General features: G+C 40.5%; 2 protein-coding genes across 6 annotated transcripts; one reads left to right on the forward strand and one right to left on the reverse strand.

The window, feature by feature from the left end:
* Positions 1-5427: 5427 nt before the first annotated feature.
* Positions 5428-60000, forward strand: slc12a7b (solute carrier family 12 member 7b). 5 transcript variants are annotated; one of them, XM_026179193.1, is made up of 26 exons: positions 5428-5798; positions 35933-36024; positions 37075-37206; positions 38280-38426; positions 42855-42909; positions 43050-43180; positions 43835-44076; positions 44159-44370; positions 46638-46805; positions 46948-47046; positions 47335-47392; positions 47627-47801; positions 47904-48022; positions 48191-48289; positions 48690-48809; positions 49047-49151; positions 49667-49835; positions 50428-50623; positions 50826-50995; positions 51196-51327; positions 51536-51643; positions 51989-52105; positions 56624-56799; positions 57582-57596; positions 58621-58754; positions 59521-60000. In XM_026179193.1, the coding sequence occupies exons 1-26, from the start codon at positions 5690-5692 to the stop codon at positions 59610-59612; spliced, it is 3372 nt and encodes a 1123-aa protein (XP_026034978.1). In that variant the 5' UTR covers positions 5428-5689; the 3' UTR covers positions 59613-60000. The 5 variants fall into 5 exon arrangements, with proteins under 5 accessions (XP_026034978.1, XP_026034979.1, XP_026034981.1 ...); XM_026179195.1 differs by lacking the exon at positions 5428-5798 and adding an exon at positions 26398-26771; XM_026179194.1 differs by lacking the exon at positions 57582-57596.
* LOC113028770 (zinc finger BED domain-containing protein 1-like) lies at positions 13635-14740 on the reverse strand. The gene is made up of 2 exons (XM_026179198.1): positions 14241-14740; positions 13635-14040 (listed from the first exon to the last, which is right to left on the reverse strand). Exons 1-2 carry the CDS (start codon positions 14682-14684, stop codon positions 13783-13785), a joined length of 702 nt encoding a protein of 233 aa, XP_026034983.1. The 5' UTR covers positions 14685-14740; the 3' UTR covers positions 13635-13782.
* Positions 60001-65419: the final 5419 nt, after the last annotated feature.

Below are 65419 nucleotides of genomic sequence, written 5' to 3' on the forward strand. Positions count from 1 at the left end.
TAAATACTTAAAAACTGGAAAGACTAGAATTGGTACCATAACCTTCAACAGTTTATGATGAAGTTAAATAATGCAAAGTGGTCTTTTATTTTTCCTGTAAGGCAGATATTTTGTGTCTTTAACTTCTTGTATTATCATTTTATGCAAGTAGACTGAAGTGAAGTAGATTTTTCAGTATTGTTTCCTTGCCACAGATGTAAGTTCACATACAGTACCAGACAAATGTCACTAAAATGTTTCAGAAGGGAACCCAAGTGGTACACTCGCACTTTCATAATTACATTTAGGAACGTAAGACTTTGTATGTCTGGAATTCTCACATTTCTTTTCTCCACTTGCCAGTGTGGACCTGATTGTGCAACTAATACTGCTTCTTGGGTTTTTGGACATGAACACATATTCTTTTCCTTTTTTGTGTCTGTTGGAGGCGATGTTTTCATCAGTAATCATCTGGGGAAACTAGTGAAAATGAACTAGTGAAAACAGAAGGAACTAAAAAACTGGTTTTCCGCTTAACTGGGGGATAAAAAGTAAATTCCATTTGGCTCTCTGCCATTTTGTTAGGATTTTGTTTTATTAGTATGAATTTACGTACATTAGCAGGTTTTGTCTGTAACCTCTGGACTCTGTAGGTCAAAAGTGATGCACGTTTGAGAGAAGGAAGTAATGGAAAGGGAGATGATGTGTGAAAAAGCATGTGATCTGAACTCACATGATATGATAAAGAGATTCCATCTGAGCCTGCAAGACACCACAGTTTCCTTTATTGACTTTATTGAATATCCCTGTATCCGTACACTACAACGTTTTTGCATCTCTGTGTATGGAGAGAAGCTGTTGAACAGATTAAGTGAAGAACTGCAGCAATATCTCTGCATGAATTGGTTTAAAAAGAGGTACAAAAATATGTACAGGGAGGAGGTAGGGCTTTGACCGGGTCTTGTCACACACTATTTTCACACCAGGGATGTGTATATGTGTTTGGGTGCACAAGTTTGTTTATGTTTATATATCTGTAAATTTGTATGTCTTTTGACGTGTTACAGTACTAGGGTTATTAAAGCAAATACATGTAACAAATTTCTGAAGTGATAGGGCATAAACAGGAAGAAAAAGTGTTGACTGTTAGTTACCAAATAGTGTAAGAGGTGGGATTATGTATATAGCTTATGCTTCTTCCTACTCTTTTTTTCAACATGTAAGTTAATTATGATTTTTATTATTGTTTTGTTTTCCTGTTGTTTTGATTTGTTTGTTCGTGTCTCTTTATTCTCGGTTGTTGTTCTTATACTATACACTTATACATGTTCAAAATAAAGATACAATACACAAATACACAGTTTTACACTGAGTTCACTTTTCTCCTTTGCCCACCAGAGGGCAGTGTAATATATTGGTTGGGCAGACAGGCTATGTGGTAAACGTGAGATAATGTGAGGTGTGTTAGTGTTATTTTTCATTGTAGTTGAAATAATAACATTTATTCATTTCAAAATACTCTATTTGAATTTAATCGCAGTAAAATTAAATGCAATTTTAATGAAATCGCAGAACCTGAGCTTAACCAAGTTTTAGCAAAGTAAATAATAGTTCAGATTTGTTCTTTGTTGCTTTTGTATCAAATCTATTAAATACATTTCTCGGTATTTTCCTTTATATAATGATTTTACAACTTCAGGCTACCAAACATCTCTAGATTCTTATATAAAACAGAGGCTTAAAACTTGACAAAGAAAGAGTGAACTGTTAGATATGATAGCCATGAAAAAGATAAAAACCAGGGAGTCTCAAGGCTGCACAACAGCAGGAATGATCTACACTGCTGAGAAGTATGTCCTTGTGTCATTGGCCTGCACTTGGTGTATGTGTTGCAAATCCAGCGTCTTCCCATCTTCCCCTGCAGGTTCAATCAATACATCTATTTTGGGAGTGGAAATGCGAGCCGCCAGAGAGAGTTCTGAACTCAGTTTAAGTGCTGTTGTTCTTGGGGCAGAAAAATTCCCCACTGTCTGCAAAACCAGGAGCCTAGGCTCATGTAAAATGTGGATTACCACACTTTTCAATGTAACAGTAAATCGTAAATGGTTTCTCCTGTCATGTTTGGGTTTTGTTTTGGGGTTTTTTGTTTGTTTTTTGTTTTTTGGGTCAGGTGGTTCAGGGGGCCTCACCACTGTACCCTCTGAGCCACAGAAGCAACAAAATCTGACATCACACAGACTTTGTACTGGGGTGCTGACAGGGTAGAGACCAGTTAGTGTACCATCTGACTGCATTTGTGTTGTCAGGGACACCTTTACTAGGCGATGTTTAAAGTTCAGGGCTTGTACAAAAACAGCTGGAGAAGTGACTGAATAGGCAAACCCACATGTTGGCCTGGGAAGGCCACACCCAATTAAAAAGTTAATAATCAAGATATAACACGTGGAATTTAATACGTTGATCGTTTAAATAATGCCACTGGGATTAGGGGTGTTTATTTCTCAAACGTCTGTGTAACTGTTTAGCAACTAGCCTCCTCCTCAGAAACTTACATACTCAAACCAGTCATGTGTGACAGGTATCTGACTTTGCACACACCCACAACCTCGTCTTGTTTTAAAACACGTTGTGAAGTTGGTCTGTATTTCCACTAAAAATCAAACCTTTCAAAAAAACATGTTCAAAACATTAAAATCAACCCGATTTTACACACACACACACAACCCTTGGTTTCGAGTATTTTGTGCAGTTGAGTATAAAAGGCACTTAAAAAAGGAGTTAATGCATATAAATGGGTAGATTAAATCCAGTTATTTTGTACACACTGAAGTGACTATCCTCATACTACTTTATTAGTATATTGTGGAGGTCAAATTTAGGTTCAGACTCCCAGTTTCTTATCAACACATTCCAGTAAGGTGATAGATATTCGTGCCTTTGTATGTGTTAATTGAGGGAATGAATCATGAGTTTGTGGCACTCACTGTATACCTATGCGGGAATTACAGTAAAACAAATTCAGTAATAATTCCTGTAAGTGTAAGACAAATAAGTACTGGAAAGTTGTGAGGACCAGTAAACAGCTAATGTCTGCTCTTGTTTTGTTTTTTTACCACAATTGATCATTTCCCTCCTATGGGAATTTTTTTAGCCCTTTTGCTGGAGAAGTTATGTAAGGCATTTCCTCCTTCATATTGTGTGTCAAATCAACCGTGAGACAGCCTGAGAACTGCTTATGTCACAGCATTTTAGCCTACTTTCCAACCTCCCTTATTTATTGGTGTAAATGCTCTCACAAAAAGGGACATTGTCCCCCAGGCCTGGATGCATGGACTGTCCCTGAGAAAGCAGTCTGAGTGTCTGGCCACTTAATCAGCAGATGCCGGTTACATCATTGCTCATCCACTGAGCAGCAAGTAAGAGCTGCCTTTGTTACCTTAGAAGCACTGTAATACTTACTGCGCATTTAGGAATATTGATCCAAGCTTTCCTTTCTTGATGCAGGGAAACAGTAGTAGGAATGCTGGCTGCTTTAGTTTAGGCTGTAGCTGCAGCTCGGAGTGATTTGCATGTAGCATGGGTCCAGCATCATATTTGCAACCACACCCCCTGACAGGAGTTATTTAATTGAAAGAGGTCTAGTTTCTGAAGACTAGAGTAATAAATGTTTGATAATAAGGATGCTGTGGGGTTTTTTTTATGTGACTAACAAATATTTCACTGAAGATGTTTGAGGAGTGAAGGTTTCCCAAGCTTTAAGAATGCTGTAGAAAGTCCTAGATGGTGCTACGTCCTTCCTCTGGTTCAGTATTGAGAAATGAGCTGTGAGCGAGTCGCATTGCTAACTGGGCATCTCTCTTTCTCTTTGATTCTCTCGCACCGTGCACGCTCTGCCTCCCCCTTCCTGCTTTTGCACACCACACCCTTCCCTTGACTCTATTGATCTCATGTGTCGGCACACTGGGGAAGTTACCGGAGGGGGCGGGATCTCATTCTGGTTTCCATGTGTTCACAGTCACACTCAGCTAGTGTTATAAAAACTCTGGCCATCTGCACTCAATTCTGTGGACTTCACTGTTTCTATCACATTTCCAATCACATAAGGTGTTTGAGACCTGATAGCTAGTGTCATTTTCAGTGTAGTATATATTCAGAGGAAATGAATCATTAGAATTAAGGTCAAATGGATTTGAACATGAGGCACCTAAAGCCATTTTCTCCTCCCTTTTACTATTTTTCAGAAACGCTACGATACTTTATTAGTCTTAGAGTACCAGTCGAAAGTTTTAGATCCTATCCATCTTTTATATTCTCGTCAACCCAATAGCACAAATGGAACAGATTAGGGGAAGAATTAAGAGAACAATGGTATTTTAAATGGGTAGAATGGTTCCTTATTAGCGCTGGTGCTTGACAGCAAGATGTCTGTTGCTTCACACCTGCTGGTTTAACAGGTTCGACAGTTTTTTGTACCTCCAAAAATCTTTGATTGCCACAATCACATCTACAATTACTGTCTGTAATTGTGATGTGAGCATGTCTTTCCTGCCCCTTGACTTGTGTTAGCTTGGATAGAGTCTAGCTGCTGTGACTCAATACAAATGAAGCAATGTGCAGAAACTTTAACTCTCCAATCCTGTACAAGTGCACACAAATGCGCTGCTTTGTTTTTCCATTCACTCGTCTGACCACTTGATCCCAAACCAGCTGGATGGGGTTTTACATATAGAGACTTCTGTGCTGATTCTTTTCTTAAAAAAGGCCTGTAGTATGAACCTATGACCAAGATGACGGTCTGTGTAAAGATAGTTTTAAAGTACTCAGCAAAAGTTGGACAGGTTAGGATTAACTGTGGAGACTGCACAAAGGCTCGATGTTCTCCTGTTTCTTAATCCCTGAAAGAAGTTTCTCTATTATGTCTCAATGACCATTCAGTTTTGGTTAAACCTTGGATGATGTACAGCTCACTCTATACAGATATGAGCATCTTTCAGAAATCTGTGTGTTTCCACACATAAGCATATGTGCTAACGCTCTTTAGGGTTATATGTTCACACAGTCTATATACATCTTCAGAACAGCATTGCTGCACACTTGCTGCACATGGGGTTTAAATTATTGCATAGCAAGTGAGGAAATACATGTGTGTCCGTGTGTGTGTGTGTGTGGCAGCTTTGCACTTCCTCTTTGAACAAAGGTGATTGTTTCTGGTGGTTGTTGTGCCTGTGTGTGAGAAAAAGGCTGCATTCCTGGTCAGGGGATCTGCCCTCAGGCATAGAAAGAGCTGCTATATGTGCTCTCACTCACAGATGAGCACTAATGCATGTAGTTTTTCAACCTCAGTGTGTGTGTGTGTGTGTGTTCATGTGCACTGCCCCCCATTGGGCGGGGCAGCAGCGCTCTTCCTTATTTGGGTAGTTGGTGCGGTGGGGGTCGGGGTCACATGGGTGGACAGCAGAATCCTAGCGATAGGAACAAAAACTCAGAAGCAAGACACAGCGTCCTGCCCATGAGGGTAAAGTACACCGGGGAAGTTGGTCTGAACAACAGAAAGCAAACAACGGAGAACAGTAGGAAGAAAGAGAAGAAGAGTGACAGTTGCTGGACAGAGAAAGGAAAAGATTCAGCAGAACAGAGGGGGCGGAGGAGGGCTGTGGGAGATAAGAGTGTGACAAACAGGAGACACTGAGAGGAAGCACAGGGTATAAAAATGCCCACCAACTTCACCGTGGTGCCGGTGAAGGACGGCACCAGAAAGGCAGAAGAGGGGAACGACCAAAATGATGTGCTGAAAGAGGAGGAGGAGGACGCCGCCACAGGTGAGATCACATGTTTTATTTCTCTGTGCCAGGTGGGCAACTGGTGCAAATGAGATCAAATTTACGAGCGAGGCTCAGGCGTCGGAATACATCTTTATCCTTCTGTCGAGACGGTACAGAGGAAGCAGCTCTGGAAAATTCCAGACTTTGTTTACAGTGTCCAGTGGAAGCTGATAATTTTGCTTTATTGCAAGGTTTTTTTTCTGAAAACCTGTTTACAGCTGTGTGTGGGCAGATAATGTGAAGGGATGATTGGGTTTGGGCAAAGGCTTGCTTGTAGCTGTGTGAGATGCCAACTTGCCTCACACGATACTGCCACTCATGGGAGTTTGACATGAATGTGGTTTTTCCTTCTGTCAAAGTCCCTCCTTTTTTCTTTGTTTTTTCATTTTGTTTCACTCCTCAGCTGATGGCTTTTAAGCAGAAGCCCTAAACACAATGAGTTAAATGTTCTTTGATTTAGTTTAACTTTAATTTTTCTGCGTTATGCCATGTAATCCTAGTGTTGGTAACAAATGCAGGGATAGCAGAGCTTCAGTGACTTCAGCATCTGCTGACTTCTCTGTTGGTTACCATTGATGTGCAAACTCCTGCATGAGTCATGACTGAAGACCTCACAGTGAACTCCTTGGTGTTAGAAACAACAGGATAAAAGAACTTTTACACAATGTCCTGACGCCCAGGCATGACACACATTTCCTTGTGGGGCCTGCAGGACCAAGACAGAATAGTCATGAACTTAAATAACACTTTATAATAAATATTTAGTGAAAGCCAACAAATATGTGCCATTTACAGTTGCACATAAACAAAACAGGAACATACTGTAATATTATGGTGTCATCTGGTGTCAGAACAACACAACCTGCCTGTGTGCAACACCTCAGAACAATATGTAGAGGTCATGAAGTGCATATTTAACAAACTCCTCTCTGACACTCAATGGTTTTGTTTTTGGGAGTTTTTTTTTTCCAGGCTCTCATTGCCAGTTAAGTTGTTGCTTTTACAGCGCTTCACATGGTGCTGAGCAAATCTGTTCCCGGTGTTTAATTTCTGTTGTGGAGCTACAATTACGGCTGCATGCCGGGTGAGATTTTACAGACTGTGGGAGAGAGAATGGTGTTTCATTGTGATGCTTATACAGGCTCTTGTATCACTTTAGTTTCTCCTGTGCTGGTCTATGTGTATGCAGATCAGCTGTTACTGACAATGGCTGCAGAGTGACAGAGTCGCTCGGTGAGCAGGGCATAGCATGTCAGAGAGATCTCACGCTTGATCTAAAACCACAAAATTATAACTTGACTCGTGGAAGCATCGAGGCCACGCATGTTCCTTTGTTTGCATTGTTTTGAAGTCCAGCCTGCTCAAAGCCACAGGTCCTTTTAAAATAGGCTGAATCATTCCATGAGTCGAACTGTAGACACATTCTTAGCTGTGAGATTTGTTGAGAACATGATGGTGACGGTATGGTTAAATAACAGCAGCAGGCTCCAGACTTTAAAAGCGAGACATATTGGGGGTGTTTCCTTTCCGTGATTTGTTAGGGATGGGTCTCAATAGTGTAGCTCATGTCAGCTCATAAACATATAGTGTGTAAGGAGGACAGAGTGAAATAGCAGTCACTGTTATTGATTATGTTGCTGGCCCGCTTTCCGTTGACTTAGTCAGGGGAGATGAGACCCCACCCCCATGCTGCAATGTCCTGGGCTCAAGTTTTTCTCATTCACTCTGAATTCTCTCTTTGTTCTACTCTCCCTCTCTGTTTCTTGATGTTCGAATCTCCTGTTCCCTCCTGGAATTAAAGCTTTACTCATAAACAAGGTGTGCTTCTTATACACGCACTGGGCACTGAAAACGTAAAGGAAATATGTGTCAAAAATGTGTCAAGAGTGAAATGGAAACGTTTCATTCCTCCCAGGTAAAGCTAACTAGTGTAGCCAAAGTGAACCAGCTCAGCCCCTTAGGCCTTAGTAAGGTGGTACATCCTTTCCATCTTGTATTTGCAATTAAGCTTTCCTTAGAAGACACAAGATTTATTTATTTTTAAAATCGCTTTAGTAGGTCTGGTGTTGATGTGGAGTAAAACTGTCTTGTCTTTTTTTTCCAGAACAATGTTATTTAAAAAAAGTAATGACACGACTTGACGTAGCTGTACTACAATAATATTCTGACCTATTCCGTATTAACCGAGTCTCTCATGTGCTTCCACGTGTTGAAGCACAATTGTTATAAGGGCAATTGAGTCTTGCCCTTATAACATTCTTCCGTTCATTTAATTGTTTTTGCGCAGGAGATGTCAGCATGTGTGATTGGGTTTAACTAAAGTCTGTGTTTGGCCCAAGCACCAACCCCTGGACCTGAATAATGAAGCCACTGTGGAGGTGCCAAAAAGTGCATTCACCCTTGTGGCCAGTTAGCCTCCCCAGATTCCCGTATTAAAATGTCTGTGGGGGAAAGTTTGCCCCTCGACAACAGCTGTATGGGGGATGAACTTTTTTTGTAAGTTGTGCTTTTGGATACAGGTAATGATTAAAGTTGAGGGCTTGGCTGCTTCAGCTCCAGAATCAAACAATGAAATTCTCCTTGCTGCTGCCCTCTCACGAGAGTATGATAAACCTGAAGTCCATCAGATAAACCTAAGGTCTGTTTGAAGACGATTTTTCGCAAAAATGTAGCATGTTCGGTGTGTATATACAAGTTAAATGACTGAATTTTCCAATTGTTTTTTGTTTGGTGTGTAAATACCTTTACAGGGAGTGCAGAATTATTAGGCAAGTTGTATTTTTGAGGAATAATTTTATTATTGAACAACAACCATGTTCTCAATGAACCCAAAAAACTCATTAATATCAAAGCTGAATGTTTTTGGAAGTAGTTTTTAGTTTGTTTTTAGTTTTAGCTATTTTAGGGGGATATCTGTGTGTGCAGGTGACTATTACTGTGCATAATTATTAGGCAACTTAACAAAAAACAATATATACCCATTTCAATTATTTATTTTTACCAGTGAAACCAATATAACATCTCCACATTCACAAATATACATTTCTGACATTCAAAAACAAAACAAAAACAAATCAGCGACCAATATAGCCACCTTTCTTTGCAAGGACACTCAAAAGCCTGCCATCCATGGATTCTGTCAGTGTTTTGATCTGTTCACCATCAACATTGCGTGCAGCAGCAACCACAGCCTCCCAGACACTGTTCAGAGAGGTGTACTGTTTTCCCTCCTTGTAAATCTCACATTTGATGATGGACCACAGGTTCTCAATGGGGTCCAGATCAGGTGAACAAGGTGGCCATGTCATTAGTTTTTCTTCTTTTATACCCTTTCTTGCCAGCCACGCTGTGGAGTACTTGGACGCGTGTGATGGAGCATTGTCCTGCATGAAAATCATGTTTTTCTTGAAGGATGCAGACTTCTTCCTGTACCACTGCTTGAAGAAGGTGTCTTCCAGAAACTGGCAGTAGGACTGGGAGTTGAGCTTGACTCCATCCTCAACCCGAAAAGGCCCCACAAGCTCATCTTTGATGATACCAGCCCAAACCAGTACTCCACCTCCACCTTGCTGGCGTCTGAGTCGGACTGGAGCTCTCTGCCCTTTACCAATCCAGCCATGGGCCCATCCATCTGGCCCATCAAGACTCACTCTCATTTCATCAGTCCATAAAACCTTAGAAAAACCAGTCTTGAGATATTTCTTGGCCCAGTCTTGACGTTTCAGCTTGTGTGTCTTGTTCAGTGGTGGTCGTCTTTCAGCCTTTCTTACCTTGACCATGTCTCTGAGTATTGCACACCTTGTGCTTTTGGGCACTCCAGTGATGTTGCAGCTCTGAAATATGGCCAAACTGGTGGCAAGTGGCATCTTGGCAGCTGCCCGCTTGACTTTTCTCAGTTCATGGGCAGTTATTTTGCGCCTTGGTTTTTCCACACGCTTCTTGCGACCCTGTTGACTATTTTGAATGAAACGCTTGATTGTTCGATGATCACGCTTCAGAAGCTTTGCAATTTTGAGACTGCTGCATCCCTCTGCAAGATATCTCACTATTTTTGAATTTTCTGAGCCTGTCAAGTCCTTCTTTTGACCCATTTTGCCAAAGGAAAGGACGTTGCCTAATAATTATGCACACCTGATATAGGGTGTTGATGTCATTAGACCACACCCCTTCTCATTACAGAGATGCACATCACCTAATATGCTTAATTGGTAGTAGGCTTTCGAGCCTATACAGCTTGGAGTAAGACAACATGCATGAAGAGGATGATGTGGACAAAATACTCATTTGCCTAATAATTCTGCACTCCCTGTATTCAGATCGCAGACTCCAAAAATAATTGGTGATGTGATTGTGGCTATATACTGAGTCCTGTAGCCAGTTTGTCATAGTTTTCGAAAACATCTGTCTTACTGTAGACTTTATTTTTCAGTGACGATATTTTTTTTAAATTAAAATGTCATCTGGAACAAGCAAATTAGGTAGATTTTAGGATCTGTTATGAGCTTCAGGTTACCTTGTATCATGCTGAAAAGGTCTTAACTTAGATGAATAAATCACAGGTACATGTATGTAACTTTCCCTGCTGAACAGGTTATACAGTATTGAACAGAACACAGCGTTCCAGAAGGGAATGAGCTCAGGCTCTGTGGGAGTGGGTGGAGTGGGACTCTGAGTGAGCGTATGTAGTCAAGTATTCTGTGGGAGTTGAGCGGTGTGGCTTTGTAGTGAAATGCAAACCTCAGTTTTCGTTATGCTAAGTTGGGTTATCAGATTTGGGACAAAGCCCCACCTTGTAATTAAGTAACAGGGTGGATGTGGGATGTAGCTCATGGCTCCAGTAGTAATAGTAGTAGAAGTGCAAGTGGTGGGTGTTTGGACCCAGTCTTAAATCACTTGCTTTCAAAGCTGCTATGGTAAAATCCAGCCTTACTTCTGTTTTGTTCAAGCTAAACAGGTGATTATACCAAATGCCTGGGGTTACTGCCTCTGTCCGTTGGTCTGCTTGCCCATCTGTCCCAGACATGTGTTTCCTGTTTATTTCCAAGCAGGTCTGGTTCTTTTTAAAGCTGTACGTGGCAGTCTGTATTTTTGTCTCTAATTATATTGTTAACTCTTTAATTTGCCATACTTGCATACTACCTGCTAGCCGCACTGGAAGCAGCACATATAATATGCTTTAAAGAGACTCTCAAACAAGTACATTGTAATGACTGAGTGATGCGGTTGGAATAGTTGTATCTTAAGCTGCTAAGACATGCACCATAGCTGTAAAATCTTTTAGATATTATGTGTCATGGTCCTGGGCCATGTGGGCCCAGTATTCTTAGTTCCTTGTATTTTTGTATTTCGTTCCTTATTTAGGCCATGTTTTCTGAGTTGCCCTGTTGTGTTGTTCCCTAAGTGTTTTCCCTTCATGGCTTTTACCCCCTGTGTGCCCCTCTGTGTATCTGTGAGCCCTCGTCTCTCCTTATGTTTTATTCCATGTTTCCCCTGCCCTAAGTTCTCCCCGTGCTCTCTCTCCCCCCTGTGTGCCCTCTATGTATTTATGAGCCCTCGTCTCCCTTTGTGGTTGTTTCATGTTTCCCCAGCCCGTTATGTCTGTGTTTTCCCCGTGCTCTCTCTCCTCCTGTCTGAACCTCTGTGCCTGTACATGTCATGTTCAGTTCACCCCGCCCTGTCTCGTTATGATTATCAGTATCACCTGTGTTCCCCGTGTGTGCCCACTTTCCTCGTTTACCCTCTGTGTATTTCTGTCTGAGTCTCCCTCTGTTCGGCGTCGCGTTCTCCCTCATGTTGTGTGTTATTCTCCCCGTGGTTCGGTTCCTTGTACATCTCATGCTTTAGTTTTCCCAGTTTTAGTTTATTTTGTATTGCTTCTCGTGGCCAGCAATAAAGCTGTGTTTTTGAGTTTATCCCCGTGTCTGTGAATCTGCATCTTGGGTCCTTCTCCTGCCTGCCACACAACGTATCATGACATTATGTGACACAATATATGAGGACAAAATGTCCAGTGCATGTAATGTCCATTTGCAGTGATTTTGGCACAGCACAAGCAAAATAGTCAGATTTTACTAACAGTCTAATCTGTTGATGTGTTCTGAATTTTTCATCACAGCCTGTTAAATGCAGAGTTGATCTCTGAATATTACAGGGCTGTAGTAAAATCTGCTTCTTGTCAAGTTATTCTAGATTTATACAAGTTTGATAAATCAAGAATATGATTGAGGTATGTTTAAAGATGTCTGTTGTCGTATTGCCAGCCTTTAGAGTTTTCATAAATTAATTTGAGAATAATTGAGATAAATGATTGAGAATGGGAATTTTATTTTGGTCATAGAAATCCTAAATAATGAATTGGATAAGCGGTGCACGTACTGTATAAAGATGGTAAGATTTTTTCATTTTATTGGCTATGGGGCAAGTTAGCGTGATGCTGCAATCACAGTGTGATAAGTGCTCTAATTTATACAGCAGGATGCAACCAGTTCATTTCAACAATAATCTGCATTCTACCAGGAGCAGCACAGATTAGCGGCTCAAAACCAGCAAACACGATAAAGGAGCACTAAACAAAATATTACAGAGTAAGCACATGTCTTAAGTATGTTTAAGGCCTAGATTGTACTCTAATGGATGGGGAAATCTATGTTACTTGGACCTGAGCAAACTCTAGCAGACTTGCGAATGCGTAAAGTATAATCCCGATTTAGAAGTAAGGCAGTTCTGGTTAAACTCGACTTCCATTGAGGCTGAAGGACAATCAGGGGAACTTTTGTTTTAATCATTGCTAGAGGCAATTTGAGATCTACAGGACTGGGACTCCGAATTATTTCACACCTGTAGTTTTTAGTCCGTTTAAGTCAAACTTCTTCCTGCGTGGTGTGGTTCATTTGTGCAGATGTGAACACAGTAATTGGACTCTGGTACACACCAAAACATCCACACTGAGATGCTTTGGAAGAGGCGGTCTTGGTGTGGTTCCAAATTCAATTCAGTTTTATTTATATAGCGCGAAATCACAACAACAGTCGCCTCAAGGTGCTTTATATAGATCCTACAATAATGGTTCCAAATGAATTCCACTGCGATTCGCTTGTAGTGTCATGTGATCTGACCTCGATCCGAACCAACTACCATGTGTATGTTGTAAGTTTGAGCTAAAAAACTTCCCTGTAGCCTTGTATGCTTTGTATTCTGGGATGCTGCAAGGTACTATGGATGTATGAAGGTCTAAATGGGCTAACAGCTAGCCATTAAATGAACATAAATTCTCCCGTGTTCTCCAATCCAATGATCGGACTCAGTGTTCTCACGTGGTTTGTGGTAACATGTTTTGGGTTTGTTGGAGCTGGAATTGTTCTCTTTGTGAAAACAAACCAAACAACAGGGGAAAGTTAAAAGTTTACAAACTCATCAACTGATTTGAACCAGAGTAAATGAACTATAGGCTATACTGCTGCAAATACCTGACTCCATCGTGGCCTATTGCTGCTCATCCACACGCCTGGTTCTCTTGGATGTTTTTTCCTAATAAAAGGGACTTTTGTCTTCCCACTTTTGCCACATGCTTGCTGATTGTTGGGTTTTTTTTCTGTTATTGTAGGGTCTTTACTAGAGGTGGGAATCACCATACACCCCACGATACGATATTATCACAATACTTAACTCACGATACGATATTATTGCGATTTTTTTATATATATTTTTGCAATATTCTGGGTATTGCAATACGATATTTTGTGATTTATCACATATTTTTTCTACTGCAGATTTTGTCCATAAAGGTAAACTTTATCAATATTCATTGTATCTAATAATAAAGTCTCACACTCAGTCTTTCTCTCATGTCAGTCAGTTTTATTGCTGACAAAGTGAACGGTTTGTATAACAGTCTAGTAACCAACTTAACTGAACGTAACTATCTGGTACAATTATAGCTTAAAACAAAATATAATTTTACATTAAATAAAAAAGTTTTAAATTAGCTTAGTGGGTCTTCTGTGAGTGCCAGTGATGTGACCTCCTGGTATCTTTTCACCTCCTCCTCAGCTGTGGCAGATAATGATTTTGGTGGGGCTCCAACATCACCATAAGTCTGACCAAGCAAGTCTGTTAACCCACAAGACTTCCTCATCTTGGCTGGTATGAGAGGGGGTCTGGGATTTTGTTCAGTCTCGTCAGGTTTCTCATGATGTTCATGGGCTTCTGGCTCACAGATGGGCTGCTGCCTCTTTTCTTCCTGTAGAAAACCCACACACATACAGAGAGAGAGAGAAAATAAATATTTCATATCTTTTAGTATGCAGTAATATGTTAGCAAATTATAATTAATGTATTTAATTGCTAAATAGAATATTACCAATATGACAAAAAAAAATCACAGATCTACTAATATTGTAAGTAAGTTATTTAAATTATAACACCAGAATGTTTGCTTACCTGAAGGGTTATAGCCTCAGCAACCACTCTGGCATAGGTTTCCTGTCTTTCCTCCAGTGACAGGAACGGCAGGGTTTTAAAGCGTGGGTCGAGAGCTGATGCTGTGTAGAGGGTGTTCCTCTCGACTGTGCTGGCATATCTCTTCTTAAGATCTTGACTGATACTTTGCTTGATGTTTCTGACCAGTGCTGTGTCACCAATGTTGTCTTGGGTGTCGTGCAACAGCTGTGCTAGCAGCGGTGCTACGAGAGACAGAGTAGGATTCTTTTCCTCAGACATCACAGTAGTCACGACTTGCATTGACTTCAAGGCCCGGACAATTTCTTCAGTGTTCCCAATATCCGTCTCGTTTAGAGTAAAGATATCTGTGCTACTCTTTCTGACTTCGGGAGACAGCAGCGCTGCACAAATCGCAGGTTGTTGTTCAAGGAAACGCTGGAGCATGTCATAAGCACTGTTCCATCTCGTGCAGACGTCTGTCTTAAGCTTGTGAGTCAGGAGCTGTAACATTTTCTGTTTTTGCTCCAGAGCGTGGTTTGCCACTGTGCTTCTATTGAAAAACCCAGTTATGCGCCGCACTCTCCCCAAGACCCTGGCTACTGCAGGCAGGTTTAAGGCTCGTTGTGATGCCAGATTGAGTGTATGGGCGAAACACTTCACATGCAGGTATCCCGCTAGCTGAGTGGCAATTGTCATATTAGAAGCATTGTCGGTGACAACCACCAGATTTTTGTCGGCAATCCCCCATTCCTGTGGTGTATTTTGCAGGAGATTTGCAATGTTCGCTCCGGTGTGACTTTCATGTAATGTTCGAGTTTGGAGAACGTAAGACAGCAGTTGCCAGTCCGCTGTGAGATAATGAGCTGTTATAGTCACATATGAATCCACAGCCCGCGAGGTCCATGCGTCGCAAGTTAATGCAACCCTTTCTGCTGTGCTCAAACTTTCCTCAACTTTATGCTTCACATGTAGAGATTGGGTACGGCTGTGTCTGCGAAAAAACGTTGTAATGGTATCACATACCTGGGTTCCAGCGTCTTGATCATGTAAGAAAAGCCCTCGTTTTCCACAATGTTGTAAGGACGCAGGTCTTTGCAGATGAAGTACGTGATAGATTGTGTTATTTTCTTAGCTCGCTCTGAATTGGGAGATAGCTTTGCTAAGCTAAGAGTGTCCAGCGTTGGTTGATTTTTCAGTGGAGCTGATTTAGAGCTAGCTTTCCCGTCCGCGGTTAATGCTATTTTTGGATGGTGCCGTGTAAGATGGGCCCTCATGTTCGTAGTATTCCCAGAGTACTTTATTTTCATACGACACACCTTGCAAATCCCGTGTGTCATATCCATCTCATTTGTTCCATCTAGGGCTGCTCAATTAATCGAATTTTAATCACGATTACGATCTGGGCTTTCAACGATCATTAAAAATGACTGAGCCGATTATTAGCCCCTCCCTCATTTATCCGCGACACCTTAAAGGCCGGTCCGTGAAAATATTGTCGGGCATAAACCTGTCCGTGGCGCAAAAAAGGTTGGAGACCGCTGATTAAGAGGACCCGAGGGAAGCTCGGAAAGCTAAGCAGAAGTTATTTGGAGAGTGACTGCCGTTGGTTGAAAAGAGAGTTTAAAAAAAAAAACTTCAGTGGTGTTGCACACCATTTTATATTATTTTTTAAAGTCATTGTTAACCCTTTAAAGCCGGTCAGAGCAGCACGCTCCGTTTTGCGTAACTATTTTTAAATCCCTGTAGAACCTGGACCGTGTAAGCTAGCGCAATAATTTGTTTTGCATATGAAACCGGAGGAGTTGTACTTACATCTGATGCCATCAGCTTGTCCTCGGTCACGGTTTCCTTCCACATATAGCTTTGCAAAAATTGCATAAAAAGCGCTTGCAGGAACAAAAACATAATATTCCAGAAACAGGCTTTGCCGTTCCTGTCAGCTGTTCGTAACACTTCCCACAGTGAAATGATGCACATGCTGTTTTCTTTGCAAATTTGCATCATAGGATTGTTTTTTGTTTTTCCTGCAGTATATAAAAATTGCTGTATCTCCAAAATAAAACTATGAAGACACTCAAAATAAATTTCCTGTTGTTGTAAACTATTTTTTGCAACTTTATTGTATTTAAAGTTTTGAGGGATAAACCTCTTAAATTTCTCCAAGTAGAAATATATGTAAACAAAACAAAAGCGATTTTCAATTTTTTTTGTAGTTTATTGCACTTTTTTGCAATTTATGTAATTACTATGGACTTAATGCATACATATTATTAAAATATGGGCTATAACAGTTGTATTGATGTATAGCAACTTGAAATGCTCCCACAAATGGCACTACAGCATGTAAAAAAAATAATATAAGCTCTGGTGGACTTGGTTCTATAGTAGGTCTTAAAGGGTTAAATAAATATCGTCAAATAATCGTGATCTCAATTTCAGTGAAAATAATCGTGATTATCATTTTTGCCATAATCGAGCAGCCCTAGTTCCATCCTTGTTAAAAAATCCAAAGTACGTCCAGACGTTTGATTTAAACGCAGATGGCGCTTTCCTGATCTCTTTTTCTTCCTCCATCTTTGTTTGATCAATTTTCCCATGTGCTGACCTAACCTCTGCTGACCTCACTAGAGAAAAAGCTCAACCGCACCATCTGGTGGACTGGAAGTTTTTGGAACAAAATATCGATGTCTGCTGTCCCTGTATCGATACATTATTAGCAAACAAAATATCGCAATACTACGCAGTATCGATTTTTTCCCCCACCCCTAGTCTTTACAGTATAAAGCATCTTGAGGCGACTGTTGCAGTAAGTTTGTGCTATATAAACTGAATTGAACCGAAAAGTTCCGGTACGTTCTGCTTCCTTTCATCAAAAATGACAGTGTTAATAACAGAGTTAATTCAGGCTTTGCTCTAAACACTGTTGTTGAGCACTGACTCAATATGTTCCTTTTTCTCCTAAAAACTTGACTTTGAGGTATGTTTCCCCAGTTGTTCTTGTTTGCATGACCTGCATGAAACAACACGGTAAGAGGACGCCGGTGTGACGTAAGAAGCTCGATGTGTAGTCTGTCTTCTGTAAATTGTAGTTTAAACATGGAAAACAACCAGCATGATGTTTTAAGGAGTCTAGTGTAAGTGTGGTCAGATTGTGAGCACACTGCATTTTACTTTCCCTAAGGCCTTTTCAGTTCTGCTTCACACCTTTCTTTGACCTCATGATATTTTAGGAGGAAAAGTGGTTAGAAAAAAGACAGAGGAGGTGATTTTTCTTTTCTTCTTTCTTCTCTTATGTGGCATGAACACACCTGGTTCTGCTCTCATTTTTGGAAACTGTACATTACTATAGTGCAAAGTATGTGTACAGCTAAACTACACAATGTTTGTCTTAGCCCCATGACTTTGTCCTGATGTTCCCATCAAAACAACCAGTCACTGTTTACACACTGTATGCATTTCCACCCTAAATTTGGATGATGAAAAAAAATAAATAGTAAAAACAAATCTCTTGACAATAGAAACTCTTATGATTGTTTTCTTGGAATTATCTCCACCTTAAAGGTGGTTTGGGAATACTTTCTGGAGCATCCATAGACGATCACCCACGAGCAGCTGTTTAATATAAATGTAAAAACTATATAAAGTTTACTGATTTTGTACAAATGTGTGGAAGTGAAGGTAACAATAGCATGTTTTCTGTGCGTATACTAAAGACAATGTTGAGATTATCAAACATAACAACTTAAAAGAATCCATTTGGGCCATATATATATGAAGAAAAATATCCTACATAAAACACACATGCAACATTATGACCAGAGGATCACATTGTCTGTAATAGGAGAGCTTCCATAGCTCTTTTGAGTGTATGAAAGAGTGAACCACTAATATATGTTTATTCTTTTATGTATGTTGAGCACTCGAGCCAAATGGAAAATTTCATTCTGCTGATTATCCAGACAGTCCTACTCTCCGACTACTGCCCTCCATTTCCGTCTCAGATATCTTGTCCTCACCAGTTCTCTACTCTAAATATGGTACCTCAGATAAGTCCTAATAAGCACGCACAAGTTAAATGCCCATTTTCTCCTCTATCTACTGTTGCTATCAGCTATAGTAGCTTTTATTTGCATAAGCCTACAATACCTTGTGCAATACTTTTTGTAAATAGTCAACAGTGCAATAGACTCAATACTTGAAATGTGCAATTCACTTGTATTTTTATTTTTTATTCCTATTTATTCTATTTATCCCCTTTGTATATTTTATTTATATTTGTCTCTGTATTTATATATGTGTGTGTGTGTGTGTGTGTGTGTGTGTGTGTGTGTGTGTGTGTGTGTGTGTGTATATATATATATATATATATATATATATATATATATATATAACAATTCTGTAACTGTAACTTCGGTCGTTGCTGTGCTTTTTGGAAGTCGAATTTCCCAGAGGAACCCACCCGAGGGATTAATAAAGTTCTATCTTATCTTATCTTATCTTAAGCCTGGGTAGGGGAACTCCAGGCCACAAGGGCCAGTGTCCTCCAGTTTTTAGATATCACCCTGGATCAATACACCTGATTCAAACGATTAGTTCATTACCAGGCTTCTGGAGAACTTCAAGATATATTGAGGACGTAATTTAGCCTTATAAATAAGCTGTGTTGGATCAAGGACACATCTAAAATCTTCAGGACACTGGCCCTTGATGCCTTGAGTTCACCATCCCTGGCATAAGCGCTTAGCCTTCACAAACATGGTACATTTTAGAGAATGGAATCACCAGACACCCTACAATAGGATATTTTCACAGTACTTAACTCATAATAAATTATGTCCTCAAAGTTGAACTTAATCAGTATCTGTTTTATCCAGAAAGATAAAGCTATCTCACTTCAGTTATGTCATTTATGAGATTGTCAAGCACACCAATACTGTCACTAAAGCCTGTCATCAATGTTGCCATAAGACAGAGTCAGTCTCCTGTCAGGTTGGGATTGAATAGGGTCAGGTTGGCAATTGCATGCAATCCGTTTTTGATAATACAGCAATTAACTGTAAGAAAAGCACATAGCTGTTGTTGTCTACATAAACAGTTTTGCTGGAATATAACCAGAGTACAGCCAGTTGAGTTGTGCTCATTAACAATGTCATCACACCGCATGAGTGTATCTGTCTGCATTTATAACATTTATTTGCAAATCTTTAATGTCTTTGAGAGTGACGGCAGTTGGTGCAAGTTGGACTGCAACTGTTTGCAGAACGGTTGCACTAATTTTTTTCCAGCTTGTTTTCAGTTAGGAGGTAGATTTATCAAGCATAGTGTTGGGTTTTATTTATTTTTGGTTGAGATGATTTAATGTAAGTTTATTCAGCTACTATGACCTCTACTGTTCATATTCCCATGGTATTTTAATTTATTTAATGAAATAAATAAACACCCTTAATGAATTCCTCCAGCTACGTATCTAGGGCTGCACGATTAATCGTTAGAAAATCGCGATCTCGATTCATACTTATGTGCGATCTCATTTCCAAATGACAACGATTTAAAAAAAAAAAGAAAAAAAAAAAAAGACGATGACGACGATTGTACCGCATTTTGATCTGGGACGTAATACAGAAGCTGTGCCGTGTGATGCTAAAATTAGCAGGGAAAAAACAACGGAGAGCACGTCAGGGATGACGAGAAAGTGACAGGAGAAAATCCGTTCCGGTCAACCACCCAAACATCAATAACGGGAACCTTATACAGCGCCTCCCTATACCCGTCGAATTCCCGCAGGCACAAAGAAATTACGGAGGCTATTACTTATCACCTGACCAAAGATATGGCTCCCATCAACACTGTGCAAAACGAGGGATTTAGGAAAATGATCAACACCCTAGACAAACGCTACACAGTGCGTTTCTATTGTTGCACTACCTGCTCTATACATGCTGTGTCGAGCAACGGTGGAGACGGAATTTCAAGCAGTACAACATTTTGCGACAACGACAAAACGTGAGACATTTGTTGTTTTTATGTTTATTTATTGTTTTTATATTTATTGTTTTTATGTTCAGTCTCAACTGTTACGAAGTTGATGTGCAGTTAATAAGTGCAATAAATATTTATACTGGAAAAGAAAATCGTGAGAGAATCGTGATCTCAATTCTAAGCCAAAAAATCGTGATTCTCATTTTATGCAAAATCGTGCAGCCCTATACGTATCAGTGTGTCATGTTTACAACCGTTACACTGCTCTTACAGTGACATCCAACCAAAAAGTCAACTTTACATGATGTTTAAATCCAGTATTTACCGACTTTTTTTTATTTTTCCAACCAATCTTGTGAGCTTTGGCACATTTTTACTGGCAAACCATTCTGCAGATTATGGGTGTGCACCACTATGACTTTCATGTTCCTAGCTCAAACAGACCAATAAACATGAAAGAAATGCTTTGGTAAAGGTCTGGTTAGAGTCCAGCCACATTTGAACAGCTCCCAGAGTGCTCCCTCTTCCTCTTGGGCGTGTGGGTTTCTCACAATAACTATTAAGTAATTTTGGGTCGCTATTGATTTGACATTGTTTCCATTATCAAATGCGTTAGGCAGCTGCAAACTGCCTGCTTTTCTGTTACTATCAGTGTGGAGTAAATCTCTGCTGACTAATTGTTTCATTACTAACTGTTTACCAGATACATGGTGGAAACAAACCAAGAATTATCTGAAGTGGCAAATTGAAGTCATAAAAGTGGGCTTCCATTTTTTATTAAAAATATTGCAAAGCCTAAAAACATTTGGTAACCTCATAAAAGATGTGTATGTGTGTTTGACATTACGTGAAAGGTGCCTATTTGTGTACCTTTAAAGATACCGTTTCTCTGTGTTGGTGATGTAGCATCACCTTCCTTGCAAGTAATGGATGCTCACCAAACACATTTTGACATAGTACATAAAATATCCTTTCATATTAACAGCCTTTTGTTGCTTAAATGTCTACCATTATCCCCCATATTGAACATTCTCATATTCTAAGAACCAGATGCTGGCAGTAGAACAACCATTTAATATTCTTGTAAATCACCTTGGTTACATTTAAAGTGGCCTTAGGAGGATATTAGAGAGGATTTTGTGGCTCTAGATGAAATCCCAGAATGTCTTACCAATTGCATTTACAGTTTCTCATGTACACGTCCACCTTCAAGCACATGCTGTTTGCTTCATATTGTGAGACAGTGACACCATCTGGAGAAGAGTGGACTTGATCATTTGTACCTTTCATCAGGAGAGGATGGTTGGCACGGACTATGTGACTGACTGTGACAGTAGCATCTGATTTTTCTAACTGCTGTATTTAATGTGTGAAATACAGTGTGCATGTAAACCAGCCAACACGTGAACAGTTATCTATTCCAGTAACTGTTTGAAGTGACAGGTTGTGTCTAAGTGCTTCTAACGCTAAAACAGAATACCTGTATTTGGGGAATATGTGATTGAAACATCTTTTAAGCTTGCCCATTATGGTCAGTGTTGACTTTTAAGTCTACTGTTTATTCCAACTGTTTTTATCCGTAGTGTGATTTTGTTATTTAATGGCTTCTAAGGTGTCCTTCAGTGTTTTGAAAAGTGACTAAAAAAAGGTATTACTACTACATACTGGGGAGAGTATTAACAGAAATTAAAAATTAAAAAAAATAACCAACATGGACAAGATTACGTCAGCCCTCCTACAGTAGTACTATCATTTGATTTTGTTCTTGTCCATAAAAGAACAATAGTTATGAAAAATTTTGCAGATCAAGGATGAAAACAAATGTAAATACTTGGGTTTTAGAAACATGCAGCTACACGGTTGAAGTCTTTAGCGTTAAGGAGAGCCCTCACAGAAAGGTTTGCACATCATTTGTGTAGCTGTTGGTTGGTTACTAATTGATGTTCCCAGCTCTGTTTGCTTTTGTAACCCTGTGAAGTATTTAACACCCTGTCATTTGTCAACAGGATCGTCTACTGTCATTGGTCATTGCTTGACAGTTGAGAAAAGTTTAATTCGGGATCTGCTGACTTCACATCACAGATGGTCATTTAGGCTTTTTTAGCTTAAAGCTTTAAGTTTGGACAGCGCTCTATAGTCTTCTCTGTGTATAATGCGACACGTTCACACATTCTGTCCTTCGTGTCCATCCTTTGTGTTGCCCAGCAGAGCAGTTTGTTTACCTGACAGGTTTAGAGGCTTAGAATATAACACGGAGACACTTAAACGCACGCACGCACGCACGCACACGCACACACACACACACACACACACACACACACACACACACAAAGTAACAGCATCCATCTGATATCAAACCAAGTGGAGCTTGATACGACCAAAATCTTCTTACTGTGTGATTTGATAGCCTCTCTTTAAGCTCTGCTTTGCCAGTTTAATGACGCTGACAGCAGATGTTCAGTTTTGTCTGCTGAAAGATGACTGAACTCTGCTTGTAACAGCGAGGAAGTCTACGTGTTTTTTTTTCTGTCCTTTTAAGTTGTTATTCACAAACTGCTCCTTAAACTGGTGTATTGTAGTTGTCCCTGGCTGATGACTCTACATTGATCCTCTGCAGGTAATCTGACCAGCAGTTAACGTATACGAGGCTGGCAAGCAACACTGATCTGATTCTTACTGATTCATCTGAATGTGGCTAGACAGCACAAGTAGACCTTCACTTTGCCTGCTGACTTTAAAGCCATATCTTCCTCAACTCTGGGGCCTCAACTGACTTCTGTTTTATAAAAAGTTCAGGATTAGCCTAATCTGGTTAAGTGATTAGTGCCCATTTCACATGCTCTTGTACAAAGAGATTAATGGGCAGTCAGTACAAAGGAAGACAGCAGGGTTCTAGGTTGACCGGGCTTCAAGGTAATAGCTGGGGCAGAGCTGTTTCTGCCATTGTCTGTCCGGTTTGTGGGGCTGTAGCACACCTTTGACTCTTTCCAGCTGATGTCTAGCTTAACCTGATCTTAGATTAAGTATGCATCAGGGTTTTAATAGTTTTGCAATTTTCATTAGTTTTTATTTTTATTTAGTTTTGACTTCAGATTTTTAATTTTATATCAGTTTTAATTAGTTTTTACCAATTGTTTGCTAGTTTAGTTTAGTTTTTATTTTTTTGAAAATCCTTAGTTTCAGTTTAGTTTTGATTATTTTCAGTTATAGTTTTAGTTGTGTTTGCAATAATTAAGTGTAACAAAATCCCAGTTTCATCATATCAGTCATTCTCTTCTGCTTATCCTTGGGTATGTTGCTATTCCAGCTACCATACCCTGCACCCTGCACAGGTCGCCTGTCTGTCGCAGGGCTAACACGCAGAGACAGACAACTCACATTCCCACCTATGGGTTCTTTAAATAAATAAATAAATAAATTAGGGCAGATGAACAACCATTGATACCAGGCAACTATAAAATGTATATCTTGGCCCCAATGAGACTATTAACTCTTCAGTGTTCGTAACTTTGGTTCAAGTGAATTGATAAACTTTTTGAAGGCAATTGACTCACACAGTTGTGTAGATATCCCAGTCCTGTTGTCTTGGGATGCATCACGCTGCCTTGCCTGGGGTTAGCTTCTATTTTCTGGGGATGAGGGTTGAGTGTGCTCCCTTACCTTCTCAAGGTAAGCTAGGTTAGCCTTCTTGTGTGAGCTTTTCAAGTGCACTTTAAGGTTTGTGGGATTTTTTTCCCTTGAGAAATGTCCCTCATAATTTGTCTCTTTCCACTACAAGACACTTGCTTCATCCAAAACAGTCATATTCAAAGTAATCCCAAATTGGACTCTGGCGCTTTCTCCCCACTTTTCCTGACATGATTCTGCGCGTGGACGGAGCAGCAACACAGACGACTCGACTAACATACTGCCACCTGCTGGCATAATGAGACAGCAAGAAATAAATCTGGAAACTAAACTTCATTTTCACCCTTGACTATTGTATGACACACACACATCAACGAAAACTAAACACATTTTTGCTATAAATTCAGTTAATTTTAGTTAGTTTTGTGAACACTCATTACAGTTTTAGTTAGTTTTCCTTTTTTTGTTTTTATTTTTATTTCCGTTAACGAAAATGTTTTTTCACTTCTTGTTTTCGTTATTTCGTTAGTTTTCGTTAACGATAATAACCTTGGTATGCATGACACTAAAGCGTGGTGCTTTGAAAGCACTCACCTCTGGTTGGCCGATGTTAAAAAGAGATATTTATATATGTATGTATTAGGGGTGCAACGATACACAAAATTCACGGTTTGGTTCGATACTTTGGTGTCACGGTTAGATATTTTTTCGATACAAAAAATGTTCATGCCTTTTTAATTTGTCATTTATTAAAATTATAAATATATATTTTAACTCAAAAGTAGTTTTTAAATTTAATGTTGCTGAAACAACAAAGGGATAAAATAATAAATCTATCTGATCGAGAAATCACTCATCTTTGGAAAAGAGAGTTTATTACAGAGAAATGGCTCTTTCCAAAATAAAAGCTATACTATACGCGTCTTCTGGGCTATATTCTCAGCAGCACATTGAACATATCAGGTCCCCATAAGGAGAATCATGTGCTAACGGCTGTCTAAATGACTCGGGTCAAGTTTGTAGCATGCATCCTTGTTGTTTTTGTCTGCTTCCACTTGTCTTTGCACTAGGATGATGTCGGAGTAAATGTGCAGTCATATTCGTTGTGTTCCCACTAGTGCTGTCAGCATTAATCTCGTTAAAATGACGTTAACGCCACAACACGGCAAATCTCCGTTAACGAACTAACTGCGCTAACGCACTAGTTCCCACCAATGTAATTGAGCATTGCGTGGCACATCCAACATACTGTTTTACTTTTGTCCATGACGCGCTTACCTTCAAGGTCATACATCACATGAAAACCAAAATAGTTTCAAACGCCACATCTGAATGAGGGTGGAGGAGGTTCAGTTCGCCATGTTGCAAGGAGAGCTTAACTTCTGTCTTGCTAGCTTGCCCTGTGCTCAGTGAATCTGCGTTCGACTACTCCGCCTAGGCTGCACTGTCGAGCGCAGATCCACTGAGTGCTCAACACAGACAGCCTCGTCAGAAGGAAAGTTGATAAAATAAATTAAAAATTTTGTATTGTTCGATACATATCCGTACTGAACCGAAAGCACTGTATCGAACGGTTCAATAGCGATACGAGTATTGTTGCACCCCTAGTATGTTACATATATTCATTGATGCATGATCATTTTCAGATCATTTTTCTTTCTGAAAAACTGAACAAGTTATTTGCTAATTCAGAAATTAAATACAGGGGGGAATAAAAATTTTAATGGCATCTGTTTTTATGGTAAAAAATTTCTTAGTGTGTGTGTGTGTGTGTTACGTCATAGTCTAGGGGTACAGGAGCACAACATAAGGGTTAAAAGGAAGGTGACCCCACCCAGGTCCCCAAAGCCAATTTACAGATTAAGGTGATTTTATTGCTACATGTTTAGACATCTTTGTGAGGACAGAAAATTATATACCTGTGGAGTACAACAGACACTTATGGGGACAAAGTGCCTGTCCCCATGAGTTCGAAGGTATTTTAGAGGCTCAAAATATGGTTTTAGTGTCACGGTTACAATTAGGTCATGGTTATGTTTAGACTAAGGGTTAGGTATGAACCTTTTCATGGTTAGGGTAAGTGGCTAGGGAAAGCATTACATCAATTAGATGTCCTGAATAAGATATGAAAATGTGTCTCATACTGTGCTGATCAATGCAATGTTTGTGACACCCTGAAGGTCAGGCAGGAGGTCAGCCCTGTACCTGTAGTTTAAATCGGTAAACACGAATCGATTCGGAACGATGTACTGCACAGCTCTCATTTCAGAGGGCATGTGGTAATTCTGCTCTGTCAGCACCACAAATGTGCTTTTTATTAACGGGGGAAAAGGATTTTTGTATCTTTCCTCTTTGCTGTGTGTGTGCGAGAGAGGGAGGCTGAGAGCACATTGACTCATCCTTCCTTCTTCCTCCAGCTCCACTAACCTAAACCAATCTCTCTGTTTTACTCCAGACTGTAAGCTTCTGCATACTCTGCTTGCTTTCTTTGCTCCTCCCCATTTTGTGTGTGTGTTCATACATGCACACACAGTGATCAGTAGCTTAGCAAGGTTGAGTGAGAGAACTTGGGTGTGTATGTGTGTGTGTGCACACACTTGGACATGTGTGCTTGCCGGTCTGTCAGCAGGAGGGTGAGGGTGCTTTGTGATGCATGGCTGATGTCGCTGATCGTCGTCGTCACAGGCCACTTTTCACACACACAAGCACCCACACACTGTCACAGAAATAGCTGATCCTCACGTTATCCACACAGCTCGGGGCAGCATTCCTGACTTCAGCACCTCACTGGCAATATCTTTCTACTTTGAGCCCTGTACTACTGGAGTTTCACAGGGACCACTGCTAGGAACCCAGCCCCCTTCCCGCCCTTCTTTTTAGCCCCGCTCCTCAGGATGGAGCACAGGGGAGGGTCTCGACAGAAGGGTAAGTTTATCTTCACTCCTTCTTAAAAGCCGTTTTCTACCCCCGCGGTCGCTGCACTGATAAATTGTGATTATATTGTGAAGAATTGGTTCAGTGTGTAACGTGCATATATATCTTCAGAGGTATAAATTTGGGTTCAACAGAGGTCGTAGTGTCTTGCTTTCTCTGTATTCAGTGTGAATTTAAGGGATCAAGATGCTTTACTCCTTTATTGTTGTTGGGTTTTTTTTGTTTTGAGACTCACAAAATCAAAAATCTCAATTTTTTGTAAAGTGTGGGAATCGATGGGCGGAGCATGGCACAAACTTTCCCAAGCAGAGTTTAGAAATTTGCCCTAAAAATAAATGCACTGACATCCAGCAAAGGGCAAAGTGCATAAAAATTTAAATTCCTTCTTGTTTCTGCCCTTTCCTAATCTTGGGGTCAGTAATGGAATCTTTTTTATGCATTAACCACAGGCTAAAAAAATAGATTTTTGACTTGTAATTTTTGAATATCTGATATTCTCTCGGTATTGACTTTTTTAAAACCTTTGTGTCTTTTTCTGCCCACCATAGTACATTGAGCCACGGGCTAACACCGACAGTGTTAGGCAGCTTACAGCGTCATCACAGCGGACGGCTTAGTGGTTATAAATAGGATGCGTGGTCATTTATTACCACAGTGAATATAGAGGCTGAGCCTAGCCATTAGCACATCCTCAATGTACCTGCACATATATTTGGAGTAAGTAGCAGAGTGCTGATGGAGTCTAACTTTAGCCGTGGCTTCTGAACAGAGGCGAGCTGAAAGACGACTGACTGTTTGAGAGAAACATCGAGCTGCCTCTAACCATCTTCAACTGTGCAGAGCACGGTGGCACAATCAGGGAATCCCACTCTGTTATGTAACAACGCTGACTGTGATGTAAAACAATGAGTTTGGAATTGCAGATGTTGGGGGCAGTCTAGCATGTAACCATCTGGACTCTGTTTATCCTGCTCTTAACCTCCTGTGTCCTGCAGCTTTCATGAGTATCATCCAAAAAGTAATGGTGGCCACAAGGTTTGCTCTTGCATGCGTAGGTGTGTGCCACTTCAAATTAATTTATGAGCTCTAATGCACTCAAATGTATTTCTCACTAAGTGTTAATGTCTTAAATACAATTTTATCTCACTGCTGAAACACAAAACAAAGCCAAACATAATTTTTTCCTGAGCTGATTCAAATTTTTCTTGGCAGTTAGTGTGTGTTGTTAGCAAGCTTTAGCTCATGCCAAAGGTTTCTGTCCACCTTGAAAGCATTGGAGATAAGGGGCATGATGGTTTTTGCTACTTAGGCGGTTAATTTAACCTTTCTATATTTCCATTTAGTTAGCCCCAATTATATATGCCCTTCAGCAATGTCGCATTTGTTGAGGTCACGTAATGCGCTATAGCACCAGCAGTCTGTCCTCGGCACCTGCAAAAGTGGATCATGTACACAAACACACACAGCTTTAACCGTCAAACCCACCTGCATTCATTCATCACACATTACACAAGAGGCTTCAGCCTGCTCGTTCCTTATGTTTTTTTATTGCTCAAATCCCAAACTCTTTCTTACATTTGAATCATTTTGCCATCAGTGTATGAGGGAAAACTGCACTAATCATCACAAATAATTCTGCTACTTAAAGCTCACTTTTTAAAGTGTGCTGCTCAATACTGCAAATTGAACATTTGCAGTATTTGTAGCTTTAGTGTTTTGCTGTAACATGAGCTAATGCAGGGTTAGGGACACGTTCTTGTACCTGGTTGCTCTTGCTTAGTCTGTACCAGCTGTGATTGAATATGCGGCTCTTTAACTGCAAGCCGGTCTGCTCCATTCACCGGGACGTACCTTACATGTTCTGTCTGCTGTATCTGCTTTTTTTTGCTGCCTCGTAGTATGTTTGGTTCAGACACTGCCTGTTTGGATGAAAACATCTGCTTGTTCTGGATGGAAATGAGGGGGGATTAATGAGTGTGTGAGAGTAAACATTACAGAAGATTTGGAAATGATGACCTGTGTGATGAAGGCAGGGTTACACAGTGAAAAGATCAGGCAGGAGCAGTTTTTAGGCTATGGTTGGCAGGAGACTTGCTTTCTTTGTTGTGATTATTTAAATATAGTGAAGGTTGGACACTAATGTTGGTTTTGTTTGGTTTAATCCTCTAATGCTGGGCGAGATGAGTGGTTAGGGGCTACTATGGTTACATAAATAGTAGGGGTGCAACGATATTCGTATCGATATTGAACCGTTCGATACAGTGCTTTCGGTTCGGTACGCATATGTATCGAACAATACAACATTTGTAATTTATTTTATCAACTTTCCTTCTGACGATGCTGTCTGTGTTGAGCGCTCAGTGAATCTGCGTTCGACTACTCCGCCTAGGCTGCACTGTCGAGCGCAGATCCACTGAGTGCTCAACACAGACAGCATAGTCAGAAGGAAGAGCGCAGGGCAAGCTAGCAAGACAGAAGTTAAGCTCTCCAGATCTGGCGTTTGGAATTATTTTGGTTTTCATGTGACGTATGACCCTGAAGTCATACGTCATGGACTAAAGTAAAACAGTATGTTAGATGTGCCGTGCAATGCTCAATTACATGGGTGGGAGCTAGTGTGTTAGCGCAGTTAGCTCGTTAACGTGTTGGCCGTCTAGCCCCATGCACGGGGCGATCCGCGGTAGCTCGTTAACGGAGATTTGCCGTGTTGTGGCGTTAAGGTCATTTCAACGAGATTAACCTGAAATCACTAGTGGGAACACAGTGAATATGACTGCACATTTACGCTGACATCATCCTAGTGCAAAGACAAAAACAACAAGCATGCTACTAACTTTAGCCGAGTCATTTAGACAGCTGTTAGCACATGATTCTCCTTATGTTGCTGAGAATATAGCCCAGAAGAAGCGGATAGTATAGCTTTTATTTTGGAAAGAGACATTTCTCTGTAATAAACTCTCTTTTCCAAAGATGAGTGATTCCTCAATCAGATACAGGGCTTGCAATATCGCTAGCCCGACGTCCTGGGGCTAGCGATTTTTTTCAGTCGGGCTACCAAAATCTATCTCTTCCCTGCCCGTCGGGCTATTGTAGGAAGAAAAATATATGTCAATGCTTTTGCATTCTTTCAGAAATGTAGCTGGGTAATTATGTCATTGGCATCGGTGAGCCACTGTCAATATGTGACATATTGAAATCGCGTTTGAATTTGCGCTTGTTTTTTTGCTTTCACTTTGCAATTGCGCGAACTGTGTATAGAGAGCGACAGCACTGATCTGTGAGTGATGAAAATTTGTGCACCAATTCCTCTGACATCGTCTTATTAATCGTTAGCTCACTATGCAAACATGACAAGTGAAATCTCCCGCAGCAAGCTTAAACATGTGAGAGGTTGATCGCACAGAGAATCGCTGAGCTTATGTGAGTGCGTGTGTAAAAGCAGGAGGATATATATTTCATTTCTTCTGAGCCAAATAAGACAGGTCAGGGTGAAGAAGTGACAGCCAAAGAAAAGCTTACCACAAAACGGAGAAGTTATGACAAATCAGACTATAAGGCAAAAAGAAAGTGCAGCTTCATGGTTTCATGGACAAAAGAATTTCTGTGGCTGCAATATGATGAGCTAAATAACCAGGGCTGCACATAAGTGGTCCGCAGGTGCGCATTCGCTGTCAAAATAAAAAACGCGCACAAGGGTTAGGGTTAAATTTAAAAACTGTACTTTTGAGTTAAAATATATATTTATAATTTTAATAAATGACAAATTAAAAAGGCATGAACATTTTTTTTGTATCGAAAAAATATCGAACCGTGACACCAAAGTATCGAACCGAACCGAACCGTGAATTTTGTGTATCGTTGCACCCCTAATAAATAGATAATCATAAGAGGAGCATCCAGACGGGGAATATCAGCTGAGCATAACCGTGTGTGTCCTTTGTTTGACATGCTATAACCTTTGCTTTGACACTTCACTATAAACTGCTGATCTGGTTATTCATGTGTCCACATTCCTTCTTCTTTTTTTCTTTTTTTTTACATGTAGCACTGGCTGGCTTTTTCCTCACAGGTGCATATTTGCAAACATTTACATCTTTTGCTCCTTTTGAACTAGATTGCAGTGCACCATCAGCAATCTTGAGCTGACTTGAGAACAGATGATGTAAGGACTTTGCATCAGCAAAGCAGGATGGGTAATAATCTTGGTGGAATGATTACCCAAACAAAGGGGTAGTTTGGGGCAAGGCAGGTTTATTTATAAAGCTCATTTGAAACACTACAGTCATCATGATGCTTTAGTTTCAGGCAAAAATAAAGAGGAAAGAACCAGAACAAGACTTTTGCTTATTTGTTTCTTTATGATATGGTTGATGATATGATTCACACGAAATTTAGGATTAGACTGCAATCAAATATATTTAAACAAAAACATAAGATCACTGAAAGCAGGGTGAATTAGTCCAAGGTAGATGGCAACTTCTGCAATGTGAACAGAGGCCAACATCTGTTCACACCATGGCGATATGTGAATCTCGACCATGTGCCTGTGGACCCCTCCATGCAAGCACACTCACACACATACAGTGACATTTGCGCTAAACCATTCCAGATTATACTTAAGACAGAGGGACATGTGCAGATAATCTTCATCTTCTGTTGAATCCCCCGTATTTGTCCCTGTGATCCGCCCCTTCCTCCACTAAATAATCCACTGCAACAATCACTGCAGCAATTGCAGTATGGGGGGATTGTGGCACCTGGCACTTTTTCTTCGTTTAGGATGTTGAAGTGCGTCTTAAGGTCACCGGAGGATTCGATCACCTCAGGGTGAGACAAATTTGTCGCCCCACACAGACTAGTTGAGATATTTTTAGAACAAAGGAGCATGAGATTGCAGATTTAATTAACAGATGACATCAGTATTCATGTCGGACACAACAATGTGATCCAGATAAAGAAGCAAAGAAAAATGGATGCATAAATGAACAAAAGTTTTTATAATAATGCAGAAAGTCTCTCTGGTTTCTGTTGGCTTGTAGTAAAGAAGGGGTAAAGCCCCTTGATAGTTTTTATTTATATTGTTTTTATTAAATAACCTTAAAGACATCACTTCACACGCTGCAGATAACATCGTTCGGAAAGCTACAACCATGCAGTTAAACTGATAAATCAACTCACCGTCTTTATTGTGTATTCAAACATTCATAGCTATTTTACACTTTTCAGATCACAAAAAATCCTGAACATTCTTGACGTTGAAAGTACTTCATAAAACAATCATGGCTTGATACCTGTATATTAGAGAAATTAGATGCCTTTGAAAAGTCCATTAGGGTGTCTTAAGTGCAGCGTGGGATTGTATTACCAAAGATCCTTCCTTCACTTGAGGACAGGTGAACGGTTCTCTTCACTTCCTGACTGACGTCTTAACCAATTTACATATGGACTTAAAACAGAAACCTCACCTGATTTGGAAACATTGACAGTTTTAGCCTGCTGCCTGGTCTCAAAGAGGATTTAGCCAGAGTCATTTAAGACAATGATTACCGGTGGCGTGTAGCACTGAAAAGAATAGCTAAGTGATGACTGGCTAAGGCTGACTCACCTTTACCTGCACTTGCTTCATGCTTTGCCTTAAATTCACTCATTCCACACTCTGTGAAATATTGTGTCCCTCCCTGATGTTCTCTACGTGCTGTCCCACATAGAACGCTCTTTTACAGAGTGTCACAGTACAAGGACGTAATGACTTTCTCTGTGATTACCAACGGGCTAAGCCACTCTACAAGCCTCTTATTCCCCCAGCAGCTGGATCAAGCAGCAAAAGTTACTCGTGAAATCCCCTCTGCAGTAGGCAGCTCCGGCTGCTGATGAATGGAAAAGGCCCAGCACTGACTGGTTGCGAACTATCAATCTAAACAGGTGGAGAGATGCAGTGCACGTATTTTTGGGCCAGTGTTTAAACTTCAGCTGTTTTGCTCTGGATAGGCTCATCACAGACAGTTGTGTTATTTTTAAGTAGAATAGACTCATTTTATACTGTGGAGCTTCAAACAGCAACTTTATTTACACATATTTACATTTGAACCACTCAGTATTAATACTGACCTTTGCATGTTTCAGTTAAAAAATGCCAAATATAAGCAGATCTTCTGCTTTCCTGCATAATTTAATAACATCAATTCATCTTTTACCTCTGTATTAAAATATAAGCATCTTCTTTTTTAAAAGTGATCAATTTGTGACCCTTTAACTTCTTTGAAGTTAAAACTAATGAGCTGGAGTGCTTAAAAAGACTCCAGTTGTCACTTGCATAGTCTTCGCCCAGATAGAATTGACCTCAGTTTATGTGTGCATGCATGAAAGCAGCATTTGAAGTGGTGTGGCTTTTTGTGAAAAACATAGTTTGCTGCCTTTTTTGTGTCGGGATATAAAGGAGTTGTCCACTTATTTTTTCTGTTTTCTGTCGTGGGTTTGTTCTGCGTGGGTGCGTTGGTATGAACTCTACACACGCCACCTCTGTTTATTTTTCTTGAGTTCCATTTGAAGCTCATATTTATTGCTTCATTTTTTGCCTCATTGGACTTTATTTATAGCATTTTATTGGTCATAAACACACAACCTATTTTTGACTGTTTTAGTCTCTGCACAGCAGGCTTCAACTGCTTAAACGTCTGTTCACTCCTCCTCACTTTAATATTTCTGACACTATAATGTAATTACCTGCAAATTAAACTAATGGAATGGCACGCACACACACTCACACAATCTCTCTCTCTGAGATGATCTTTATTTATCACATTTATCTGGATTTCACACACCATCACACCCTGCGCTCTAAGGTGTCCGTTCATTCAAAAAGTTTGGTTTGCATTGCTGTGTAGTTTGCCAGCCCAAGCAGCAAAGACGTGGTTCTCAGCTTGGTGCTAGAATGTCCCTTCTGAAGACGGCTGGGTCGCTGTGGGTAATACAGAACAACTACAAGATTCATCATGCAGTTGACAAAGTAGACACAGAGGAAAGACAGCGTGTTTCAAAAACCTCTGCTACAGACCATAAAATAACCAGTGTTATTAATCTTGATGAGGAAAAACATGGGAACCAATACTTGTGTTGTATTTTCAGTGAGAAAATATCCAACACAACTCTTGGTTGCACTGTTATGTATTTTTAAGAATACGAAATATGTTTTGTGTGATCTGTAGTAATGTCTTTGATATTAGTCTTTCCATCTATATTCCCACTGTCCTTTGCTAACTTGCACTTACAGAGTAAGACTTAATTTCTAGTTTAGGTATAAATTATTTATGGATATCTCATCACCATGATGTGGGTTATTAAAAATGCAATGATGTGAGAGTCAGATGCATGACGCCAAAGTGGGTTTAGTGTATGTCCAAAAAAGAAATAAGACTGATTACATCAGATAACAATTGTTAGCAGGAGTCACTGAATATAGCAAGTAATGTATTAATTTTAGATGGAATCACGTCCACCTGTTGGATTGTTTTTTTTCAGTAGGATGAAAATACAAACCTTGCCCCGTCCTCAGGATGGATGGTTACAGGTGTGTTCTAATAGACTGTACTGTCAAACAAAATTCGAGTCTTATTTTTGAACCTGTTCCAAAAAAAAAAAAAACCTCCCTGAGACATCTTCAGGGATCACCTCAGCAAATAATGAACTTTTTGAATAATGAACTGAATAATGACCTCCGTTTAACAACTTTAGATGTTACATGGACGAGATGTCTTGGAATTAGAGCAGGGCGATATGACCAAAAATATTTGTCACGATATACATTTGAAAATTTGAGATAATGATATAACTGATGATATAATTGACACTAGAAAAAATACTTTACAACTCCACAACTTTATTAGTGCAAAAAAACCCACATCAATGTATTTTCACTTAAACAAGCAGCTTTTTTATGTGCATTAAAGTTATATAAAAAATTAACACTGCAAATGCAAATTCCTCGCTGACAGTTTAACCAAAAGGCATTTCCAGTGGAAATTGGCCGACATATCCTCAGCATAACCATGTATAATATGCACAAAACTTAAAAAGAGGTTATACACACACAATACAGTAATATTATGTTGAAGCACAGTACGTATCACTCTGCGAGGCTCCTGCCTACGATAGCCGTAATGCTCCGACAATCCATCAAGCTGTGCGGGTTTCGTAGCTTAGCAAAGTTGTACTGAAACATTTGACAGATTTTCCAGCGCCGTGTACGACATAAAATAGTTTTGAGGTCAGTAAACACGATCAGAGTTCATACATAAGGCACATGGGATTATAAGGGGCACTGTCGACTTTCAGAAATATCAAAGGATCGATTTTAAGTGCGCCGTATTTTCCAAAACACTTGCTAATAACGATGCCCCACTAGCATGCTCTACCAAAAATAGTGCTTTGTTGTGTATCTGATGGACGAAAGCTAAACCAGTTCCACACCACTGAAGCTGCAGCATTTTTACAACCCAATTCTGGTTCATCTGTTTCATTCAACGATCCGCTTTTGCCCTTCTCATTCTCTCTCGCCACCGTGCTTTTTCCGCCATGTGCGTATGAAAACAAAGGCACTGCGCATGCGTGTTTTACCCATATTCTATCCTGATATTTCATTTTCTTATCATTGCCCAACATTATACCGGTATTACCGTGAACGGTATGATATGGCCCAGCCTTACTTGGTATAAGTACTTGTCCAAGGTAATATATCATATTTTTTCATAGATAACACCATCTGCAATAGCTTTACTAGTGGAGAATAGTTTCATTGTCTTCTTAAAAGATCTTTCTGGCTTCTCCCATTCAATGTTTTTCTGCTACCAGCGTGGTGACATGACATTTGTGGCAGTCCCTGCACTGAGTCAACCAAACTGTCAGGAAGTTCTTGGATATAAGAAGAGGAACGCCTTACAAATGGAAACATGTGATAATGATTTGCATAAGCAACCATCTGAAGTTGTCTTTACTTCCACCGAACATTGTCAGGATGAAGATCCATGAACAGCATTATTATGTACTGTGGTTCTTACAGCAATTGTTTTCCAGTCACTGGTTATATTGAGTTTTGGTTACACGATGTGTTAAATCTCCTCTGCATTTCACATAACGAGAAAACTGTGTTTCTACAGGTGATGGAGTCCCAAAGGAAAACAGTCCTTTTATCAACAACACAGACGACAAAGGCAACAGCTACGATGGCACCAACATGGCACTTTTTGAGGTAACTGCCCAACATCATCATGTGGATGTCGCTATCATTTCACAAGCCAAGGAGTGTGTTCCACTACACAAGGAAATGTGACTGTGCTTAGGCTGGGAAGGAGAAAGCCCAAACTCCACAGTAAAAACTATAAATTCACCAGAACCCTGGCTGAACCTTATCTGCAGCCTAAGTTGGAGCTAGTCTGTGAAGCTCAAACCATTCATTAATGCCAAGTATGCTGGAACAACAGTCTAAGTTGTGGTGAACTAAATAAATAGAAACTCGCAGAGGTAAAAGCACCAATTTACCCTTAGCTCAACAATGTGTCAGTCAAGAAGTTTATTTGCCATAAAAACTGGTACATTCATTTAACTCCATTCAGCTGAACCTTTGCCTGCTGCTTGCCTCTGCCATTTGGCGGACCTTGTTGCTCTGTGGTCACTGGCGCTTGTGTAGAATCAATAAGACAGCCGCGGCTTTTGGTTCTGAAGTTGATCCAGGAATGCTTTTCAAATATGCTTTGAATGGATGAAAATACAAAATTTTGCACAGTTTGTTTTGCAAATGGAAGACTTCATGCGATAACTGCCCATCAGAAGGCCAAATTAAACTTTGAAGTTTTTCCTTGATGTGATATATATGAACATATAATTCCTGCAAGCCCAAAGTTCAAGCATCAGGCTGCTCTGAACCATACTTTCTGTTTCTACTCTTGGCTCTGTATGAACTTAATGAGAGCAGATTTCCTGAATATGCTTCTCAGGTACACGGCTCTGTCTGTGAGCATGAAAGCCCCACCAGCCTATTCTTTTCTTTTAGTATTCAGCCAGTCAGAAGGTAGATGGCTTAAAATGAAGACAGTAGATGCACTGGCTGCACTAAAGCCCAGTATAAGATCTAAAGGAATGATTTTGAAAAACAAATCATACAAGGCTGCTAGTAAAGTTCAGCTATAACAGTTTTGAGCCTGAAATGAGCATAAAAGCTCCCACTGAATGTCATTTTGAAAAGGTCATTTGTACAAGACTGCTGCTGTTTAGCTGTTAAAGATGAGTTTCTTTATTGCAGGAGGAAATGGACAGCAACCCCATGGTGTCATCCTTCCTCAGTAAACTCGCAAACTACACCAATCTCTCACAGGGTGCACAAGAGCACGAGGAGGCTGATGACGATGAGGGGCCAAAGAAGAAGGCTGTTAAGGTAAAGAAGCACACACTGTAGTGGAGCTTTTAGTTTGTGTTTGCATGCATTACATACATGGTAATGTACAGTTGCATATTAACAGTTGTTCTTTTAAATCTGCTGACCTGTCATTATATAACCAGGTCTTTGACCGATGAAGCCACCGCTGTTTGTTTTTGTTCTCTCTGTGCTTTTCCATCTTTAATACATCTCTTAAAACGTTTTTGTTCCTCAGAAAAAAATGTTATTATTATTAATATGCGTGTGTGTATTACTGCTTAGAGGAAGTCTGTTTAGTCACTGAGTCAACATTTCGTTTTGTGAAACGGCTACAGTGAAAAACTGATTTTGCCAAGTAAACAAGAAGAAGAGGCAGGGTCAGGCTCATTTCAAAGATAAAATTCTGATAAACACCATCACCAGTCCAGCACAAGCCTTTCCTTCAGCCTCTCCTTCGATGCTTTTGTTTTGTCATTCTTTGAAAAGAGTAGTTTCCACAGTGCTGCCATGCTTTTGTAACCACAGCCTGGGTCACATCCCAGTTGCCCCATCTCGTCCCAATGTGTAGAAATGGGCCTTGAGCACCTCCCACTGGCTTTTAGGAGCATCTTACTAAAGAAAGAAGTGGATGCCATTCTTGGCATTCTTGCACCTCTTTGCCTGAAAAAGTGGGACGAGTATCTTACATTTGGAGTTAGATGGTGGGTAGGCCTGTCATTCTCCTTGCGGTCTTTCTGCTTGTTGTTGTGAAAATACCATTCCTTGCAAGGAATAAGATGGAAGTCAGTTGTACTTTTGGGGTAGTGGTTTTGACTTATACAGTGTTTAATAATGTGTACTTTCTTTTACACTCTGTCTTTATTTCCCTCTTTGCTTCTGCTTCTTTGTCTCTGGTGATGTTTTTTAATTGTTTTATTTATGGCTGTAAGGGTTTTAGCAGTTTTCAGTTTGCACAGCAGTTTTCACTTCTTTCCTCTGTTGTCATATCCTTAATCACTCCTTCCATCAAACACAAATATTTTTAATGTTTTCTCATCTTCTGCTTTGTCGCTTCTCTCCCAAATCCTCCCCCTGCCCTTCCTGCCTTACAGAGCCCTCAGATGGGGACGTTCATGGGTGTCTACCTCCCATGCCTCCAGAATATTCTGGGGGTCATCCTGTTTCTGCGCCTTACCTGGATTGTTGGCACTGCCGGCATCTTGGAGTCCTTGGCTATTGTCGGCTTATGCTGCTCATGTGTGAGTACTTCATCATCACAGTCTATGTGTTTGTTTCTGAGTCTCTCTCTTTTTGCTTTTTCCCCCTAAAATGTGGCATTAATGCTTGTCTCAAGGCCTAAAAAGTTTGTGAATTAGAAGATTATAAAAATGCAAGTTTTAAACAGCCACAGCTGCATGGCTGATGTGATCTGTGACAATCCAAAGTAGAAAACAACTGTGGAAACTTTAGGCTCACATGGACTACTTACACATATGCTCAGTATGCTGACCTTATTATTTGAAATTAGGCCATGTTACCATGATCATTGTGCTAAACATACTCTAGGTCCATGTTGCATTACAGTAAAGGAAGTATGACTGGTTATGTGCAGAGTAAACGTTGATGGGTGTTTTGTGTTCCCTTCTACATCTCACACCAAACCTTTGTCCTTGAATTTACTTCCTGATTATTTTTTATGATGGAAACCATTTCAATGTATTGATAAATGATAGAATAAGAGGAACTGGAAGGAGCTGAATATTATTTGTTCTTTATCAAGGGCTTTAGCTTTTAACTCATTAGAACAGGATTATGTAAGAGTGTGTGCATGTGTGTGCGCACGGCTGAGTGTTTTTGCTGATTTTGGGTCCAGAAGCTGCTTCGGTTGGTTGACAGCCATAATGAATGGCCAGCAAGATGAATTAGTGGCCACTGATCCCTCCTATATTTAGCCACTGTGACTCTCCATTTCTCCTGCTCGTCCAGCTTCTAATGGTACCTGACTTGACGTGTAATCCGTCCATCTGCAAACTGTCAGAAACATGACACCGTCCACACCCACACAGTAGCTATATTCACCAATCCCATGGCAGGCAATGGATTATTTCAGCTTAATCAGGCAAAGTAGAAAGGAGGAAAACCCCAGACCCTAAATGCTTTTTGTCTCATAATTAAATCTTCTAATGGCATACCATCGTCTGTTTGAAGAGTAACACTGCCTAAACAAAGAATCAACCGTGAAGTGCATTTCCATTAATAAACCCATTCTTATCAAAACTTTACATTTTTAATATCCACAAATTATCAAATTTGAAGCATGTTATTAATGATCTTATTAGGTGTTTTATATTAGATATTTTGGACCCTGCAATTCATAATATTATACTGAGACCCCCAACAGTGAGATCACCCACTGTGAGTAAGCAATTGGCAACATCGGGAAGGGAAAAACTCCTGCTCTCTCTTTTTAGTCCCTGTCAGCATTTTGGATCAACTGGAGGCTTTTCCCACCTGTGCGGCCCTACTTGCTTTATATGTGCAAGTAGGGCCGCACATGATTTTGGCTTCCCACAGTTAAATAAACACGATTATTTAAAATCCAACACACACACCTGATAATCAAAGCTTCTGTTTGCTAAGCACAGCCAGCAAAAGAAAGTTGGATTAGAAAGATGTCCATGTGAAGTTCAAGTATGAGATAAATAAGAATAAAGAATAATAAAGTATCCTTTTAGGTGACAACACATATGTTCAGTAGGGGTGCAACGATACACAAAATTCACGGTTCGGTTTGGCTCGATACTTTGGTGTCACGGTTCGATATTTTTTTCGATACAAAAAAAAATGTTCATGCCTTTTTAATTTGTCATTTATTAAAATTATAAATATATATTTTAACTCAAAAGTACAGTTTTTAAATTTAATGTTGCTGAAACAAAAAAGTAATAAAAAAAATATATATATATCTCAGGGCTCGCAAAATTTCAAAATCCCTGGTAGCCCTTTGGGCAGGGACTCTTCAGTTTTTGGTAGCCCAAAATAAATTGAAGTAGCCTGAATAAAAAAGAGAGCAATTTTTGATTGATGTTTTATTTCCTGTTTTGTTTCCTTTACAATATTATACATTAATAATATAATATTGTAAAGGAAACAAAACATTAATCAAAAAATTGTTAAAAAACAAATTACAACATTGTATAAAAATTACAATCATCAACTCAAATACTTGGTTCTAATCGAACAGAAATTTCTATGAACTTGTAAGAACTGTGTAGGACATGAATCAGTCTGTGTCAGATCAGAATTTGAAATTTCCACTGAAGTCACGGTAAGAGGCAAGTGGAACCAAGATCTAGGCCATTTGCTTTTTGAAGTTTTCAAAGACTGCTAAATTTTGCCAGTGGTAGTTCACTCTTTGCAACATAGTACGCTGTTCTAAACAGATTTTTCAGGTTTATTTTTAGTATGTTATTTGCAATTGGTGTTTGTTCTGGGAAAGATATTGCAGACTGAGCAATAATGCATTTCTTGCATTTCTCATGGGTTCTAATGGGGGCCTTTTCTTAAAATGACATTTCGAAAGAATGCAAAAGCATTGACATATATTTTTCCTTCCTACGATAGCCCAATGGGCAGGGCAGAGATAGATTTTGGTAGCCCGACTGGAAAAATCGCTAGCCTGACGTCCCGGGCTAGCGATTTTGCGAGCCCTGTGTCTGATTGAGGAATCACTCATCTTTGGAAAAGAGAGTTTATTACAGAGAAATGGATCTTTCCAAAATAAAAGCTATACTATACGCTTCTTCTGGGCTATATTCTCAGCAGCGTATTAAACATATCAGGCCCCCATAAGGAGAATCCTGTGCTAACGGCTGTCTAAATGACTCGGGTCAAGTTTGTAGCATGCATGCTTGTTGTTTTTGTCTGCTTCCACTTGTCTTTGCACTAGGATGATGTCGGAGTAAATGTGCAGTCATATTCACTGTGTTCCCACTAGTGCTGTCAGCGTTAATCTCGTTGAAATGACGTTAACGCCACAACACGGCAAATCTCCGTTAACGAGCTACCGCGGATCGCCCCGTGCGTGGGGCTGGACGGCCAACACGTTAACGAGCTAACTGCGCTAACACACTAGTTCCCACCCATGTAATTGAGCATTACGTGGCACATCCAACATACTGTTTTACTTTATTCCATGACGCGCTTACCTTCAGGGTCATACATCACATGAAAACCAAAATAGTTCCAAACGCCAGATCTGAATGAGGGTGGGGGAGGTTCAATTTGCCATGTTGCAAGGAGAGCTTAACTTCTGTCTCGCTAGCTTGCCCTGCGCTCAGTGAATCTGCGTTCGACTACTCCGCCTAGGCTGCACTGTCGAGCGCAGATCCACTGAGTGCTCAACACAGACAGCATTGTCAGAAGGAAAGTTGATAGAATAAATTTTGTATTGTTCGATACATATGCGTACCGAACCGAAAGCACTGTATCGAACGGTTCAATATCAATACGAGTATCGTTGCACCCCTAATGTTCAGTTAACCTCCTAAGACCCAAACTCTTCCACGGCATGCATTTTTAATTTCTCTTTGATATTTGGGCTGATTGGGACCTGATGAATGTAAAAACAAAGAATTATCAGATTTTTTTTTAACCTAATTTTTGTTTCTAAGAAAAATGAGAGCCACATATGAGGATATTTGTTTAAAATTTCGATAGAACAGTAGCAGTATAATGTCCTTGTAAGTGGATATCAGGCCCTTGTAGAGCAAAATTGAGTATTTTGGTCTAATAACCCAAAATGTGGACACCAGGTCCTAGGAGGTTAAAACTGTGATACCTCAAAGAGCTCAATGTTCAGATGTAGTTGAGAGTATTTTATAAATCCAAGTACGGCTGCTGATAAATTCCCGACATGTGGCAGGTAGCTTTAGAGTTACAAATTGGTCCATGTGACGCAGGAACAGTGGGAATGATGTCATCAGTAAACAAATGCCTTCCAGTTCTGTACTTCAAGTTCTCGCATCATTCGTTGTCAAGTCCAACTTTGTGTATAGCTTCTTAGTGCTTCAGTGGAAGCAGGAGGTAAAACTGTCAGCTAATTGGCTTTACTCCAGCCTGTCTGACACCTTAAATAGGACGCCAACAAAGAGCACGGGGTGTATTTTGGTCATGCCCTTGCCCTTTCTCTACACCTCCTCTTGCTTTCCTCTCATTCATTTGCCTGCTTTTGTGTCACCTTCACGCTGTCCTCCTTCAGTCTTTACTTCACCCTTTTAAGTTTTAACTCTATTTTCTTTTTTCTTTGTGCATCTTATCTGCCCTTCTCTCCGCTCTGTCCTTTCTGTCATCCGGAAGGTCTGTTAGGTAACAGGCTGATGTAAATATCCTCTTCCACAATGACTGATTTCATGGAAAAGCTTGTATCTGTTACCAATCCAAAAGATTTAGAGCATAAGCCCATAAGAAGTATTTTAACAGACTCAATATTAATTTAATCCACAGAGGGTACCATTGTTTGAAAAATCTACAAAATTCAGGGAAATAAAGAACTAGAGGGTGGGCAAGGACGGTGTTTTGTTTTGGGGGGCTTTTACATGACACCATTGCACCATCTTTGTAAGGTCTTCAACATGAAGCATTTTAATTCAGTTCAGCTTTTGTTCATTAATCTCGTCTCTCCACAGACCATGCTGACAGCCATATCCATGAGCGCAATTGCTACTAATGGTGTTGTTCCAGGTAGGATCCTTTTTCTTGGGGTTATTTGAATAACAGTACACACTTGTCTTCTTCAGGCTTATGGGTTGTATAGCAGTATATAGCTGAAATGATGACCTAAAAGATATTAATATCCTCCTCCCTCATTCCCTTTTTTCCAGCTGGAGGCTCGTACTACATGATTTCCAGGTCTTTGGGTCCAGAGTTTGGTGGAGCTGTGGGTCTCTGTTTTTACCTGGGGACCACATTTGCTGGCTCCATGTACATCCTGGGTACCATTGAGATTCTACTGGTAAGTAGATTATTTTAGATTTGCAGCTGGTAGATCGAGTGATCCCAATATCCATCAGTTTATGGATTCTCTGATACCTTCTACAAATCCAGTTGGTCATCTCATATAGGGTGCACCTTTTAAGCTGCTTCAGCCAGCAGCACCACATTTGCTGCTCCGTCTCCAGGCCAGCTTCTGCTAGTGATGTGATTATTTATGCATACTCTGTTCTGCTGTCTTTTGTCTTGTCTTCCTTCTCTCACCCCAACCGGTCGCGGCAGATGGCCGCCCCTCCCTGAGCCTGGTTCTGTCGGAGGTTTCTTCCTGTTAAAAGGGAGTTTTTCCTTCCCACTGTCGCCAAAGTGCTTCCTCATAAGGGGTCATATGATTGTTGGGTTTTTCTCTCTACCTTACAATACAAAGTGCCTATAGGCAACTGTTGTTGTGATTTGGTGCTGTATAAATAAAACTGAATTGAATTGCTGTGGTCTTGCTGCTGCTTTCCCCATTTTATGACCTTGAAAGCAGAACGCAGTTGGGCCATAACCACAGTTTATTTAACACACAAACTGCCACAATATAAAAGTTTTCTTCACATCTTATTAGTACAATGAAACGAGAAGTCGTTTAATGTGACACTTTGTATTTCTTCCTGCATTGTCTTTGTCCATCCAGACCTACATGGTGCCTAAAGCAGCCATCTTTGTGGCAGATAAAAAGGAGGATGAATTGGATGCCCTGCTGAACAACATGCGTGTTTATGGCACTTGTTGCCTAGCAATAATGTCAGTAGTCGTGTTCGTTGGGGTCAAATATGTCAACAAGCTGGCACTGGTCTTCCTGGCTTGTGTTATTCTCTCCATCCTGGCCATCTATGCGGGAGTCATCAAGACCATCTTTGATCCGCCATACTTTCCGTGAGTCAGTGCTAACATTTATTAAGATTTATTTCAGTTTAATTAGTGCTTCATGTTAAAATTTCTCTCTTCCTTCACACAGTGTCTGCATGTTGGGGAATCGTACCCTAAAGAACCACCAGTTTGACAAGTGTAATAAGATTGAGGTTATAGACAACATAACGGTCACTACCCAGCTGTGGAACCTCTTCTGCGATGGATCTCAGCTCAATGCCACATGCAACGAGTATTTTGTCAACAACAATGTGACCGAGTTGCAGGGCATCCCTGGACTGATCAGCGGAGTCATTTCAGGTGGGAGCAGACCGTTTTTGTTTGTTTTTTTTCTCTGGAGCCGTGTGCACATGTGGAAGAATTTTTTAAAAAGTTACCAAGATATGTGTATACTTGTTTGAATCATACAGATTTTAATAGCTGTTCACCTATCCTCATCGATCAGGCAACAACAACCACAACAATCTTTATTTATAGAGCACATTTAAAAACCAGCGGTATACCAAAGTGCTTAACATAAGAGACAGAGAAGTAACACGAGTATTATAAGGCCTTAGCAAAGTGTCAAATATACTCACAGGTCAATGCCACTAATACACAGGGGGTAATATGAAATGCATATCAAATAAAAACATAATAAAAGCACAAGCCATAAAAAATATGTATAAGGAAAAATAGAGTAAGTCTAAGAGTCAGGTGCGAGCATTAACAAGCAGGAAAGGCGAGATTAAACAAATAGGTTTTTTCAGGCACACTGAATACTTCCTACAAACTATAAATGAAAATGATTGAAGAATGCTTAATCTCAGCAGGAATGTACACGGTCAGTAGTTTTTTGAATGCATTGCAAAATCTGAGCATACCTCATGTTATGTAACTGCTGGCAGGGACACACTGCTTTTCCTCCCAACATCCAGTGCAGATGCATTCTTGTCATATTTCTGCAACTGGGACAAGCCTGTGCAGGTGCTGAGTGATTCCATGCACAACTGTTTTACTGTCTCCTTAAAAACAGACAGTTATTTTACTGACCTCTCATCCTTTCATCATTTCTGTGAAATATATTTAATTTTCTCTTGATTAATGATTCATTTCTGCTTTGGTGCTGATACTTATATAGCACTTTTCTACTCTAATTGAACATTCAAAGTGTTTTTAAATTAAGAATTTAACTTTGCCATCCTCACTATCTAACCGAATTTCCCAGAGGAACCCACCCGAAGGATTAATAAAGTTCTATCTTATCTTATCTTAATAATATTATTTCATTAAATGATTTATCAGTTTCATCGGTGTACCAATGAAACCATTTTATTGTCTATTAATATTTAGATTCCCTTCACCCTGCACTAATGGATGTAACGGATGTTGTAAACAAGCTACGTGGAAAGTCAGAAATCTAAAAAGGTTCACTTTGTCCAGTACTATTTTGAGCTAGAAAAGGAACAATTATATATTTGAGTAAAGTGACATATATGCACATTAGTATAGGCATGTAGACATGCTGAGGCTAGCACTGCTAACGTTAGCCACACTAACGTTAGCAGTGCTTTATTTAAATTAATTTAATTGCCTACCTAAATTGAAATTTTCATTTCATTCACACCTTGCCTTCTATCACAAACTTTTGCTGGAGGACTAACTGCTGATTAGTTGTTTGAATAGTGATCTAGTGCCAAGAATAGCCACACATTTCTACAAGCAGTCTGCACATCTTCACTCGTGCTGTCCCAATTTTATCAGCAACACTAAATAAATGCCACACAATTGACTCATTACCCTGTTTAGTACTTGCTGCAATATGTTGCACAGTTCACTGAGCTCAAACAAATGTTCCACCTGCAGAGACTGCCCTCTGGTTGCATTTGTGTGCAGTAAACTACAATCTAATTTTTTCCCAGCACTAATGTAATTTAAACAGATAAATAAAGTCATTTTATCTGCTTCGTGTTGGTGGATTTCTCAGGGTAGCAGGCAAAGGATTTTCCCACAACTTGAAAAGACATACTCCTCGCTCGCTGCTCATCATCTCTTCTCGATAACTTAAGATAAGATAAGATAAGATAAAACTTTATTAATCCCTCGGGTGGGTTCCTCTGGGAAATTCGGTTTCCAAAAGCACAGCACCGACAGAAGTTACAGTTACAGAATATTATATATATATATATATATACACACACACACACACACACACACACACACACACACACACACACACACACACACACATATATATAAATACAGAGACATATATAAATAAAATATACGAAGGGGATCAATAGAATAAATAGGAATACAAATAAAAATACAAGTGAATTGCACATTTCAAGTATGGAGTCTATTGCACTGTTGACTATTAACAAAAGTATTGCACGAAAGGTATTGCACAGTGAGGTGAAGAGGCACTACAGCTTAGTTGTTCCCCCCTCCTTTGTCCACCTGTTTCCCCTCCCTCTCCCCTCCAGAGAGGAGTTAAACAGTTAAACTTGTGTCCTGGGAGTACATGCGTTTCACAACACATTATGCTGTTTGCAGTATGAATTAGAATATTTCTGTCTCTCTTGTAGAAAATATGTGGTCGACATACGGCCCTCTGGGTATGTTGGTGGAAAAGAGCAACTTGCCATCGGTTGAGGGTGGCGACCCAACCCAGGACATCTACATGCCCTATGTAGTCAACGACATCACCACCTTCTTCACACTGCTGGTCGGCATCTACTTTCCCTCTGTCACCGGTAAGCTGGCGCCATAAGCAACAGACTCATTCTTTGTACACGTGCATGACAGTTTTTAACATCCGTTATGGCTGAGAGACAGCCATAGGAGTCTCTGAAGATGACCTGTTTGACTTTTGACTGTGACCCTGTCACCTCTCAGGTATCATGGCTGGTTCAAACCGCTCAGGTGACTTGAGAGATGCCCAGAAGTCCATTCCCATTGGGACCATCCTCGCTATCACTACCACTTCCATCATCTGTATCCTTCAACCTCGCACTGTTACCAGATATGATAACAAGTCACACAGAACACTGATAAATTAAAAAAAATCTTATTACACCTCTGATCCAGAAAAGTGAAAAACTGATTCGACCACAGTTTATTATTAAACTTGCCAGTGGAAGATTATCTAACAGTCACCAGATTTTTTCATCTTTGAGGAACTTAAAATCAAGAATTAAAGACTAATATTAACCACCAGCCAGGATGTGGTTGATTTCAGTGTGTACAGCTTTGCAGTTCGTTCTCCTTAGCTCTGCTTCCCAGATATCACCTCCGTGGTTCTGTTTGGCGCCTGTATTGAAGGAGTTTTGCTTCGAGATAAGTAAGAGCTTAACATATTCAACGTTACTATGGACAGTGTGCTGAATGAATGTGTTTTAATAATGGAAATGGAGAGAAAATATGCCTCAAACATGCACGTCTTCTTCATTTATAGCATCCAATGGTTTAAACAGGAATAAAAACATCACCACACTGTCCTGTCAGTTTTTGTTAAATCTTCCAATATTTGTGAATAACAGCGTTTGTCATTCACATAATTGTTTTTGCGTTGCAGATTTGGCGATTCTGTGAAGGGGAACCTTGTTATCGGCACCCTGTCATGGCCCTCTCCCTGGGTTATTGTGATTGGCTCGTTCTTCTCCTGCTGTGGGGCTGGTTTGCAGAGTTTGACCGGTGCCCCTCGCCTGCTGCAGGCTATTGCACGAGATGGCATTGTACCCTTTCTACAGGTTTGACGGTTTGACTCAAACAGCACTAACAGCAGACACTAATACTTTCAGTTTCTAGTCTTACGTGCCTCAACGTTCACACTTGGCTGCATCTGCTCGTAGGTGTTTGGTCACGGGAAAGCCAATGGGGAACCAACCTGGGCTCTCCTGCTGACTGCTGGGATCTGTGAGATCGGCATCCTCATCGCTTCCCTGGACGCTGTGGCGCCCATCCTGTCAATGTCAGTATCTGAAAGAAATATTATGCAATCTCATTCCATAAAAGTAGCTCAGCAGATCAAGTCTGTGATCCCCCAAGTATACAGCTGCTTACAGTAGATCATAAAGTGGAGATTTATTATTTGAAAAGTGACCAGAACTTTTGGATTGCTGTTTTCCCTCCTCAACAGGTTTTTCCTCATGTGCTACCTTTTTGTGAATCTTGCCTGTGCTGTTCAGACCCTGCTGCGAACGCCTAACTGGAGACCACGCTTTAAGTACTACCACTGGTGGGTGATGTGGTAAACATCCTTGCATGTTTACATCATATATCTTGTATTATATGTCGAACTGGTGTCCACAGACTGTTAAAGGTCCTCGTTAATTTGAAGCCATCAAATTAGATTTTTGATTTTTGGACGTGTGGCAGGAATCCCTCATACACAGACACCTTCACAGCCACAGGCACATCCATTTAGCCTTTACTGAAGATTAATTCCACAACACAGGTTAAGGACAATGGCAAACGGCACTATTGTTAGCTGTGGATTTTGATTACTCTATTGAATCCTAAGCCTCTCATCTCTCTAGCTTGAGCTGTTTTCACTTTATAAAGACATTTCCATGAATGCACAGAAAACAAAATGAGCATGTAAATTGTTTTTTAATCTTTTCTTTTCTTGTTTTCAGGGCTTTGTCCTTCCTTGGAATGAGCTTATGTCTTGCTATTATGTTCATCTCCTCCTGGTATTACGCTATTGTTGCTATGGTCATCGCTGGCTGCATCTACAAATACATTGAATACCGAGGGTAAGATAGATAATGGATGTGACCGAGAAACTCAGTACACTGTAAAGAGAGGAAATAATTTATCTGGAGAGAAGCTCTTGAGGTTCTTGTTTTATTTTTGCTTGCACCGTGTTAAAAGTAGCTCATGTTGCCGCAATAAACTGCATATGATCCCTAAAGGAGTTCTTACTGCCCTAAATGGATTGCTACTTTTCTCTTATCACTGAGTGCTTTTCATTCATTTGTTTGCTTTAACAGGGCAGAGAAGGAATGGGGTGACGGTATCAGAGGCCTCTCTCTTAATGCTGCCCGCTATGCCCTCAATCGACTTGAGGATGCTCCACCTCACACCAAGAACTGGAGGTATGGGTGTTTGAGGGTGTGTGTGTTTACAGTTGATATTGTGTTGGGATGGACAATAACAAGACAAGAATAGACACAGAGGATGAATTTCATTAATCTTTTGGTTCCCTTCCTAATCTGTCATGAGCAGCTGATAAGCCTTCATACTGTGAGGCTCACACTGACCTTGAAGTCCTTCTTTCCAAACCAGTGGGTACTCTTCTTAAGGGTCTGCTGTTTCCAGTTACCAGCTGTTCTTTTTCACTGTCTACCTTCAACATATGTCCCTGCAAAGCTGAGTGAGAACCAATAGTGCGACAATAATACTGCCGCACCAACATTTCAACAGTATTTTCTTTACAAACAGCTGTTATGTCACATGATTACAGGCCTTGCACTGTAATTTGAATTTGTGCACCTGATAATTGTGCAAAAAATTTAAATCCAAAATATTTGTTGGTGTTGTTTTTATTCCTGAAGTTTAAAAGAATGAAGTAAAATTAAGCCAGACTGTTTTCCCCTCTCGATCTGCATAGGCCTCAGCTTTTGGTGCTTCTGAACGTGGACTCAGATCAAGCAGTCAAACACCCTCGCCTGGTCTCCTTCACCACCCAGCTGAAGGCAGGGAAAGGCCTGACAATAGTGGGGAATGTTTTGCAGGGAACCTACCTCACTAAGGAGTCGGAGTCTAAGAAGGCTGAGCAGGTATGGTGGGGAAGCACGCGCACAAGTGTGCAAATAAAAGGCAGGTGGCGATACTGTCATTAATATTGATCTGCAGTTGCTAATAATTTAATATCAGTTGTAATGCTTGCTATCTTATCTGTGCTTCAAGGGCCTCAGATTCATCACTGGACCCAAAGGCAAATCTGTACTATCAAGCTGCATTTAGAGCATTTTATAGACTCTAACTGCAGATAAACTCTGCCACCTACTGGCCATAATAAGCAATTCATGTGATTCTTTCAGGCTGGTTTTAACTTTTATCCTCCTTAAAAACAGTTTCTGTTGAAGCAGTCATGCCCAGAAGCAACTTTACAGATGTACAAAATTATTTATTGTTCAGATCCATCAGTACAAGTTATCCTGAATGGATGTGAGTAACTAACAAATAGGTTATTTGAAGTGTTAGCTTAGCTAAGCAGGGAAACTTTGCTGTAGTGTAGCCATATCTTCTCTGGAAAAAACACATTTTGTTTTGTCAGTTGGTGCAACTTTAATAGTGAATCAGTTTTAGTCTCTTTTATGATTAACGATGAAATCCCTGTCCTCTTTTTCTCTCTCTCTCTCTCTACAGAACATTAAGGCTGCAATGTCTGCAGAGCGTACCAAAGGATTCTGTCATGTTGTAGTGTCTTCCAACCTTAGAGATGGTGTCTCACACCTCATCCAGTCTGCAGGCTTGGGAGGCATGAAGCACAACACAGTCCTGATGGCCTGGCCTGGAGCCTGGAAACAGTCCAATGACCCACAGTCATGGAGGAATTTCATAGGTACCGTGCAGTAGAATTGCAAAAATAGGGACACAATAACAGAATATATGTTGTAATTTATTTTAAAATACAGTGTAGATAAAGAGAAGACATCGTATGTGACATTTGCTGTCTGTCATTACTCTGTCAAGATGGCAGTGACTTAATGCAGCACAGTGATTTATCTCTCATAGACCCTCTGTCTGTCCTTCTGTTCATCCAGAGACAATCCGGGAAACCACAGCAGCCCATCAGGCCTTACTTGTGGCTAAGAATGTGGACAGTTTCCCCACCAACCAGGACCGCCTAGGAGAGGGCACTATTGATGTGTGGTGGGTGGTTCACGATGGGGGCTTGCTGATGCTGCTGCCCTTCCTGCTTCGACAGCACAAGGTTGGTTGGACTAGTTTGGATTGTGTTTATTCCTGAAACCATCTTAAGCTCAGCAGCATTTTCTTCTATTTCTTATTCCACCCAGAGCCTTTCTTTCACACCCATCTGTCCCGCCTGACATTCTTCTGTCCCTTATCCATCCTGTTTACCGTGCTGTTACTCCATATCTTCCATAATAATGGTGCCTTTCTCCCCTCCAGGTGTGGAGGAAGTGTAAGATGCGCATCTTTACTGTAGCTCAGATGGACGACAACAGCATCCAAATGAAGAAAGATCTCCAGATGTTCCTTTATCACCTGCGACTGGATGCAGAGGTGGAAGTTGTAGAGATGGTGAGCATCAGCCAAGGATAGCCCTGAATGGTATTCATGTCTAAGTGCAATGGGAAGCAGGATGGTTATTGAAGTTTTTCAACAATTCAGTGCCTACTTTTGTCTTAATATGATGAATGTTGTGAGGAGTTTGTCAGAGGACCCACATTGGCATCGTCCCTGAAAAATAATGTGGCTGCTGTAACGCCCGTGTTTATCCCCTTTGCAGCATGACAATGACATCTCAGCCTTCACCTATGAAAAGACTCTTGTGATGGAGCAGAGGTCGCAGATGCTGAAACAGATGCACCTTTCCAGGACTGAGAGGGAGAGAGAGGTAAAGAAGCGCTAAAAACAAACCTTCACTTGGTCTGTTTGCTGCTGTTCAACAAATGTGGATGCATTTTTTTATACTCAGTTAAATGCATTTATTCCTACTGTATGCATTTTTAATACATTGCATGTATATGTGTACATGCAAAATGATTAATAGCACACACAGCACAGCAATCAATTTACTCACTCATCCAGATAGTATTTAAAAAACAACTAAGAGGTCATTCACATGAATAACAGTCTATGACACTGAAGTCACTCATGGCCCAACATCAAGCTAAATGCCTGCTGGCCCCTTTTCCTGTTCATCTGCCACTGCCTTTCTGGGCCTCGCCGCACCATTCAGATTCAGAGTATCACTGACGAATCGCGTAGCTCAATCCGGAGGAAGAACCAGGGCCCTGCCGAGAACGCGAGCCTCAGCCGGCAGTCCTCAACGACGGAGGATGCTCAGGAGGATGAGGTAGCTGATCTTGTCAACCCATTGTTCCCTTACTGGTAACGACACAGGCCCGTCTTCACAAAGCTCCATCTTTGGCTACAGGTGTTGCTCATCATTTGGCTGCATTATCATCATCACGTTTTAAAATCACATTTTCTGTTTCACATTTGCCAGAAAAATATGCGCAAGTGATCAGCGTTGCATTATTACTGAGTTACTGGAATAGTGTGGACAATGGACGTAATGCATACTGTAATAAATAAAGATAGAAAGAGGGAAGTTTGGAGAAAATGTAGTAAGGAAGGAAATCAGATCCCACAATTTCCATCTTTATGATGAAGACATAGTTCCAAGTTGAGCATTTAACACTCTAATGTTGACTTCTTGTTGGAAATGCAGTTTTGTTCTACTTAACAAGCTTGCCTTAACGCAGATGTCTAATACACATCTTTAGTGTCATGATCAAAGCTCTACACAAAATTGGTGAACAGGGTTCTCTGGGTAACCCTTTGTTATTTTAACCTTCTAGTTTATCCTTAGTATCACCACATGGCTGGTGTACTGGTCTTATTCTAGGGTAGTAGAGTGATAAATAACCATGATATATCATGTCTTTGCTGCCAGTTCACCAGTTCTGTCTGGCCAAAGCCAGCAGTAAGACGCACAAATGCAATCTTCTGCTTTGCCCACAACTACAAACTTACTGTTACTGGTAATAAGCCAATTCATGTTTGAGTGGCTTCTTTCAGTGCCCCCCCTCTTTTATCCACAAGGGGTAACCATGGCAACACCGTATACTTAACCTGGCAGATTTTTATTTATCATTTTCTTTTTTCCTTTAAATGCCGGATAACCTCTGTGATGCAACCCCCATGGGATTTGTGTCTCCTCCCAATTGGATCTTTTGTGTGTTTGATGTTGTTCAGGCTAAAAATTGCTTATAACCTTTGTTTAAATTTACGACTGTCCAGCAAAAGTAGATGCTTTATTATACCAGAACATCTGATCATTAAAGCCACCGGTCCAGATTAGCCCAACAGTAGTGCTACCTGCTACTGTGTAGTCAGCAAGAGCTGCTTTGTGAATACCAGCCCATTGCATCCTGAAACTGCTGCCTGGCCCATTACCTCCATCACCCCACCTATTCCTCACCCCCTGGCAAGAGTGGGCAGTATTGTCTAAGAAAACTGAAGAGTGTAAATAACATTTCACGTTACTAATACCATCAGACTCATGTGTTTACAGCTGAACAGTTTGATTCTCACATTTAGGGGAGGGAGGGGAGGGTGCTGTTTATCTACTATCTTTGAAAATGACAATACTGTCCTCTTTCTGCTCCATTCTAACCATAGTCAGAACCTACACATCATCCCTCCCTCCACCCTCCTACCATTCATTCTTCCCACTGTATCTGTCTGGTTTTACCACAGTGGGTAGTTAAGGTTAAAAATACTATACTACAGAAAACAAAAATATTTGTATTACACTGATTTATTTGCAGCACCTTCAGTGAATAAAACAAATCTACCTTTAATAAATCTTCTGTGTTATTAGCCTGCTGGAGTATCAGAGAACACTGTTTTGTTTTTGTTTTTTAAGATAAACTAAGCGTCAGTCAAATGTAAACACGGTACTAGTGAAGAAAGACAGCTCTGTTCACAGCTTTACAGCAGATAATGTATTCTTCTTCTCTGTCAGTGGCATTAGTTCAGATGTAACTGCTGATATTGAACAGTAGTGACCACTATTGTTGTCAAATCCAACAAAACTCAATGGTATTTAATGTATTAATCACATATGATGTGCTCCACTCCGTGGGACATATCGTGCTGTGCACTATTTCTGTGCTATCCACACACCAAAAGTTTACAAAGCATGTGTTAACATTTAAACACCTTTTATCACCTTTGAGTTTGCACAATACTTTACTATAACCGCTACCTGCACACATAAATGTTTCAGTTGTTGGGACCATCACATCCACCACGTGTGGTGTTGTAAAGGTTTGTATTTCTGTCGCTATTCACTCTTCTTTCTTAAATGTCATCATTCCCTTCAGTCCTGTCATACCATTGATATTATATCAGCAATTCCCAAGTTCCAAAAGGGATACTTGTGCACAAGCAGAAGGTTCAGCATCCTGAAAGATTAGTCCAACTCGTATGAAAAAAACTGAAATTGCAAATTACTGTATTTGAAAACTTAAGCACACCTGAACAACAGGGAAAATTAACAGTAAAAGAAATGTACAGTGGGGCAAAAAAGTATTTAGTCAGCCACCGATTGTGCAAGTTCCCCCACTTAAAATGATGACAGAGGTCAGTAATTTGCACCAGAGGTACACTTCAACTGTGAGAGACAGAATGTGAAAAAAAAATCCATGAATTCACATGGTAGGATTTGTAAAGAATTTATTCGTAAATCAGGGTGGAAAATAAGTATTTGGTCACCTCAAACAAGGAAAATCTCTGGCTCTCACAGACCTGTAACGTCTTCTGTAAGAAGCTTTTCTGTCCCCCACTCGTTACCTGTATGAATGGCACCTGTTTGAACTCATCATCTGTATAAAAGACACCTGTCCACAGCCTCAAACAGTCAGACTCCAAACTCCGCCATGGCCAAGACCAAAGAGCTTTTGAAGGACACCAGGAAAAGTATGGTAGACCTGCACCAGACTGGGAAGAGTGAATCTACAATAGGCAAGCAGCTTGGTGTGAAAAAATCAACTGTGGGAGCAATCATCAGAAAATGGAAGACGTACAAGACCACTGATAATCTCCCTCGATCTGGGGCTCCACGCAAGATCTCATCCCGTGGGGTCAAAATGATCATGAGAACGGTGAGCAAAGATCCCAGAACCACACGAGGGGACCTGGTGAATGACCTGCAGAGAGCTGGGACCAAAGTAACAAAGGTCACCATCAGTAACACACTACAACGGCAGGGAATCAAATCCCGCAGTGCCAGACGTGTTCCGCTGCTGAAGCCAGTGCATGTCCAGGCCCGTCTGAAGTTTGCCAGAGAGCACATGGATGATACAGCAGAGGATTGGGAGAATGTCATGTGGTCAGATGAAACCAAAGTAGAACTTTTTGGTATAAACTCAACTCGTCGTGTTTGGAGGAAGAAGAATACTGAGTTGCATCCCAAGAACACCATACCTACTGTGAAGCATGGGGGTGGAAACATCATGCTATGGGGCTGTTTTTCTGCCAAGGGGACAGGACGACTGATCCGTGTTAAGGACAGAATGAATGGGGCCATGTATCGTGAGATTTTGAGCCAAAACCTCCTTCCATCAGTGAGAACTTTGAAGATGAAACGAGGCTGGGTCTTCCAACATGACAATGATCCAAAACACACTGCCCGGACAACAAAGGAGTGGCTCCGTAAGAAGCATTTGAAAGTCCTGGAGTGGCCTAGCCAGTCTCCAGACCTCAACCCCATAGAAAATCTGTGGCGGGAGTTGAAAGTCCGTGTTGCTCGGCGACAGCCCCAAAACATCACTGCTCTCGAAAAGATCGAGGAATGGGCCAAAATACCAGCTACTGTGTGTGCAAACCTGGTAAAGACCTATAGTAAACGTTTGACCTCTGTTATTGCCAACAAAGGTTATGTTACAAAGTATTGAGTTGTATTTTTGTTATTGACCAAATACTTATTTTCCACCCTGATTTACCAATAAATTCTTTATAAATCCTACCATGTGGATTCATGGATTTTTTTTTCACATTCTGTCTCTCACAGTTGAAGTGTACCTCTGGTGCAAATTACTGACCTCTGTCATCATTTTAGGTGGGGGAACTTGCACAATCGGTGGCTGACTAAATACTTTTTTGCCCCACTGTATCATTGATTGAACTAAATGGCAAAAGAAAACTGTTGAAATAGCTAGGTGTAAAATGATTGCTAAGAGTATAAAATCTTAGGTTAATTGTTAAATTGTTAGGCGTGTGGAAAAAGTAATAAACTGTTAGCTTAATATTTTGGAGAAATGGCTAGCCAGCTACAAAAAAAAACATTTTTCCTCTTTATTTAAAGAATTTTTACATGTAGTATCAAGCCCAGTAAAACAAGTGATTAGATGTTTTATCAACTGATTAGTTCATTAGCACCCCTGTGGAGGACTCCAATACATGTTGGGGAAGTAATTTAGCCATTTAAATCAGCTGTGTTGACACAGGATGATATCTAAAACTTGCATTGTGGCCTGGAGTTCCCCCACACCGTCGTATGGTTACACCACAACTGTTTGCTAAGTACAATTATCTAAAACTGGTCACTGAATATATAATGGAAAAAGTAGCTGTGACTGTAAGCGCTGAAAGTAGTTCAGATCTATTATAAAGTGAGTTCACATGAGAGGTGTTGTTGATGAGAAAAGTCTATCTGACAGGCCTTAGGGGGTATGTTGGATGAGTTCCCATTTCCTTTTCTCTTTTGTTTTCTTTCTCCTGTGCCCTGAAACTTCTCTTGGTAATAATCATATCCACTAATCTTCTGCTCTTGTCCTCATCCTACTCTCTGCATCGCCTCCAGGCCCAGCTCATCCACGACAGAAACACGGCATCTCACGCCACAATAAACGATAAGGTTGATGCTGAACCCGAGCAGGTTCACATGACCTGGACCAAGGACAAGCTCCTCACAGAGCGTAACCGTAACCGCGAGTGCAATGCCAACGTTGCTGTACGTGACCTGTTTAACATGAAGCCGTAAGTACTCGCTTGCCTGAACAATATTTAATTGAGAAATAACAAAACTTTTGTGTATTTGTTGCTAGATTTAAAAAAAAACGTGTTGATCTGTAGGTTTGAAATTTTAAGATAAAAAGAGTTTATATTAGTAAAATACACTAAAGTGACATGGTGTTACTGCATGTGCCTTGTGAGGGACGTTTGCACCATTTTGAATCATTTTTCTCAAACGTAATATCTCATAAAAGTTCATTTCAGAGGGACCGGAAGCTCACCCAGTACTGATATTAGTTCAGGATGGTGCCAAACCTCAGAGAAGGAGCATGAGTAGGAGTAGTGTTAGTACTGACCCCAAGAGGGTGAAATGGGACAACTGTGCATGGCGTGTGCATTCAGGCTGCATTTGGTGTGCGTGCGCGTGTGTGCACTTTCAGCCATTTCAGCTTTAATGTATGGCCAATCTGTGTGCACACTTAATAGACTAACACCTTCTCTTCCCATACTTTCCACACTGTCAGTGGACTCCATCAGAAATGCCCCAGTTCACTTCCATTGGCTCATTAAGTTAAAACCCCAAAATCCCAAGTCTTGCCGGACCGGAAGAACTTTTCAGATTCCCTCACCCTACACATCAAAGAGCTCCATGTCACTTTCTGGGGTTTACTCGAGTCACCTTCGGGTGTCACTGCGAGTCATTTGGGACATTTGGAAGCATGCAGTGTGGTGGGGAGAGCTGCCGAGCAGATGTAGAAGCATCTAAGCTGGTTTCTGTTGTTTTGTCCCATTTTTCCTCCTTCTAGAGAGTGGGAGAGTCTGTAAGTCGCATTCTCTTTGCCCTAGGCCCTGTGTGTTCTGCTACTGTGGTGACTATGTGCTCCAGCTCGTGTGCTCGTACCTCCATGTATCTGTGTTGTCCTTGTTTGCATGCCCTAATGTGCACCGACTTCATCTTCCTGCTTCAAACAGCATGTTGGTGGCTAAAGCCTCTGCTGGGTTATGTTGCATTTACAGCTTATAACATGAGAATTTGTGCTTTCCATTGACTGTTTTCAAAAAATAGTCAAACAGAAAAAACATTCATTCAGAACGGCATTAAACTAAAAGTGTGTATTTATAGGTTGATCTGATATCCTCGTGTTGGTGTTGTTCCCAGATCATCATACTAAATGTTGTTCCAGGATCAACATTGCAAGTGACCAATCAGAATGTTGTGACGTCCCTGACCCTAACCCTAACCGTAACCCTTTAATAAACAGTAAGCAGAATTGATATTGTCCTTGCAACATTGGAATTTCATAAATGCACGAATGGCTTGGCGCGCAAAGGAATAACATCACAACAATGTGATTGGTCACTTGCAATGTTGAACCTGGAACAACATTTTCATGATGGTCTGGGAACAACACCAACACGAGGATATCAGATCATCCGTATTTATAGTTGAATGGAAAGCATGGATTGGAAATCCTGTGACATCGCCTTGTAATTTGGCTTTTGGCAGTTGACATTGCGTGCTGTATATCATCTCACAAAGGTGAAGATGAAGAGGCAGCATTTAAGGAGACAGCTGATTCTTTACACAATAAAGACGTTATATTTCGGCCTAATCTTAAATAAAGTGTTGACATGATTCAGATTCATCTGTCTTTCTCAAAATGCTGCCTCTACACGTTATGTGAAATTCTTAATGCTTGTGCCGAGCATCATTTCTCATGTGTGTTTGAAGCTGATGTCAAATGTGCATGAGTTACTGCGTAAAACGTTGCTGACGTGACATCGTGGTCATTAATGTTTTCTTCATTGTGGCTTCTCTCACTGTGGATGCTCTTGTCAAACTAGGAACCAGACGAATGTCCGTCGCATGCACACTGCTGTCAAGCTGAATGAGGTGGTGGTCAACAAGTCACAGGGAGCTCATCTGGTTCTGCTTAACATGCCTGGACCACCGAGAAACAGAGGCGGAGATGAAAACTGTATCCTTCAAATGGTTGTTTTTATGTTACGACTGTATTAGGAAAAGGTTGTGATCGCAAGGAAGTGTTTCTGTTATTTAATCCATCTGCTGATTGTACTTTAGAAAGAAGTGGTTCTCTCTTTTTTAAATTACTGCAGAGTATTTGTACGTTGCAGAATAGTTTGGTCTAAACACAACAGTAGCATGTTTGTAGCCACAATGTTGGGTTTTTTGAACCAGAAATGGCTATATATGGACCCACGTAAGTGCTAATTAGTGTTATGTGATATACGGAGTTGCCGCCTGCCACACACCCTGCTGTGGAGCAAACAGCTGACAGACACAGGCAGAGAACACAAACTGCTGAGGAGGTGGATATTTAAGCTAACATATATTTTATTTATGCCAAAGCAGGGCAATTCATTTGTTATAACAGTTAAAAATTAAATTAAACACAACACACATGCAAATAGCTCAAAACAGTTGAATCGTATGCAACTCAATATCCTAATAGAGTCAAAGTAGAATAACGTAAATATACATTAGTCACTGCAGAGCAATAAAGTGGCTTAGTGTGTGCCAAGGTTTGTGTCAGTGCAGGGTCCAAACAGCTGGGCATAAAACGTGCCATGTCTATGCTAATAATCCCGACCCACCCTCCTCTCACGTGGCTAAAAGCATCACACTGGCCAATGATCACGCATTCATTGCACATTCATTGGGAGGTGGGGTGTGACACCTGGTGTGCCTGTGTGTGTGCTTTACCTTGACTGCTGTTTTCTCAGACATGGAGTTCCTGGAGGTTCTCCTCGAGGGTCTGAATCGGGTCCTCCTGGTTCGAGGTGGTGGCCGTGAAGTCATCACCATCTACTCCTAAAAATCCCCCCAAAACTTTCATGGCCTACCCTGCACCCAACACTGGCACATCGCCATGGAAACCGCGCAGTGAGGAAGAAGCCTAATTTTGGTTTTTAATGAAGGGCAGGGGTTGTTGGCAGGCGGGACCACCTTATGACTGACAGTTGACCTAAAATACGTCAGGATGAAGGAAATCGTTGGCGCCGAATAAGCCGAGCACAGCGTGCGTCCAGCTGGACCAGAGAACCCTTGCGCACAGAAGATAGAGCATAGAGACACTTTATATCTTTCATTTACATCTGACAACCTTGTTGTGTTCTGTTACATTTTCACACTCTGTCCTCTTTGTGTCGATGTTGGTAAATGGTAAATGGCCTGTATTTGTATAGCGCTTTACTAGTCCCTAAGGACCCCAAAGCGCTTTACATATCCAGTCATCCACCCATTCAAGCACACATTCACACACTGTGACAAGTTTATGGCACTCACTGTGTAAAGACGAGCGGAGAAGAAGTGAATGTGTTGATATGAGCTTTATAGTCTTTGTTTTGTTTTGCTGGACCTGAGAAAAACATGCACTTAATGGATTTAAGTTAAGATGCACAAAGTGCAAAAATGACCCTTTTGCTGTTTTCAAAGCTCCATGTGGGGTGATGTTTTCATTGAAATGTTGTCAGTCTGTTGAGAAGCTGCTGAAATGTTCTGTTTTAGACTGGAGAGCTTTGATGTTGTTGAAGGGTGGAGTCATGTCTGCAGCTGAATGAGTTGATGGAAGGACCAGTTGGGAGGATGCTGAACAAGCATCTTATCCCAGTTTAGTGAGTGGAAGCCTTTCAGATCTCGAGTTCTGCATTTTTGATTTCCCACCCTCAAACTGTAGCTTTTATCTTAATAGGGAAAAAGCCATAGCTAGAAGCATGAATGGTGTCTAGAGAAACAACTGGTTGGGAACAAGAAATATATTCTTTTTTTAAGAGCTGTATGACGATAGCTTAGTAAATAATTCGATTGGTTTGTAGGTTTTTGCACAGTTAATCTATATTTTAGCCTCTCAATTGTTTGATTTTAGCAATGTATACATTTAAGATGTAAAAGCACAAATTGACACATTTAAATTAGTGTAATTGTACCCCCGTACTGACAGTTCCAGCACTGCTGACTTTGCACTACCAGTTTTCAGTCTTCATTCATTGTGTACTTTCCATTTGGTAGCTCTAATATGTTCCTAACAGGAGATACAAGGATGCAGACTGCTTCATACTGTTTAATACCCATGTTTCAATGTTGGTCGTAGAACATTTTACCGATTTAAAATTTTAACGGCTTTGAGTTTCAGATTGAGTAGATTTGGGGGGGGGGGGCTGTAAAGAGTGCCAAAATGACTTTAAAAGAAACTGTGGAAGTATTTTGACTGCAGCTGACACATGGCCTACTGTAGCTGATGTTTCTGGCCATCTTTAATCTTTAGAAACAATCATGAAGGTTTGTTTTTTTTATAATGCAGGTCCCTCATTTCTGCCAGGAATAAAGAAATGAATATGATGAAACTAATGGTGCGCTATCAAGGGCATTTCAAGAGGAAGAAGGAAAAAAGGATCCCGCTCCTTCCTCATGTGTACCTCCACAGTTTCTTTTCAAAATTAGCCGCCGCAGTATTCTGTAAAGCAGAAAGTTCCCTTTTCCTCACACTGCCCTGCAGAGAAAAACTGGAACTTTTGATTGTTGCTTATGCTACCTGTGTGTTTTTGTTGTGTTCTGTTCAGTTGTTAATGCCTGTGTTACTCTATAAATACAGTCAAATATGGTCTTTGTGGTGTTTGTTACATTATCGCTGATCTTCTGTTGCTTTTAACTGTTAATTCGAGACGAGTTTTATGACACGAGGCAGAGGGGAGGAAGTTATTTGTTTTAGTTTTTTTTTTCTTATTGTTTGCATTTTGTTTTAACCCACCAGAAACACTTTATGCTCATCACACAGGGCAGTGTGTGTGGTGGCACCCTGGACGGAAAGCGTTAAGAAGAAGGGGTGAAGCCACGGGAGTGACAGGAGCAAATGACTTCTGCTGCATGCTACATGAAGTAATGTCACTGTTTCACTTTAGTTTTCAGTTTTAGGAACCAAGGATGAATGACAAGACGAGTGAGCGCCAACTGTAAAGTTTTGGGAAGTCTGACTGGCTGAAAATTGTAAAAATAAATTATTGAAGACATTCTTTTTTTTTTGTTCTTGTTTAATCTGGTTACTGAGCTGAGTAGCAGTAACTTAGCATAAAGAAAACAGTCAACCCTTAAACAAAAGATGCTATATAATACAAAGAAAGTTTCCATCAGCGGTGTGTGTGTGTGCGTGTTACACAGCTCTGTTTTGAGGTGACTGCAGAATGTTATCTACCTCAAGCTGTCGCTGAGGCTCGGCTGACTAAAGGAAGTCCAGTCCAAACGAAACTGTTTGAGAAATATTAGGCGAAAATTTGAGAAAGAGTAAAAGACCTCTGGCTGTGTGAGAGGATGAGCAGAATAGGCACGTGTGAGCGTGTTTGTACTGTACAGCTGTGTTTCTGTGAACCGGTCATTAGACTTACCAGAGTGAGAACAAATGTTTAACCCCTCTTTAAAGGGCTGTTTGAAGGTTAAGACTTGGGATTAGGCACAGAGCAGTGATATTTATTATGTAGGACCAGGGAGTGACACATTTAACTTATTGTCCTCGCAAAACTAGTAATGTGTGTATTTTCCTGTGTATGTTTCTGCTGTTTTCCGGCTCCGCTGGCAGGCCTCACAGACTGGAACAGGAAGTTGCATGTGGGTGCACGTATAGAGGAAGGTAGCCCTATAAATTGTATTTGTGCCTCTCTAAATAATAATTAAAAGTGCTGAAACAAACCAGAACTAAAGTTGCCTGGTTATTTATTCTGATCCTCTTATTCAACAAGCATGTTCATTTTCCCTACAATTAAAGGTGTAGGAGGTATAAATTGTGTTCCAACCTTTGCTTTTTTCCTTTTCACCAGATGAAAATTAGAAAATACACTAAAAATGTTGAAATCACAGCCTCTGGTTTCACACAGGATTCAAACCCCACACTCATCTGAAAGTGTTCTGCTTATGCTATCACACTGCTGTGGTGTGTACTGCCCATTTTCAGGGGTTGAAGTGGGAGCTGGCAGATCAGGGAACCCTAAACAGTAAAAATAAGTAACCTCCCACATCGATTTGACATTGAGCTCCAGTCGAGTTTCTGTGTGGACAGGCTGTGATCCAGCCTTCTCAAGCATATGAGCAAAATGCATACTGCATGAGATACCTTTCCACCCCCCACCTAGTATAAAAGTTCGATTTGGTGCATGGAGTAAGTTATCATAAATGAACCTTTTACTTGCAGGCACTAGTAAGGAATAGCTGTTGAGCTGTTTTAACAACTCTGAATTTACCTGACATTAAAAAAATGATAGGCTAAGGTCTCAGTAGCAGTGAACTCACTTGTGGTGGATGGTAAACTTATTGTTTGACTCAGAAATGTTGACACTGTGTGCAGCTTGTTAGGAGCAGTAAGCAAGAGTTGGTTGATTTGCAAACCTAAACATGGTTCAGCAAACTGTGCAGTTAATGTGCAGGACTGTGGTCGCATTGATGTGCTCACAATCCTCCACAAGAGTGCAGCCTTGCCTTCTCTTCAAACTGGCTCCATGCGACAGATGCTGTGTATGAGTGATATCAGAACCAAATTCAAAACCCCAGAGAGTGGGAGCATCTTTACACGATGCCAACAGCCAGAGCTCTAAACACAAGTCAACATTGTGATTTGTTTTTACTAGCCTGTTCCTGTCCATCCACATCATCTCCAGCAGCAGCAGGCGCGACTGTGATGTTTGCAACATTTACATTTTTCCCTAAGTCAGAACAGTTACTACCATGTTTTCAATAAAGGCACATGGATGACAGGTTTCTGATGTTATAACTTCAGGAGGAAGTTTCTGTGTGTGCTACAAAAACCTTAAACCTTTTTTCTTTATATGGTGTTTCTGAGCAGGCACACGCTGTGTCAGAAACAGTAAAGAACTCTCAGCTTTGACCTTTGACAGCCAGCAGCTGCTTTCTGTGTGCAGTCTGCACCTAGCAAGTTCAGAGTCTATCTCTCTCTCCTGTTCGCTCTGTACATCCTTGAGCAAATGATCTGGAGAGGGAGATGTTTCCATCCATCTGCACAAATGTGTTATTGGCAGACACAAAGAAGTCTCACTGGTGTTTCAGACCCCCAATGAACCAAAATAACAGTCCAGTAATGCAATATTGTGCGCTCATGTCTGTATTGATTTGTGACATTCAGCTTTTTCCATTCATTGAACGAGGTCCTGCTGGGTCATTAGGATGTTTTCTTTCAATGATTTACACACACACACAAATATATGTAAATAAAACAGGGCAAAAGATTAACTTAAGCTTATTATTTGTTCAGTCTGTGTGATTAGGAAGTTAACCCTGTCATGCATGACTTGTGACAACCTCAATCAGGATTTTTTTTAACATATTTTTATTCATATTTAGGCTTGAAAAGATGAATAAAAATACTCATGAAACCCTGATTGGGGTTGTCATAAGTCATGCATGACAGAGTTAAATAACAATAATTACAATGAAACAGGTCGTACATCTATAGTAACATTAAACAACCAGTGGGTGGCAGGGTATGGAGTGGCACATCAATGTCCAATGTAGTGGTTTATGTGCAAGTATACCATCAACACTGACACAAATACAAGAAAACGGCCTTTGAATAGCGGTCCGCTGTAGCGACCACTATGCGTGAAAGGGTTAATGAATCATAGACGATGATGGCCAAAAGATTTATAGTCTTGTAGGAGTGAAAAAAGGGCCCTCAGCTTCATTGATCTATACCAATGGCAAAAACATACAGCTTGTGACTGACTGATGCATGAGGACGCAGGCCTACATCTTTCTATACAGTCTTTGGTTAAAATACCATTTTCATATTGTTGGCTAGCAATCACACCTGATGCACTTAGGTGAAGTGAACTGGTGTGACTGGTGATGACACCTTTTGCAGGTATCTGGTCATAGAATGAACAATGACAGTATAGGGATCAACACAATTTCATATATGACACTTTATGGGTCCAATTACTCTGATGCACAGGTCAACATTCAGGTTGCTAAAACATGAAACGGTACAGAATGACCAGAGGGAACATCTTCTGGGAAGCATTTACTACCGTGAAAATCTTGTAATATTTCTGCCTTAGCACTGCAAAAAACTGAAATTATTATTAGTTAATAATAAGACAGTAAATCAAAAAGACATAACAGTAAGCAGACACAATTTAGTCATGGTTGTGATGTGGTCCTCTGCAGCTTCTGTAGCTGCAGTGAATGTAGCTACAGTGTTGTTGGTGTGTGTGGTTTCTACGCTATTAACATCAGAAAAAGCAGATATGTGGAGGAACCACGCAGCCAGAGCTGTCTATTTTTTTATCACTTTCATCAAATTTAGGAGTATATATACACACTACGTTTATTGTATCTTTAATTAATAAGAAAACTCCAGACATTCCATTCTGAGCTCAAGAAGCTTCTGATAGGTTAGTAGAGTCCATTTGAGTAAATTGGTGGCACAGCTGTGGATGCATATAAGGCACCCCCAAAATACAGAGCCTGTTTCTTTGACATGGGAAGACATATCAACCAAAACACCAGGAAAAGAATTGTAGACCTCCATAAGTGTGGCTCAATTTTGAATACAATTTGGGTGCCATTTGTAATTAAGAAATACATACAATTTCTCTCTTTACTCTTAAATTTAACAAATGT

Source organism: Astatotilapia calliptera, chromosome 9 (genome assembly GCF_900246225.1).
Source record: "Astatotilapia calliptera chromosome 9, fAstCal1.2, whole genome shotgun sequence".
NCBI lineage: Eukaryota > Metazoa > Chordata > Actinopteri > Cichliformes > Cichlidae > Astatotilapia > Astatotilapia calliptera.

What these genes read in the sequence shown, in the direction of transcription:
- slc12a7b (XM_026179193.1), top strand. Translation starts at nt 5,690, where the DNA reads ATGCCCACCAACTTCACCGTGGTGCCGGTGAAGGACGGCACCAGAAAG. An exon ending in GGAGGAGGACGCCGCCACAG is followed by an intron (nt 5,799 to 35,932) that starts GTGAGATCACAT and finishes GTGTTTCTACAG; the next exon opens with GTGATGGAGTCCCAAAGGAA. An exon ending in TACTAATGGTGTTGTTCCAG is followed by an intron (nt 42,910 to 43,049) that starts GTAGGATCCTTT and finishes CCTTTTTTCCAG; the next exon opens with CTGGAGGCTCGTACTACATG.
- LOC113028770 (XM_026179198.1), bottom strand. Translation starts at nt 14,684, where the DNA reads ATGCTCCAGCGTTTCCTTGAACAACAACCTGCGATTTGTGCAGCGCTG. An exon ending in CTGAGGCTATAACCCTTCAG is followed by an intron (nt 14,041 to 14,240) that starts GTAAGCAAACAT and finishes GGTTTTCTACAG; the next exon opens with GAAGAAAAGAGGCAGCAGCC.